This window comes from Ovis aries, chromosome 13, assembly GCF_016772045.2.
Source record: "Ovis aries strain OAR_USU_Benz2616 breed Rambouillet chromosome 13, ARS-UI_Ramb_v3.0, whole genome shotgun sequence".
Lineage (NCBI taxonomy): Eukaryota > Metazoa > Chordata > Mammalia > Artiodactyla > Bovidae > Ovis > Ovis aries.
The window spans coordinates 67,144,851-67,203,534 of record NC_056066.1 but is presented as its reverse complement, the minus strand read 5'-3'; the positions used below and the strand labels follow the sequence as shown (position 1 = coordinate 67,203,534).

General features: G+C 47.8%; 1 protein-coding gene across 1 annotated transcript; it reads right to left on the bottom strand.

Annotated features, from left to right (window-relative positions):
• Positions 1-12,017: 12,017 nt before the first annotated feature.
• BPI (bactericidal permeability increasing protein) lies at positions 12,018-43,032 on the bottom strand. The gene is given in 15 exon segments (NM_001306124.1): positions 12,018-12,381; positions 13,997-14,073; positions 15,300-15,363; positions 19,501-19,543; positions 22,124-22,191; positions 23,255-23,422; positions 25,907-25,966; positions 26,988-27,164; positions 31,288-31,379; positions 32,832-32,895; positions 34,598-34,661; positions 36,093-36,254; positions 38,092-38,220; positions 39,501-39,615; positions 42,850-43,032. Coding segments are annotated over 15 exon segments (1,452 nt in total). The 5' UTR covers positions 42,980-43,032; the 3' UTR covers positions 12,018-12,342.
• Positions 43,033-58,684: the final 15,652 nt, after the last annotated feature.

Genomic DNA, 58,684 nt, shown 5'->3' with positions numbered 1-58,684 from the left:
AGGCCCCATGTTCATTTCCAGGAAGGCCTGGGTTTTATAGACAAGGAAGCTGAGGCTCCGAGAGACCATGTCACCGCTCAAGCTCACACACCCTGGCAGGTGGCAGAACTGGGAATCGAAGCCAGTTGTTTCTGTAAAAAAATTTCCCCGCCCCATCCCACCTTCCCTGCCTCCTATTGGGAAACAGGTTTTCTCAAACCCTGCTGATGGTAAAAGTTGTTGGAAGGCAACTTGGCCAATCCTTGAACTCCTCCCTGCCCTCCTCCAGGGGATCATCCCACCCCAGGGATCGAACGAGAATCTCCTGTCTCCAGGATTGGCAGGTGGGTTCTTTACCACTAGTGCCATCTGGGAAGCACTAGCCATTCTCTGCTTTTCTGTAATTGTGGTCTTTTAAAAATAAGTCCCGCTGGAAGGGCAAATGGCAACCCACTCTAGTATTCTTGCCTGGAAAATCCCGTAGACAGAGGAGCTTGGCACGTTGCAGTCCATGGGGGTCACAGTTGGACACTACCAAAGCAACTTAGCACAAAAATATGTCCACAAATTCTTTGATACTCTTTCCATCAAAAGCTGAGGTCTCCTTGAAATTGAAATTGTGCCCTCTCCTTGAAATTGGATAGGTCTTTGGAATGCCTCAACACCCTGACTGTGGCAGGCTCATAAAAGACACTGGAATTGGGCTTGGGATCTGAACTTCCACACTAAGTGCAGAGAAGCCCATACTGGGCTTCTCTGTGCCCTGTTGTTTGTATCCATCAGACTGAGGATTTAGGACTCCGCTGTCCCCACCCCAACCCCTGAAAGTAACCTAGGTGCTCCTGGGGGCAGTGCTGAACCTTTTGATTCCTATGTTTCTTCCAGCATTGAGTGAGAATGGGCAGGAAACCAGCATTTATTGAGCACCTACTATGTGGGGGGCACCATGCTGCTTATGCTACATTGCCACCTCTCAGCCTGCAGCAGCCCTTCATGGGATTTTAATCTCCTTTTGAGCCGAAGAAACAGGCTCAGAGGGGTGAAGTGATTAAGCCATCGTCACCCATCAGGGATTTGAACCCGGCTATGTGGGGAGCCATTGGAGAACTATGGTCAGAGAAGCCTTCTCCGAGGTGACGTGCTGAGCAGGGACCCTAAGGATGAGGAGGAGCGGCCTTTAGGAAAAGCCATACCAGGCCAGCAAAAGGCAAGGACAAAGGCCTGGCGGCAGTGTGCCTGGGGGCCTCTGCTCCTTGGACTCAGCCTGTCAGGGCAGAGTGGGGAGCTCTGGGCTGGGAATCCGTAAACCAGGGTTCCCACCTTGCCCCTGCCTGGCCGCGGATCCCTCAGCAAACCTTGTTTCCTCGAGTGCATCTGTTTCCCTTGAAAAATGAAGGGGATAGAGCAGGTGACTCCCCGGGGCTTTTTCAGCTTGGAGATGGTGGGGAGGGAAGACGGTCTGGAGAGTGAGGACCTCATGGGGACACAGAAGTCACCCTTCCTTTGGGATCAGTCTGAGAACATCCAGACTGGGGGCTGTTTGCAGGGGCGGGAGTTCCTGTAGTAGTGAGCTTTGGACCTTAGACTTTCCCCCACCCCGACAGTCTGCCCCAGGGCCCCAGGCCTGGCCTCTACCCCCACAGATGCTGTGGACTTCAAAAATATTCACAGCCTGAAAGTTGAGAGTTATGTTTTATTTGGTGTGAATTTTTAGGACTTCAAGCCTGGAAGATAGGATCTCAAGTAACTCTGAGAGAACTGCTCCAAGCAGGTGAGGTGGGGAGCCAGGTGATACAGAAGTTGTGCAGTAAAAGGCAGGTAGTCTGAACATCAAAAGATTATTGTTAAAGAAAACCAGATACCCCAAGTTAAGGAATTTAGCTCTTTTCCATGTATGGGAAGATACAAGAGTCTGGACTCACTGAAATCATTTATTTGACATGCACCTCAGCTTTCTGGGGCCAGTATCCTGTTTTCACATCCTGAGTTTCCTCAGGGCTCACCTTCAGGAGTGACTGCAGGCTGATGACTGCTAGATGAAAGGTATTCTTTGTTTATTCACATTGTTGCAGGGAGGAAGCCAATTCTGACTCCATGTTGGACACTGTTTCCTTGACTTGCTTTTCTTTGCTCTTGTTATTCTAATCATACTTACCAGCTTGCCTGGAGGACCCTGCCCCTCTGCCTGAATGTAAATTAAGGTGCCTTTGTTAGAACTACACAAAAAAGATCTTAATGACCCAGATAACCATGATGGTGTGACCACTCATCTAGAGCCAGATATCCTGGAGTCCAAAGTCAAGTGGGCCTTAGGAAGCATCACTACAAACAAAGCTAGTGGAGGTGATGGAATTCCAGTTGAGCTGTTTCAACTCCTAAAAGATGATGCTCTTAAAGTGCTGCACTCAATATGCCAGCAAATTTGGAAAACTCAGCCGTGGCCACAAGACTGGAAAAGATCAGTTTTCATTCCAATCCCAAAGAAAGGCAATGCCAAAGAATGCTCAAACTACCACACAATTGCACTCATCTCACATGCTAGTAAAGTAATGCTCAAAATTCTCCAAGCCAGGCTTCAGCAATACATGAACCGTGAACTTCCAGATGTTCAAGCTGGTTTTAGAAAAGGCAGAGGAACCAGAGATCAAATTGCCAACATCCGCTGGATCATGGAAAAAACAAGAGAGTTCCGGAAAAACATCTATTTCTGCTTTATTGACTATGTCAAAGCCTTTGACTATGTGAATCACAACAAACTGTGGAAGATTCTTCAAGAGATGGGAATACCAGACCACCTGACCTGCCTCTTGAGAAACCTGTATGCAGGTCAGGAAGCAACAGTTAGAACTGGACATGGAACAACAGACTGGTTCCAAATAGGAAAAGGAGTACATCAAGGCTGTATATTGTCACCCTGCTTATTTAACTTACATGCAGAGCACATCATGAGAAACGCCGGGCTGGAGGAAGCACAAACTGGAATCAAGATTGCTGGGAGGAATATCCATAACCTCAGATATGCAGATGATGCCACTCTTATGGCAGAAAGCAAAGAAGAACTGCAAAGCGTCTTAATGAAAGTGAAAGAGGAGAGTAGAAAAGCTGGCTTAAAGCTCAACATTCAGAAAACTAAGATCGTGGCATCTGGTCCCATCACTTCATTGGAAATAGATGGCGGAACAGTGGAAACAGTAGCTGACTTTATTTTTCTGGGCTCCAAAATCACTGGAGATGGTGACTGCAGCCATGAAATTAAAACATGCTTGTTCCTTGGAAGAAAAGCTAAGACCAAGCTAGGCAGCATATTAAGAAGCAGAGACATTATTTTGCCACCAAAGTCCATCTAGTCAAAGCTATGGTTTTTCCAGTAGCCCTGTATGGATATGAGAATTGGACTAAAAGAAAGCTGAGCGACAAAGAATTGATGCTTTTGAACTATAGTGTTGGAGAAGACTCTTGAGAGTCCCTTGGGCTGCAAGGAGATCCAACCAGTCCATCCTAAAGGAAATCAGCTCTGAATATTCATTGAAAAGACTGATGAAGCTGAAGCTCAAATACTTTGGCTACCTGATGTGAAGAGCTGATTCATTGGAAAAGACCCTGATGCTGGGAAAGATTGAAAGCAGGAGGAGAAGGGGATGACAGAGGATGAGATAGTTGGATGGCATCACTGACTCGATGAACTGGAGTTTGAGCAGGCTCCGGGGGTTGGTGATGGACAGGGAAGCCTAGCAAGCTGCAGTCCATGAGGTCGCAAAGAGGTGGAAACGACTGAGCAACTGAACTGAACTGAACTTGTCCCTGCCCACCTGTGAATACAAGAGATTATCACATCCCTTCCAAAGGCTGACCATTCCCTTGGAGATGTTTTACAAGACTGAAGACCCTTTCATTTTGCTTCCCCACTGCCTCTCTCTTGCTATTCTGCCTTTTGACTCTAGTTCCTCATTGCTTCTTTCTCTCTGATCTATAAAATAACCTGGCACTCAGAAGCCAATAAGTTGATTATTTTAAGGCACTAGCCTGCCATCTTCTGGGTCAGTTGTGTCCCGAATAAAGTCTCTTCCTTGCCTCAACACTTCGTTTCTCAGATTCACTGGCCTGTCGTGTGGCGAGCAGAGTGAGCTTGGACTTGGTAACAATATGGCAGGAAATACCCCATTTCACAGTGCTGATTCCCAGCTCAAGGTCCCTGCTGGTGACCCAGGACCAGCAGAGGCCCCTCGGAGCAGCATGAGCCCACACTGGTCAGAACCCTTGGACTTTTCCTCTACCAGGCTGACCTCCTCCTCCACAAAAGCCAAACCTACTTGTCACTCTCCCTACCATCAAGTCCTTTGGCAGAGAAAACCCTCTCCCTTTTAACACAATGGTGTTTACTATGTTCTGATGACCAAAGTCTGAAAAGGAAATCAGGAAACCCAGAATTTGGAAACCACAGTACCTGGAATACTGAGCTGCACATAGTAGATAATTGAGTGAGTGAACATAAAGAGGAAAAGTGAAGGGTTAAGAGCACGAGCTCTGGAACCAGGTGGCCTGGGTTTGAATTGTGGCTTGCCCACTAAGTGACCTTGGGCCTGATGACTCAGTTTCCTTATCTGTAGTTGGGCTTAGCTATGGGACAGCAGGGCAAGAGGTCAGAGGTCAGGAAGAGAGCAGGTCAGGGCACTCTTCCTGCTCCTTCTTTGCTTTGGATCTCAGTCTGGTTGTGGTTGCATCATTCCTGACATCCCCTCCCCCTCGACTCCAGCATCCCCCCTCATGCTGGGACACCTCAGCTGCTTTCTTTGCTGCTTCAAGCCTAGGGAGGCTAGTTCCTGGGGGCTTCCCATCCTTCACGGGTTTCTTTCAGCCTGTCCCCCAGCTCTATGAGTAGCCCTTCATTCGAATCCTAAGAACTGTCTGAGCTGGATTCTGTTTCCTGCCTGGACCCTGATCGACACAGTTGGGACACTGAGTATTTCTTCTGTGTTATTGACCTTTTGAAGCAAATGCCCTCCTCTCGTGGAGAGCTGGGGATTCTTCCCTGAGGTCAGCACAGGTCTCGTGTGGGGACAGTAGCCTGTGAAAGACAGGACTAAGAGGACACAGCAACTTTGCTCTGCCACCAAGGATGTCTCTGGGGGCCACATCCTGCAGAGAGCTGACATCCTCTTGGGTCTCGAAGGTCACATGAGGTTTCGCAGAGGAGAGAACCAAGAGCTGTGCAGTTGAAGGATGCAAAAGAAACACAGAGCCAAAACCTGTGATGGGCTGGCAGCAAGGAAGCCTGGATCCCTGTGTACTCCCGATGGTCTGTGTGACACGGGGGAAAACCACGGCCTTTTCTGATCCTCACTTTGCCTCTCAAGGCAGAGAAAGGTGTTAGACTAGGACCGCATTTCTCAGATTCTGGGCATCTTGTTTATTGATCGATCTTATTTTAAAATTTATTTTCATTGAGATGTAATTGACAAATTTGTCGTGTACAATGTGTTGACCTGACATATTTATATACTGTAATAGGATCGCCACTGTAACATCAGCTGACACTTCTACCCAAGCATACAATTATCACTTCTTTTTTGCAATGGGAACAATTAAGATATAGTCCCTTAGCAACTTTGAAGTTTATGATAGAGCATTGTTGTCTGTGCGTTAAACCTACAGGACTTATTTTTCTGTGAGTTCCAAGTTTGGAGCCTCAAACACTGTCTCCCTAATTTACCCCCACCTCCAGTTCCTGGTAATCACCATTCAACTCTGCTTTTACGAGCTTAACCTTTTTAGATTCCACGTATAAATGGCATCATACAGTTTTTATGAACTTATATTTTGCTTAGCATAATTTTCTCAAGGTCCATGTTGTTGAAGTGGCAGGATCGCCTCCTTTCTTATGGCTGAATAATATATCATTGTGTATATATGTAAACTTCTGCGTGTAGAGATAAGGGAATGCTTATAGACTGCTGGTGGGAATGTAAATTGGTATAGCCACTAGGGAAAGAATATGGATATCTCTCAAAAAAATTAAAAAGAGACCTACCAAAAAAAAAAAATAGACCTACAATATGATTTGGCAATTCCACTTCTGGATATACACGCAAAGGAAATGAAAACAGAATGTTGAGGCGATATCTGTACCCTCATATTTATTACCCCATTATTCACAATAGCCAGGACATGGAAACAACCCAAGAGCCTGTCAACGGTTGAACAGATAAGGAAGCTGTGGAATGTATGTATACGCCAGGGATCTTGTTAAATGCAAATTCTGATTCATTACTTTCCTTTGGGAGCTGAGACTCTGTATTTCTAACAAGCTCCCAGGTGGCACCGATTTTGAACCATACTTTGCAAACAAGAGACTAACTGGGATCCAAGCTCCCTCCAAGCTCAGGGATTCTACATCTCTGTTCGTTCTTTATTTTCTGAGCAGTTTTCTATGATGGTGCTTGCCCTCCTGAGCACATCTACTCTAGCTGAAGAGAAGATGTTGTGAAGACCTGCCATTCTGGATCTCTGCAGCGTACTGCAGAGTTTGACATTAATATTTATGGCAGCCTCTTCCTCCAACCTGGTTACCTGCAAATTTGTGTGTGTATGTGACACACACACACGCATACACATGAGCCCTGAGGCATGTGGATTTACCAAAAAAAAAAGAAAAGAAATAGTAGTCAGTGACATCCAGTTTGGTTCAAGACTGTGTCCCCTGCTTAGGATGTCAGGACACCTCTGGAGCAGGACTAGCCAGGAGGACACATAACCACCCCCACCCCCCACCCAGGAAACTATAAGGAACTCAAAGACCCTCCTGTGTCTCCCTCCACCCGTTCTCTGCCTCTGCAATTGGCAGCATCTAAAATCCAATCTAGCCTCATTTCACCAGGTCTTCATAGCTTTGGGGACCCTAAGGAGCTTCTGTTAAAATGAAAATGTCTCAGCAAGAAAAAATTCTGTCATATTTGCTGGAGCTCACTTTATTGGATTCTTCTCCTAGAAGTCCAGAGGGCTCTTGCTTTTACAGATGGGGAGGCTGAGACCAAGAGAGGGAAGACAGGCCACACAGTGAATCCATCACTGAACCCAGATTTCCAACCAGGCAGTGGTTCTGATTCTTGAGGACAGGAAGCCAGCCTTGGCTCATACTTTGAACACCATCACAAACTGGCTTTGAGCCATGCAGAGGTGGATTCAAATCTGGACATTTTAAAAATAAATGCATATTGAGTGCCAACCGTATGGCAGGCATTGACAATATAACTGTGGCAAGTCAGATAGAGTCCTTACGGTATAGTGAAAATTAGTGGTGCGTTAATGTTTAATGCTGATTTTGGTTACTGTTTGTCAGATCCCATAAGACAGATTTCACATAGATCTGATTCTCATAACAGCTCTATGAGGTGGTTATCATTATTTGTTGTTGTTCATTCGCTCAGTCACGTCTGACTCTTTTGTGACCCTGTGGACTGCAGCATGCCAGGTTGCCCTGTCCATCACCATCTCCCATTATTACTATGATCCTCATTTTACAGATGAGAAGACTGAAGGACAGGGATTTAACTGCTCCAAGTCACACAGCAGATAAATAGCAGAGCAGGAACTTGAACCCACAGTGTCTGGGACCACGGCCCCTGCTCTTAATCACCACATCACGAGCTTATCACTGGTACCATTCATTCTTCCCAACAACCTTATGCCAAAGAGGAGGGCAAGGTTTTATCTCTACTTTTCAGAGGACGAAATAGAGGATCAGAGAGATTAAGTACCATCTGGAAAGTTCTGCAGCTCAGGATGGCTTGGGTTGACACCTCCCCTCCTCTTGGGTACCCCTGCTTCATATTTAAGTCAGAATTGCTGGAAGGAACCCCAACAGGGCAATGCTTAACCAGAAGTGAAGCTGCTCTGATGATGAGCTTTCAGGCAGTCCAGAGCGAGCAATTCTTTTTTTTTTTTCCCCTTCCAACACCTTTGTTGACATGCATCTCACACACCATAACATTCACCCATTTCAAGGGTAAGTTGAGTGGTTTTTAGCATATTCACAGGGTTGTGCAAGCATCGCCACAATCTAATTTTAGAAGATTTCAGCATCCCCCAAAGAAACCTCGTACCCATTAGCCACCACTTGGAGTGAGCAGTGCTCAGCCTGAAGGGAGAAGCCGCTCCAGTAGTGGTCTTGCAGGCAGCGTGGCAGATAACTGGGAGTGTCCTGGGGGATGCTCTTCACACCAGACCTCCAAACAACTGCCTATTTCTCAGCCATTAGCGAGAGCTCCCCAGGGCACACTGAGTTCCACTCACCAGTCTTTAGATACAAGAGATAATTGCACTTATTTCTATAGATAGCGGGGATAGGGGCTGCCTGAATGTCTTGGGAAGCAGAGGGTAGGGATGGGAGCAGACTGACCATCTCCAAAGAGAGTAATGGGAGAGAAAGTGGTGGTTTTGGTGGAGGATAAGGGGAGGCTGGGCTATGTTCCCTACTTAGCAGCTGTGCTCCCACCCCAGGCAGAGGGGTCTTTAAAAAATGTGATTTGGAGTGTGTCCTTCTCTTGCTCAAAACTCTCCAATGGCTTCCCTTACTTTTTGGAACAAAATTCAGAGCCCTTCAGTTCAGTTCAGTTCAGTTCAGTCACTCAGTCGTGTCCGACTCTTTGCAACCCCACGAACGGCAGCGCGCCAGGCCTCCCTGTCCATCACCAACTCCTGGAGTCCACCCAAACTCTTGTCCATCGAGTCAGTGATGCCAACCAACCATCTCATCCTCTGTCGTTCCCTTTTCCTCCTGCCTTCAATCTTTCCCAGCATCAGGGTCTTTTCCAATGAGTCAGCTCTTCACATCAGGTGGCCAAAGTATTGGAGTTTCAGCTTCAACATCGGTCCTTCCAATGAACACCTAGGACTGATCTCTTTTAGGATGAACTGGTTGGATCTCCTTGCAGTCCAAGGGACTCTCAAGAGTCTTCTCCAACACCACAGTTCAAAAGCATCAGTTCTTCAGCACTCAGCTTTCTTTATAGTCCAACTCTCACATCCATCCATACATGACCACTGGAAAAACTATAGCCTTGACTAGATGGACCTTTGTTGGCAAAATAATGTCTCTGCTTTTTAATATGCTGTCTAGATTGGTCATAACTTTCCTTCCGAGGAGTAAGCGTCTTTTAATTTCATGGCTGCAATCACCATCTGCAGTGATTTTGGAGCCCAGAAAAATAAAGTCTGACACTGTTTCCACTGTTTCCCCATCTATTTGCCATGAAGTGATGGGACTGGATGTTGTGATCTTCGTTTTCTGAATGTTGAGCTTTAAGCCAACGTTTTCACTCTCCTCTTTCACATTCATCAAGAGGCTCTTTAGTTCTTCTTCACTTTCTGCCATAAGGGTGGTGTCATCTGAATATCTGAGGTTATTGATATTTCTCCCAGCAATCTTGATTCCAGTTTGTGCTTCCTCCAGCCCAGTGTTTCTCATGATGTACTCTGCATATAAGTTAAATAAGCAGGGTGACAATATACAGCCTTGATGTACTCCTTTTCCTATTTGGAACCAGTCTGTTGTTCCATGTCCAGTTCTAACTGTTGCTTCCTGACCTGCATACAGGTTTCTCAAGAGGCAGGTCAGGTGGTCTGGTATTCCCATCCCTTGAAGAATTTTCCACAGTGTATTGTGATCCCCACAGTCAAAGGCTTTGGCATAGTCAATAAAGCAGAAATAGATGTTTTTCCGGAACTCTCTTGCTTTTTTTATGATCCAGCGGATGTTGGCAATTTGATCTCTGGTTCCTCTGCCTTTTCTAAAACCAGCTTGAACATCTGGAAGTTCACGGTTCACATATTGCTGAAGCCTGGCTTGGAGAATTCTAAGCATTACTAGCGTGTGAGATGAGTGCAATTGTGCGGCAGTTTGAGCATTCTTTGGCATTGCTTTTCTTTGGGATTGGAATGAAAACTGGCCTTTTCCAGTCCTGAGGCCACTGCTGAGTTTTCCAAATTTGCTGGCATATTGAGTGCAGTTCTTTTACAGCATTGTCTTTCAGGATTTGAAAGAGCTCAACTGGAATTCCATCACCTCCACTAGCTTTGTTCATAGTGATGCTTCATAAGGCCCACTTGACTTCACATTCCAGGATGTCTGGCTCTAGATGAGTGATCACACCATCGTGATTATCTTGGTTGTGAAGATCTTTTTGTACAGTTCTGTGTATTCTTGCCACCTCTTCTTAATATCTTTTGCTTCTGTTAGGTCCATACCATTTTTGTCCTTTATTGAGCCCTTAACAGTCTTAAGAGCCTCCCGGCCTCATCCCATGCTGTGCTCCCACTTGTCCTCTTCTTCCAACCTAACACACTGCTTTTTTTCTGTTGCTATTCAGTGCTTCCATTAAAGGTAAATAGAAAAAGATGCACCTTCTTGGGGGAGGAATTAGAGAAAGGATTTTGTTCCTTCAGCCTGGTGTCTTTTTACAGTGCACGACCTAGGCCACTGAGCCCAGTAGTCCTGCCTTTAATATGCCATGCCCCAAACAGACAAGATTTGGACATCTGGGAGAAGTGGAAAGAGCCTGGGCTCTGATGGCAGAAAGGGCAGGAATCCCAGCTCTGCCACTTGCCAGATGTGTAATCCGGGACATGACTCAATCGAAAAGGACTGAACAGGTCCCACTCTGGGGGATGGAAAGTGCTGTGAGAATTAAATGAAATCATTAGTGTGCTGTGCTTGATCAATATCCCTCCCTTCTGCCGTGTGGCCCCAGAGTGTCTACCTCTATTAACGGAGAATCAATGCTGTTAGCAGAAGCATGTACATTTTTCTTTTTAAATTTAAAAAAAACCAACTTTTATCTGCTTTTTTTTCAATACAAATGCTTCTCTCTGTTTTTACTACCATCAGCCTGGAAGAAGTCTGCATGACAACAGACTCCTAATTTGTTCCCGCCCCCTTCCACTCTTGCCTTTCCAGTGCTTTCAGAAGTCACAACGTTATAACTAAATCTGGTCATGTCACGCTAAACCCTGCCGCCTGTTTCAAACTCTTTCTCATCTTTCTGGTCTCAGACCAAATGTCAGCAGCTAAGGAGGACCACTTTATCACTTTCAAGTACAGTGCTGTTAGAATCCATCTAATGGCCTGAGACAGTTACACCTGGTGTCCCACGGCAGAAAATGGCCCATGGTCTCCAAGAAATTCACCAAGGATCCAAGGACGGTCCGGGTTGGTGATCTTGCTTTCACACCAGCCTGGAGAGTCATGCGTGCATGCTAAGTCACTTCAGTCGTGTCTGACTCTTTGCGACCCCGTGGACTGTAGCCCGCCAGGCTCTTCTTCGGTCCATGGGATTCTCCGGGCAATAATACTGAAGTGGGCTGCCATGCCCTCCTCCAGGGCACCTTCCCCACCCAGGAAGTCTCCCGCATTGGGCAAGCAGGTTCTTTACCACTAGCACCAGCTAGGAATCCCCATCTGGAGAGTCATGGGGAAATGTTAATTTTAGCTGAGGATGTGACGGACAGAAAACTCCGATGGCTTCTGTCTCCTAGCCTAGTGTTCTGCTTTAGGCAGAATGGCTGGGCAGAAAGCATGGACTAAGGGAGCCATCAACGCGGAGCCCAGGTATGGGGCAGAGAGAACAGGCTGTGTGGGCTAGCTGCTCAACAGCGTCACCATGTGGCGGTGAGAAGAGCCACAGTCGCAGTAAATACACAGGAAGAGGGTGGACTGTGAGGAATCACTGCTCAACAGCGACACCATCTTGCAGTGGCAGGAACAACACCCCAATGAACAGATCCACTCTACGGACCGCCCCCTGACATTAGGAAGCAAGACATACTCCTTTTGGACTAAGTAAATCCCAATTATTCTTAGGCAGTGTGGAATGAGGGGTGTCCTCAAAAAGGGACAGTGGGACTTTCTGCTCAGGAAGGCATGGGGGAGCTCAAAAGGTTTATTAGAGAACTAAAAAGAGGTGATTATATCTTGGCCACACCAGGTACAGGCAATAAATGAATGAATGGACATAAAACAAGAAGAAACAACATGATCACCAGAATTCGAAAGAAAAAAAAAGGTTTTTTTGTTTTTTAATGTAGTATGAAGCACAAAGAGAAATATTGTGATTACCACTGAAACGCAATTCCTGGAGGAAGTGTCCCTGCAGCCTTAGCCCTTGAAAGAAACAATTCCTAAAATACACACCACTCAGTTTTCCAAAGGACCAAGTCTCATGTTTAGATCATTTCTGAATCTGAGTTCAGAGAAGTCTGCAAGAGTCTCTGAGTCCCGAGCTAGAGAGGGAAGCCTAGAGAGGGGGCAGCCTGTGCCCCAGGGGCCTGTCAGGAACGGGTGCTGACAGCCCCCTGGCACCCATGGGGTCTTCAGCTGTAGTGGACATCTGCACCGAACAGCAGGAAATCCTGGGGGAGAGATGAGAACGCCATCAGATGCCGGAAGAGTATCCCTCGTTTTTGACGGTAGGAATGCTGGGGTTTTTACAAGAAAACTTTGGGAGCTTGCCTGCTGGGAAAGAGAGAGCCTTTCTGCTGACAGAGAGGCAAGAGTGAGTGGGGGGCGGGGGGCTGGCATCCCGCCCCTACGGTCTGTACACTAGCGGCTGCCCATGCCCAGGAATCTGTCAGCAGCTTCCCTGGCAGCTGTTTTCTGCTCAGACGTGCAGACCCCCGGGCTGCCGTGAAGGCCTTCATTTGTCATCCCTGCCTCTTGGCAGCTCCAGGGAGCCCTCCTTGCCATCAAGGCTGCAAAACCACTTCTCTTTTGCTCCTTCCTGCCCTTCACTCAAGAATGTTCAGAAAGGAAGGAATTCAGTTGTGCCCAGGGGGTCATTTTTTATTTTAAGGATGAACTGGGTTAGATGCGGGGGGCCGTGGGGGATGTGTTTCCTCTGCTCACTCAATTAACTTCTCCTATTGTCTCTTAGCCCTGGGAGTTCTCCCATTAGGTTGAAAGAATTGGGGACTGATGGACTGGATGTTGGGGGTGAGGGAGAGTGAGGAATCTGGGTGGGGGTTTCCCATGAGGGTCATCAGAAAGCCCTGGACTGAGGTAAGGAATCCAAGAGTGGGTGATGGCTTCCTTGTAGAGTTATCAGCTCTTTGGGACATAGTGGTGTAAAGAGCTTTAGAATGGAGACACTGAAGAAGCCAGCATGTATACTTCAGGCACATAGAAGAGACCGGAACCTCGGCTGGGTCACACAGAGGTGACTGTTGTGCTTATGCTGATGAAAGTGACCAGGGAGGAACTTCTTTGGTGGCCCAGCGGCTGAAACTCCATGCTGGTCAGGGAAATAGATCCCACATGTCATAACTAAAGAGTTCAGATGCAGCAACTAAAGATCCTGCATACCGCAACTAAGACCCGGTGCAGCCAAACAGATAAATATTAAGAAAAAGAAGAAGACAGTGACCAGGGAAAGCAATTTTTGGGGAAAGGCAGAGGCCAGGGCAGGAACCCTGGAGAACTCTCTCTGGGAGGGGAAGAAGGAACCAGTAAAGGAGACCAAATAACAGTGAGAGGTGGCTGGAAAACCTGGAGAGAGAATCTTCAAAGCTAAGAGAAGAAAGTGTCCCAAGGATGGGGAAAATAGTGCCAGATGCTGGTGGGGTCAGACCAGGGAAAAGGGAAGAGGAGGCTGTCCATTTCGGTGTCTTAATCTGCCAGACACTGACCAAGGGCCTGGAAGGACTCTGGATGCAAAGGAAGGCATGCGTCACATATCTGTCAAATATTTCAATGCATCCACCTTATAAAGGAGGCTTGGGGCCACCAAGTGAGTTCCACTTTTACCGAGTATCGTGTGGGAGTGGTACAAGTCAGGGGTTAAAAACCGGGACCTGGCTTTGACTTTGGACTTCATTTAATGGCGGTGTGGCGTCCCTGAGTCTTAGCCTCTCTTCTGTTTAGCAACACACCCTGCGGGAGTGTTGGAAGGGTCGACAGCGCTTGATCCAGAGCTGGAGGAAGGTGGCTATCGAAGTAGGAGATTTGGCAAAGGAGACCCTGGAGACTCACCTGGTAAGGCTGAAGGATCAGGTTGAAGAGCTTGATGTAGGCGGGCAACGGGAGAGGGAAGCCTCTCTGTAGCTTCTCTGCATTGGAGGTTAAGGCAGAGGTTAAGGTGAAGGTGCCACCTCTGATGGGAGGGGCCGGGGGAGGGAGAGGGCGGGGCCGGGACTCGGGCAGCCAGTCCGCAGCCTCCCTGGACCAGCGCTCCGGGCTCTGGGAAGAAACCTAGGCAGGCAGAGTCTGCCCAGAGTCTCCTCTTCTCTCTCCTCCACTGACCTCTGGACACTGCAGACACAGGAATTCCCTCCCCCTCGGCCCCAAGACCACCCGCCAGAGGGTGGCAGCACTGCTGGGGCACCCCTGGCCCGAGGACAGCCGGGGCAGCTGCTTGCTGGGGTGTGGAGGCCTGGAGACCCCTGACGGATGTGCACATGAAGCCCCTCAATGTTTCGGATGAAACCAGAACTGGGTGGTAGCCAGGAGCCAGCTCCCCCTCCCCACCACACTCTGGCATGGACCTCTGGAGAATTCTAAGCTCCAGCCTAGTCCCTCAGGTCATTATGAAGCTGCACGTGTGAAGGCAGGAGGAGAAGCCAGAGTCGACATGTAACAATCCGTTGTCTTCATTCATAATTTCTAAGTGGCCTAAATCAGGGGTCCCCAGCCTCCGGTGATGTGAGGTGGAGCTGATGTAATAATAATGGAAATAAAGTGCACAATGAAGGTAATGCACTTGAATCATTCTGAAACCGGGCCCTCCCACGCCGTCCATGGAAAAATTGTCTTCCATGAAACCAGTCCCTGGTGCCAAGAAGGGTGGGGGCCGCCGGCCTAAATGTCCTCATCATAGGGTGAGTGGCCCTCTATTTGCACCCTTGCACCTGGCTCTGCAAAGGTCAGGGGTTTCACCAGTGAGTGAGCTGAGTTGAAGCGTTGTTAGCCCAGGTTAGCCCTTCTTCCTTAGCCCTTCTCTCTTGGAAAAAGACCAAAGGTTCTGGCTTCAGAGCTGGGATCGAATTCCAGCTTCATCTCTTACCTCCTCTGTGACCTGAGAACCACTCATTTCTCTGATCTCCCATTCCCTCCCATGAAAACTGGAGGTATTATTCTCCATCTCAACAGACGGTCTCATAGTTCACGAAAGAGGAACTCAACCCTTTCCCCCTCCCTTTTCTGGGCCAGGTGTCACTTGAGGTTCATTTGAGGAGACCACCTCCAGCCTCCACACTGGGGGCCGGATAACCCGTGGCTCTAAGATCCACCCCCCTCACCGGGACTGAAAATCAATCCTTTCTCCAAAATTCCTTACTGTTAATCACCGGAAGCACGATGGTGGGCACGGCGTAGTTCATGACAGACTGCAGCAACTCAACCTGGGGATCGGGAGGACAGGACCCACGTCAGGGCATTGGGGCATCAGCTGTCCTCTGTCACCTGCCCTTCCACCCAGAACAACCTCAGGAAGAACTGCTGAGAGACGGACCCAGGGGTCACCTGGAAACACTGCAGCTCAAGGTCACCAAAGTGATCTCTTTTGGTTTAAAGGCTCCAGATGCAAATCACATTCTAGACTTGTAGGGGGCAAGGCGGAAGCAAGGAAGGTCATCACAGAGCATTGAAAGGTGAAAACGTTTGTGTAAGAAAATGCATTCTCTCAGACACTGCAGGCTAGGGGGGCAAGTTAAGTCAACCTTTCAGAGGGCTATTTGGCGATGCTCATCAGAGGGCTACCTGGCAATGCTCATCAGAAACCTTGACAATGTGTGTGCCAGGTGGGCCAGCAAACATGCCTCCAAGGCATTTATCCTAAAGAAATGAGGTAGTGCAATAAACAGAACCAAGACAATAAAAGCAACCTACAGGTCCAACAATTGCGGAATCATCTGTGGCAGGGTGGGGGGGGGGGGGGCGGGGTCAGGAGGGTGGTGGGGGAGTGGGGCGGGGCTTGCGAGGTAGCACTTGGATAACAAGAGATACTATGTAACTATTTAGGGCTTCCCTGGTGGCTTAGATAGTAAAGAATCGGCCTGCTATGCAGAAGGTCCAGGTTAGATCTCTGCGTCAGGAAGATCCTTCGGAAAAGGGAATGGCTACCCACTCTAGTATTCTTGCCTAGAGAGTTCCACGGACAGAGGAGCCTGATCCATGGGGTTACAAAGAGTCAGACATGACTGAGCAACTAAAACTTTCACTTTTCATATGTAATTATTAAAAATGATCTGGCAGAAATGTAGCATCACTGACTCAGTGGACATGACTTTGGGCAAACTCTGAGAGACAGTGGAGGACAGAGGAGCCTACAGTCCATGGGGTCTGGGGCGGTTCTACAGTCCACGGGGTCTGGGGCGGTTCTACAGTCCACGGGGTAGAAAAGCATTGGATACGACTTAGTGACTGAACCCACAACAGCAACAGAGATATATTGGGTCAACCAAAACATTCATTTGGGTTTTTCCATAACATCTTACAGTAAAGCCTGAACAAACTTTTTGGCCCACCTGAGAATTATCAACATAGATTTTTTTGTGACCTATTTTTGAGTTTAAAAAAAGCAGGCTAATGTATAACTAATTCACTTTTCTCTACAGCAGAAACTAACACAGCACTGTAAATCAACTGCACTCCAATAAAAATTAAAAAACAGAAAAATCAGGCTACAGAAACCACGTAATTCCATCCTGTTATTAAATACACATTGAAAAAAGTCAGGAAGGATATACACCAAATTATTAAGTAAGTGGTGAAAACAGGAGTGATTTTTATGTTTTGTTCTGCAAATCTGTAGGTTCTGACTGTTCTATAATGTACATGTTTTGCTTCTGCAATAATAAAAAAATTCAAAAATAACGTAACACCTTCGAGATGATGGCCTGTAGTGGTGACATTTACAATTTTTGTTTCTGGAATAATTGAGTTTCCTTCCCCCGGCTGTAATTCCTGGGGCTGACCAAATGTGGTGCCCTTCTTCCCATGAATCTGGGAACTTTAAATTTTTATTTTCTGCAGAAGCAGAAGTTAGTTCTGGCATCAGTCAATCCATGAAAATACAATGAGGTTGCTTTGGGTCTTTCTGTTTGTTGTAATCTTATCAGATGGGAATGGCTGGCTGGATTTCCATCGGATTTGGAGGGGATGTTGGGACTGACTTCAAGGTTGGGTGATGGGGATGCATTTCAGAGATCTAAGGAAATATTCTCCAGAGGTTTGGCAAGAGGCTCTCTGGCAGACTCGGGTCGTGAGCAGTAAGACATGGTGGGAAGAATTAGCATCTTTTAATAGAGAAGGAAACAACCCACTCCAATATTGTTGCCTGGAAAAATCCCATAGACAGAGCAGCCTAGTGGGGTCGCTTAGAGTCAGACAGGACTCAGAGGACACGACTTAGCAACTAAATAACAACAACAATGGAAGTCACAGGAGCAAGGCTCATTCAGGTCGGCTGTTGAAGAGCATCTGACCTGCTGTTTATAGGGGCAGCTCCCCATCGGGCCAGAGGGTATGATAGGAGAGGGAGCAGTTAACCTCCTGTTTTTAAAAATAGATTGTGAGGGGATGTGGACCATTTTTAAGGCCTTTATTGGATTCGTTACAATATTGCTTCTGCCTTATGTTTCGCTCTGTTTTGTTTTGGCTGTGAGGCACGTGAGATCTTAACTCCCTCACCAGGAACTGAACCCGCATCCCCTGTATTGGAAGGTGAAATTGTAACCACTGGATCGCCAGGGAACTCCCAGTGGTGAGTCTATTTGATGACAGTGATTCCAGGTAGTGGAATCATCTCTGTGGGCTGGCGAGATACCTGTCGTCTCCCTCCCATCTGCCCTATTCTATTTGTAAGTGACTCTACCATTCATTCACTCATCTGCTCAAGTCAAAAATCTGGGAATCATTCTTCATTGCCTTCCCCCGCTACCCTGCACAGAAAATCTCTCACCAAGTTCTAATTCTGTTTCCAAAGTATGTTTCCCATCTGCCATCTTTCTCTTCCTTCCTGGCCTTGTCTCAGCCTCCATCATCTCTCACGTGGACAAATGCACCAGCCTCCCCAAGGCAAGGATCCTTATACTCTGACTCATCCCCCATAGTCCATTCCCCCCATTTCTGCAGGGGCATCTTTTATAAAGTGTAAATGGGATCATGTCCCTCCCTGCATGCAACAGTTCGCTGGCTTCTCACTGCCCTCTGAACACAAGCTACTCTAGCCTAGGAGGCTCGGGGTGGGCCCACCCCTGCCTGCCTGCCTGCCTGCCTGCCTGCCTCTCTCTGCCCCCTACTTATCTTGTTCCTCCAGCCACACCGCTTGCCCCCATTGCCCGAACAAGCCAACCTGTTTCACCACAGGGCCTTTGCTCCTGCTCTTCCCTCTGCCTGCAACATCTTCACCTTGTGGACTCCTTCAGCCCAAATATCACCTCCCCAGAGAGGCTTTTCCTGATCATAGGCTCTAACCCTTAACCTCCCCCATCACTTTCTACCCCACCTCCACTTAGTTTTTCAAAGCATTGATCGTGGCTGAAATGATCTTCATTTCTCATTGTCTGTTTCTCCCCTACAATGGAAGTTCTAAAAGGAGTTGTTTTCTTGTCTAACTCATTAGCACATCCCCATCCGTGCAACAGGGCCTGTCACATAGTAGGTACTCAGGAAGGTAATTCACTTGTTTATTCAATACACATCTGTTGAGCAGATTCTCTGTACCTGATTGTGTACAATTAATCCCATTTAAAACTCACTGCACTAACTCAGGCAGAAATTATTATCCTTGATTTGTAGGGAAGGTATGAAATTTGTTGAGTGGAGGTGACTTGCTCAGGGACCATAGTTAGTAGGTTTGAAGCTGCAATTCCAGCTCAGGTCTCTGTGCCAGCAATTGTGTGTGTGCGTGTGTGTGTGTGTGTGTGTGTGCGCGCATGCTCAGTCATGTCCAATTCTTTGTGACCCTATGGACTGTAACCCACCTGCTCCTCTGTCCATGGAATTTCCCAGGCAAGAATACTGGAATGGGTTGCCATTTCCTCCTACAAGGGATCTTCCCGACCCAGAGGTCAGCACCCTATCTCCTGTGTTTCCTTAGTAGAGGAAAAATCGTAGTATATGTAGAGTTCCCTTCTATGTGTGGTTTCAAGCAACCCCAAGGTCTTGGAATATATCTGCTGTGAATAAGGTGTACTACTGTATTCAGTTAAGCTGTTCAAGAGGAAATAAAGATTTCATCACACAATTCATTGTGACAAAAACCTAGACTATCCCACTTTGCTCAAAGGTAATATGACCGTATATATCTTTTATGATGCTACGTCTCCAAATGTACTTGTCTCTACTTGGTCGTAGAGACATGGAAGGCAGTTGTGCACAAAACCCACAGTGCTCCTCCCCTCATTATTTCACATGCAAATTATATGCAAACTAATCAGTGGTCTGTCGAAATAATGCTATGAGCCCAGGTGGCCCTCAGGACAGTTACCTCAAGATCAGAGGAAGGAAGGAGCCACCAAGGGCCTCAGACTCACCGAGAAGGGGCCGATGTCTGAGTGCTTCAGTTCCAGGAGCAGCCTGTGAGAAGGGGAGGGGAAAGTTGAGACCACCATTTGCCTGACCCATATTAGAATTCAGTTACTGGGGAGAAGGGCTTCCCAGATGGCGCTAGTGGTAAAGAACCTGCGTGCCAGTGCAGGAGACATAAGAGACGGGTTTGATCCCTGGGTTGGGAAGATCCCCTGGAGGAGGGCATGGCAACCCACCCCAGGATTCTTGCCTGGAGAATCTCCTGACAGAGGACCCTGGGTTGACAGAGTCAGACACAGCTGAAACAACTTCGCACAGCATTGAGGAGAAGGGACACTCTCTAGTGGGTGTTGTCTACTCTTCCCATCCTGTATCCATTCCTCCTTCCTCTGGTGACAGCTCCCTGATTTTTGCTTTGGGACAGTCATCTGTTCCCTACAATGTTAATACTGGGTTCTGGGCTGGGCTGGCCAAAGGGCAGAGTCTACCTCCGCTGCCACAGCGATTGCTTCGAGAACTGACCACTAACCCATACTGGTCCAAGGACTTCTGCTGGAAATATTTGGAATGAGGTATTCTCTTTTCTCCAGCAAAATTAGCTGGTGACCATTTTTGCCACCACTCAGTGACAGCCTGCTGGGAAATGAAGCCAGTATCGGGGAGAGCAGAGCCAAGAAGAGAGTCCGAGTCCTAAGGATATCATTTGAGCACCTGGATCTACGTGTGTCTGAAACCCGCAGACTTTTGAATAATTTGAGCCCATGAACAATCCCCTATTTATGGACTTTATGACATCTTAACAATGATCCAGGAGAAAGGTAAATAAATGGCTATTTAATGAATCCCTTTTATTCACTATGTTGGATGCTATATCCCACTGAATTCCTGTAACACCCAAGAGGCAAGGGCCATCACACTCCCATTTTACAGATGATGTCCTTGACAATCAGAGAAGACAAGCAATCTGCCCAAGGGCACGCAGTTAACAATCAGCCAAGTAGAATTTCAGCCAGGTCTCCCTGATGCCAAAGCTTCTGTTGTCTCCAGTACCCTACAAAGCTCGGAAACTCTTGCCCTGTGGAGTCTCACCACCCCCCATTCCTGCATATTTTAGAAAGTCTGTGCTCAGCCATCACCCAGTTGTATTTTCTCCAGCTCCTCTTCTTGAGAGGCCCACAGGTGTTTCCAGGAAAATGAAATCCACGTTTCCAAAGCAGTAACACTTGTCAAAATGATGCCAGGAGAAATAAGCAGCATGCAAACCTCAGGAGCCAAGCTCAAGGTTAAGAAGGACAGCTCTGTGCCAGAGAGAAGGCAGAAACAGGCAGGAATGTGGGTCAAGACTCAATTTAAGCAGAGTGAAAGTGAAGAAGCGGTAGATGCCAGGTCGGAATGCAGGGGTCATCACATCTGCTCTGGTCATCTCCCTCACTCTCGATCTGTGTGTGTGTCTCTCTCTCCCTCTTGCCTCCTTTGGTGTCTTTCTGTCTCTCTGACAGTCTCCCTGTTACTGTGTCTCTGCATCCATCTGTCTGTCTTGCTCTACTTTCTTTCTCAGTGTCTCTCCCTCCCTTACTGTGTCTCTCTGTTTCCCTATCTCTTTCCGTCTCTTCCCCTATTTCTGTATTGCTCTTCTTCTGTGTGCCCCTCTGTCTTTCTTCCTCTTGCTTGTTGAGCACTTATTATATCCTTCAAAGCGTTCTAAACATCACAACACATATTAATACAATGATGTGGCTGGCAAAGAATAGTAATTGGACTTATTTTACCAGCCAGGGAAAACGGCTAAAGTCTGAAGAGTTCTATGCTTGCCAAAGGTGAGCTGCACTTGAAAGGCAGCTGCCTCAGCCTCCGAGCCCATGTTCCTAACCCCCCCCCCCCCCCGCTGGGATTCAAACCCAGGCACGGATTCCAGAGTCTCCTGGCAGGAAGTGGCTGATGAAGCCCCAAGGATGGGGTGTGAAGAAGTTGAAGTGGGTTTCCAACTGTCAAGGAAGGCCAGGGACATGGGGTGGCTGGAGGCTGGAGGCTGGAGCAGATTTATCAACTGGCACTGCCCAGTCATGAATGGACTAGGACAGGGGAGTGACCTGGGATGCGGAGGTTTCAGTGCCAAAGCTGGGTCACTGCAGACAAGCCGAAATGGTTGATCACCCTACGACATGTGGTCTTGGGTGGGTCACTTCATCTCTGAGCACCAGTTTCACTACCTGCAAAATGGGGATATTGTACTTACTGTGCCCTATTTGAGGTTTAAATGGGATGAATGACCACAAAAGCTTGTAACTTTGTAAGGTCATTGTGAACTCACAGGCACCAAGATTGGATGGGCAGGACTTCCCCAGTGGTCCAGTGGATAAGAATCTGCCTGCCAACGCAGGGGACATGAGTTCGATCCCTGGTCCAGGGAGATTCCACATGCCATGGGACAACTACTGAGCCTGCGCTCGAGCCACAGCTACTGATTCACATGCCCTAGAGTCTGTGCTCCCCAACAAGAGAAGCCCGAACACCACAACTAGAGAGTGGCCCATGCTCGCCGCGATTAGAGAAAGCAGACTTGCAGCAACAAAGCCAAAAAAGAATGGATGGGCAGGCCCCTCCTCCCATGCCCACTGGCCCACTTACTTGTCCAATCTGAGCTCTCCAATCAGTCTGTCGGACCTGGCACCAACAACCACAGAAAGGTTCAAGTTCTGCAAAGCAACAAGCCAGGGAGTGAAGTCCACTGAGCCAGAATCCTGGGGCTCCGCAAAGCCTCTAAAACCAGAAGGTCTGCTTCACGAAGGCCCAGCAGAAGAGCCCACGTTGCTGGGTCAGACCCATAGAACCCACGGAAGGGAGGAGTCTTCCTTTCGCCAACTTTGTGCTTGTTATGAGTCCTGGACTGTCAAACAATTATCATTTTTCTCCCCCTGCTTCTGGGACCAGTTCAGATTCCCAGGCCTCTCCCATGGGCTGTAGGAGACAGGCTGTGAGGTAGGAGTCCAGGCCAGCTCTATTTCACATGCATTTATTTAGTCATTCAACAAATGTTTACTCAGAAAACCAAGGTTCCCAACCTCAGCTTTCCTGTCCACTGTCTGTGTGACCTTGCACGACCCCCTCAGAACCCACTGAATCTGCAAAGTGAGGAAAATGGGTCTCAACTTGAGGTTGGACAGACCTGAGTACCTGCTTTTGGGGAGAGTCTGGCCCTCACCTCCAGTGGCCAGAGTAGGTGCCACCAAATGTTTGTGGGGTGACAGAGTGATCAAATGAATGAATGTACAAGTCAACCATGGGATGAAAACTTAAATAAGTGAAGGATTAAATGCACAAAGGAAGGAATAAATAAAGATAGGCATGGATGAATAAGTGATTAATGAATGAAAGAACAAATACACAAAGGAATGATCCATTGAACAAAGATATAATAAATGAATAATGGAATAAATGCGTGTATGAACCAGCAAAGATACAGTAGATTTCAAGTTAGCAGTTGAATGAATAACTGAATGACTGAATAAATGAATGAACAAACCCACAAGTGCATAACTGAATAGCCAAAGATATGCATGAACAGACTGGAAATAGTACACCTGTTTCAAGCCAACTGCAGAATGAATAATGGAATGAAGAAGTCAGAAGTCAGTGGCTCTGGACACACAGTGCAGGTTTGAGTCTGGGTAGGCTTTACACCAGTCCCCCTGGCTCTCGGGGCAATGCTCTGAGCCCTGTCCAGGGCTGCCTGTCTGCTCAGACCCGGGATCAGCTTACCATCTCAAGCAGGAAGAGGGGGTCCAAGGAGGAGTTTGGGAGGATGGCAAAGGCCTGGGTGTCCAGGACAAAGATGAGGTTAAGGCCGTTGGGGTTCACGGTGAGTTTTGGAGGCAAAGAGGCCCAGATGAAGAGCTGCATCTGCATGTCAGGGAACATCTTGGCCACCTGCAACCCACAGGGGATGACCGACAGGAGAGGCCACTGATTAAAAAGTGTCTAAATGCTGAGCGCTGAAGAATTGATGCTTTTGAACTGTGGTGTTGGAGAAGACTCTGGAGAGTCCCTTGGACTGCAAGGAGATCCAACCAGTCCATTCTAAAGGAGATCAGCCCTGGGTGTTCTTTGGAAGGAATGATGCTAAAGCATCATTTTGGCCACCTCATGGGAAGAGTTGACTCATTGGAAAAGACTCTGATGCTGGGAGGGATTGGGGGCAGGAGGAGAAGGGGACGACCGAGGATGAGATGCTTGGATGGCATCACCTACTTGATGGATGTGAGTCTGAGTGAACTCCTGGAGTTGGTGATGGACAGGGAGGCCTGGCGTGCTGCGATTCATGGGGTCACAACGAGTCGGACATGACTGAGCTGAACTGACTGAAATCCTATCTTGTCCTGGTCCTGCAGGAGCACTTCCAGTGTCCTCCTACTGCTGTTTTTGGCAGTGCTAGATCTTCACTGCTGCACGAACTACTTTTCTCTGGTTGTGGTGAGTGGGGGCTACTCCCTAGTTGTGATGCACAGGCTTCCCATTTACAGTGGCTTCTCTTGTTGCAGAGCGCAGGCTCGGGGCGCTCGGGCTTCAGCACTGCGGCTCCCTGGCTCGACAGCACAGCCTCAATAGTTGTGGCGCACGGACTCAGCTGCTCCGCGGCATGTAGGATCTTCCCAGATCAGGGATCACTGAACCTGTGTCTCTTGCATTGGCAGGCAGATTCTTTGCCACTGAGCCACCAGGGAAGCCATTGCTTAAGGAATAAATTGTAAAGACTGTATAATTCAGCACCTGGCACCCTGCCAACCTCACCTCATGCCGACCCCCTCCACCGCTTCTACCACTTGCCCTCTAACTCCACCCACAAGGGACTTCTTTTCCTCAAATCTGACTCGCTGTCTTTGTATTCAGTTCAGTTCAGTTCAGTTGCTCAGTCGTGTCCGACTGCGACCCCATGAATCGCAGCACGCCAGGCCTCCCTGTCCATCACCAACTCTCGGAGTTCACCCAAACTCATGTCGATCGAGTCGGTGATGCCATCCAGCCATCTCATCCCTTGTCGTTCTCTTCTCCTCCTGCCCCCAATCCCTCCCAGCATCAGGGTCTTTTCCAATGAGTCAACTCTTTGCATGAGGTGGCCAAAGTATTGGAGTTTCAGCTTTAGCATCAGTCCTTCCAATGAACACCCAGGACTGGTCTCCTTTAAGATGGACAGGTTGGATCTCCTTGCAGTCCAAGGGACTCTCAAGAGTCTTCTCCAACATACATCAACTCAATTAATCAATCGCAGCTTTATGAGGTGAAGCCCTTATTACTGCATAAAACTAGTAAGTAAGGGCCGGAGTTCAAACCCAGATAGATCCCAGGAAGAGATTTATAATTCAAAACATCTTTTTGGATGGAATAAAAGTATCCTGAAATTAACTTAAAAAATTGCACTCTGCTCTCTTTCTGTCTAAAACTCCTTGCACTCTCTGTTCCCTCTCCCCGAGTGTTTATCCTGTGTTCCTCCTTAGCTTGGCTCTTTCCCTTCCTTCAAGCCTAGAGAGCAGTAGAGGGTTCAAGGAGGAACAAAGGAGAGCTTTGACAACACCCCCATCTCGGCTAGCCTCCAGTCCTCCTCCAGGTAAACGCACAGCCTGAGTAAAAAGAATGCAACTGCTATGCAAATGAAGTTTCCCTTTCCCTGACCCCTCTACGTGTTGCAGCTCCTCCACACCAGTACTGTCTATATAGAAATTTCTGGAAGTGTCACCATTAAAGAGGCTATTATGGACTGAATGTTTGTGTCCCGCCTGCTCAGCAAATTCATATACTTAAGCCCTAACCCCCAGGGTGGGCTTTTCAGGTGGCTCCATGGTAAAGAATGTCTGCCAAAGCAGGAGCTGCAGGAGACCCAGGTTTGATCCCTAGATCGGGAAGATCCCCTGGAGGAGGAAATGGCCACCCACTCCAGTAGTCTTGCCTGGGAAATCTCATGGACAGAGGAGCCTGGCGGGCTACAATCCATGGAGTTGTAAAGAATATGACACGATTGAATGACTTTCACTTTTTCACTTATCACAGTCTGAGTTGTTTTTCTTTATTGTTTCAGGTGTCTGAGCAATCATTTTTTCTCTTTCCACTGGATGGGAGCTCCAGGAGGGCTGGGATACGGTCTGTTTTGCTGGATGCCCTGCACAGGGCCCCAAAAATGCAGTGGGCACTCAGAAACTATCTGTTGAATGGATGAGCCCTCTGGATCTACTCTCACACCTGGTCACATGAGTGCTTGGGGCCTTTCTCTGCACTGGGGATGAGCTGCACAAAGCTATGTCCACAGGCTCAGGATGGGTTGCCTCTTGATCTGGACGGGGGCAGCTCTCAGCAGAGCTATTCTCAGCTCCCCCCAGGCCTTCTCATGAGATGACTAAAGGGGAACAAGTCCTTTCTCACCTGGGGTATCAGGGTTCCAAAGAATTTGGTTGTCAGGTGGAACATGGATTCCTTTGGAATCTGTAGCGAGGGAGGAAGAGAAAAGGATCTTGGAAGATTATGTTATACATTGGGGGGCAAATTCTACAGAGGGGTGAGAGAATGAGTACATAAACAAACCGTGGCCAGATCACGTATGACCGAAGAATGCTGACCCAGAATGGTCAGTGACTGCCAGCTTCCCTAACTTTTGCACCGGAAAAATCAGATATGCTTTTCAATCCAATCACATAAGATGTCTGGCTTCTGTTAGCCCCACCTCCAGCTTGCCCATATCGACAGCCTCTGTAAGAGCCTACCCAGCGCCCTCCCTTTATTTAACATGAAGCGTTCCCACCACCACCACCACCACCCCCGCCCCTGTGTGCCACTGAGTCTGCCAAAGGCAAGAGTTCTCATTGGGATAGTCTTTGTTTATCTCCAAAGGGGGACAAGTCAGGGCTCAGCATCTCTCTGATGCCTCTACAGAGGGGGAGAATCTGGCATCTCTTCTGAGAGCAGCGGAGGAGAAGCCCCGTGTGGCTGGTAAGCAGGGTGAGTCCCGTTACCCCTAGACTCTGGGGAGGATGGTCATTTCCTCATTCTATAGATGGGCAAACCGAGGCTCAGAGCAGGACTCAGCCACAGATATGGAGACAAAGACCTGGAGGATGACAACCATAATGGTGATACGATGGAAAGACTGGATTACAGACCGGCACACAGCAGGGACTCAGTCAATGTCAACTGTTATCATTAGGACTCAGGGGACTTCCTCCACACTCATAAGCCTGTGCTGGGGCTGCCCAAGTAATCATAGCTCATTCAACCTTCCTTACACCTTTTGGAGGAAGATACTATTATTGGTGTTTTACAGATGAGGTTCTTAGAGGCTGAATAACCAACCTACGGTCACCAGCATGGAAAAAAGGGGAGCTGGGGTTTGAACTCAGGTCTGGCTGACTCCAGAGTTCAGACCTCGATGTTCCTGGCTGTGAACCAAGATTCAGATCCAGACCATCTACTGCACCCTCTTCCCAAATTCACTCCCATCTGGCCTTACCATGTCGTCTCTGAGGGTCAGATTCAGGGCTCCAGCCTTCTGATACACGAACCCGGCCGTGTTGAAAAAATACTCCGAGATGCCCAGGTACACCATGCGGTCGTGGTCAGTAGGAAAGGCCAGTGCTGGCGGGGCAAAGGGTGGGGGGCTGCGGTGGGCCAGACTGAAAAACTCACCCTGTGGGCAGAGGCAGCAGAGTGAGCCTGAGCATCCTTCAAGAATTACAATTCGATGTCTCCCTCCCAGGAAAAAAATGGGCTAAGGATACGAATCCCAGATTCACAGAGGAGAAAGCCATGGCCTGAAACTAACAATAGCATTGCATGCCTCCTTGTGCTAATTTCTAAGTGTTTCCCCACCAAGGCTGTGTGGTAGATGAGATTGCCTGCATTGTACAAGAGAGGATGCTGAAGTTTCCCAGGTGGTTCAGTGGTAAAGAATCTGCCTGCCAATGCAGGAGATGCAGGTTTGATCCCTCGGTTGGGACGATTCCCCTGGAGAAGGAAATGGCAACCCACTCCGGTATTCTTGCCCAGAAAATTCCACAGAGGAGTCTGGTGAGCTACAATCCACGGGGTCACCAAGAATCGGACACGACTGAGTGTCTGAGCATACAAACACACACTGAGGCTTGGGGAGGTGAAGTGTCTTGCCCAAGCTCACTTAAAAGGGTGAGTGCCAGAATCAGTGATTGAACCCAGACATCTGGATTCTGGCAAGCACATTCCTAACCATGCCATGGTCTCTGCCTCAACCTTGCAAATAAGTGCAGAAATTCTCCTAAAAGAACAAGGAGAATTCTGTTTGTTTTCACTTATCAAATTAGCAAAATATTCAAGAGAGAGGTAAATTGTTTTAAATGTGTATGTATTTTAAACTGATACTATCCAGTTTTTGGTGAGAGTATTCATGGGCTCCTGGGGAATATGTTTACATTTCTGAAGAGCAATTTGGCTACGCATTGCAAAAAACAGATCATTCACTTAGCTGAAAAACAATAATGTTGAGTTATAAAATAGCAAATTGTCGATGGATACATATGTTAGAATACCATTTATATAAAATTGTGCTTTAGTCACTAAATCGTGTATGGCTCTTTGCGACCCCATGTACTATAATCCGCCAGGCTTCTCTGTCCATGGGATTTTCCAGGCAAGAATACTGGAGTAGGTGCCATTTCCTTCTCCAGGGAATCTTCCCGAACCAGGGGTTGAACCCAGGTCTCCTGCACTGCACGCAGATTCTTTACCAACTTAGCTATGAGGGAAGCCATTTATGTAAAATTAAAGGCCTAGAAAACATACTATATAAGAATTATTGACACCAGAGATAGAGAGCAAAAGTATAAAAACTCAGGCGAGAAGGACACATAGGGATGTCATCCGCATGATACCTTGAGGGGTAGAAGGTCCCCAAGGGGGCCTCAGCTATTTACTTCTACAATATTTCATCTCAAAAAATATTAAAGGTAAATATGACAAAATAGTAACACTTCTAAAATCTGGGCAGCGGGTATGTGATAATGTGTAATATTCTCCATACTTTTGGATTATTTGCCATTAATGATCATGACACCCATCTTAAATAGAGTAAATATCATGAGCAACTCTTAAAAATAGCTGCAAAAAAGACAAAAAATAAAAATAACAGGTGGACTTTTGTACCAGCCAGGAACCATCTCTAATATATATCACTAGTCTCTGATGCTGGGAGGGATTGGGGGCAGGAGGAGAAGGGGATGACAGAAGATGAGATGGCTGGATGGCATCACCGACTCGATGGACGTGAGTTTGAGTGAACTCCAGGAGTTGGTGATGGACAGGGAGGCCTGGCGTGCTGCAATTCATGGGGTCGCAAAGAGTCGGACATGGCTGAGCGACTGAACTGAACTGAGGTGAGAAAAGCAAGTGAAGAACAATGCAAACAGCTTCTCAGTAAAACTAGATGGGCTTTCGTGTAAGTGTATGTGAATGCTCTGCTGCTGCTGCTGCTGCTAAGTCGCTTCAGTCATGTCTGACTCTGTGCGACCCCAGAGATGGCAGCCCACTAGGCTCCCCTGTCCCTGGGGTTCTCCAGGCAAGAACACTGGAGTGGATTGCCATTTCCTTCTCCAATGCATGAAAGTGAAAAGTGAAAGTGAAGTCGCTCAGTCGTGTCTGACTCCTAGTGACCCCATGGACTGCAGCCTTCCAGGCTCCTCCATCCATGGGATTTTCCAGCCAAGAGTACTGGAGTGGGGTGCCATCGCCTTCTCCGATACGAATGCTCAGGACCAGATTAATACCTGCCATGGCTGACAGCTATCACCTCTGGGTAGGAGCCCCGAGTGGGGGTGGGGGGGGCAGTAAACAGGACATTCTCATTTGCTAGGGATAATCAGGCATTGTTTTAATCCTTTGTTCCATCTTATCACTTAAATTTTGTTACAAGTATACTATTTGGTCCAGCCATTTCACTTCCAGAAAATAATCAAAGATGGGCAGAGACCCAGCTTACAAGGATATTCATGGCAACTCTGGTTACACTTGTGGAAAAAATGGAAAGAGCTCAGACATCCCAAGACGGGGCACTGTCTGCGTACCTTATCACAAGCTGTCTACTGAAAGACCCAAGAACCAGTTAAAGGACTAGGGGAGGACATTTCATTGATAGATGTATACCTTGCACCACTGTGGCTTTAAAAGTTGTAAAACGTGACTTGTATACATACATATGTTTATATATGTTGTTTTTGTGTGTATTTGTTTCCAGGCCTACATGTGTGTATTTTTGTTCCTGCCTCTTTTACATATGTGGATGTGTGTGTCTAATTTTCTGTGTCTAAGCAGAGGAAAGGATTGGCGAGTTGGAGAAGTGTAATTTGTGTGTCAACACACAGGTCTCAGTCATATTATTAGGGTAACTTCTCTTTTCTTCCCCCCTTCTTTCCCTCCTATTTATTTCTTCTGCTCCTATGTGGTTTCTACATTTTCTTTTGGACATTAAATGTGTTTTAGAGAAAATAAGCAAATAGTAAACAGACACACCAGTTGTGGAGGGACTGAGGTACATCTGGAGGGGATTCAGAAAGTGGGACATATTCTAGTTGAGATGGGGAAGGCTGCTTGGGGCATCCCAGCCCAGACCCACTGGAGGATAAGAAGAAGATGGCTGGGAAGAGGAAGGGAAGGAGGAGAGGAGAGTCCAGGCAGAGGGAATGGACAGGATGAAGGCCCTGAGGTGGAAATTAGCTGAAGCGTTGAGGAGGGGCAAGGCCTGGTTGGAGGGTAGAGAGTGAGGGGGAAAGTGGCATGAAATGAAACTAACTCACTCCATCCATCCATCCAACCATCCATCCATCCATCCATCCAACCATCCATCCATCCATCCATCCACCCATCCATCCAACCATCCGTCCATCCATCCATCCAACCAACCATCCATCCATCCATCCATCCATCCATCCATCCATCCATCCATCCATCCATCCATCCATCCATCCAACCAACCATCCATCCATCCATCCATCCATCCACTCATCCAACCATCCACTCAACCATCCATCCATCCATCCATCCACTCATCCAACCATCCACTCAACCATCCATCCATCCATCCATCCATCTATCCATCCATCCATCCATCCACTCATCCAACCATCCACTCAACCATCCATCCATCCATCCATCCACTCATCCAACCATCCACTCAACCATCCATCCATCCAATCATACATCCATCTATCCAATCATACATCCATCCATCCATCCAATACACATTTACAGAACACTTATTACACACCAAGCATAGTTCTAGGTGCTGTGTATGGTAAAGAACAAAGCAATCACAGCCCCTTCTCTTTCACCATATTGAGGGAGACAGGCTTGTGACTGTGGTCTGTGTACCTGAGTAATAAGTGCTGCTGAGAAAAATAAAGCAGGATATAGGGGAAGAGGAGGGTACTGCTTTAGCAATGGTGGTCTGGGAGGGCTTCTCTAGGGAGAGGATACTTGAGCAAAGACTTGAAGGAGGGAAGAGAGAGCTGCTGTCAATATCTGGGTGAGAGCCTCATGGCTAGAAGGAGCACAAGTGCAAAGGTCCTGGGGAGGGAGCAGTCATAGTGCATTTCAGGAACTGCAGGAAGGTCAGTGTGATTGGAGCCAGGAGAAGGCATGGAAGGTGGACTGGGGAGAGTGGTGAGGATGGATAGGAAGGGGGTGAGGTCATTGTAGATTTGTTTCCAAGGATGATGGGAAGCCCCCAGGTGTGGGGGTTCTGAGGCAATGGCATGAGGGTGTATGATTCTTGATATGAGTCTCACCTTCAGCAGCCCATCCAGGTTATCGGCCGTGACTCTTGGAGGTGCCACCAGCGAGTAATCGACCCCAGCCACTTTGTCTAGTTTGGTTGTCACTAGGGGGAAAGCAGATGGACCATGAGCTGGCTCCCCATGGCAGCATCTCTGGAGCCTGGGATGCAGTCAGCATCTCCTAAAGGTAAATACAGACCTGCAGTGCTAATTCCATTCCCACTGCCTCCAAGGAGCCCTCCTTCCTGAGCGCCCTTCAAAGGAAAACGAGCCCACACCCCACATTCACAGAAACATCAACTCCTTCCCATGGCTAAAGCCGAGTCAAGGAACAGAATGACTTGGGCTTAAATTGAACTCTGTGCGACCTTGGACAAGTGCTTTCACTTCCTCTGAGCCACTTGTTTTCATTTGTAGGATGGGGTACTACTAACGACTTTGCAGATGCCCTGTACATGGTAGGGGTTCAAAAGCCAGAAGGGGTCATTATTGCAGTGATAACATCCCAGGCTGAGCCCAAACTGGCTTCAAGTCTGATTGGTTTCTCTGTTTCCAGCATTAATCAATGAGGATTAAATGAATATTGGTTTCTCCTTTAGCCCTGCTGTCCCATGTTAGAGGGAATAAACTGAGTCTCAGAATACGTAATTAGTTCTGGATGGCAAAGCTCGTGAGTGACAAGGCTGGGACTCAAACCAAAATCTTCTTCCTGCCCGGTGAGGTTAAATCCAGGACCCTGCAACTGTGTTGAATACACCCAGCATGAGCTCTGCACCTGGAGGGGCTGGGGCAGTGCCCGGAAGAAGGAAATGTATCTGAAATGGACAAGTACCAAGTGCAGGCCACACTAGGCTCTGTGGGGAGGTGGCCCTGGTAGAAGTTTGGGGCACAGGCTCTGGAGCAGGAAAACCTGAATTTGGATCATATTTCTGCTTCTTACTGGCCCTGTGAATTTGGGCAAGTCATGGCTCCTGTTTCCTGGTGTAAATTTGGCAGAAAACACTGATCTCAGTGCAGCATTGGGAGGCCAAGAGGAAACATTACTACTGGGTACATGACATACGTCATGGGTACATGACACAGTTGGCCAGATGGGTCTTCCTGCACCTTCTGCAACCCTTCACAGTTTACCACGCACATGGGGAAAGAGAAGATTGTGTCCATTTCAAAGATATGGAAACTGAGTCCTTGAGAGGGGAAGTGACCAGCCTCAGATCTCAGATCAGCTATGTATCTCTGGCTTTAGGGGGCTATGGGTACTTGTTGTTTGTAGGGAAACCTTGTAGGGTTTCTCTTCCATTTAACTCCTGGACCTGCTACAAGGACCTGGCCCCAAGGGATCTGATGCTAATTACCATTTGAAAATAACCTGCTCTATTTATTCTCACCCAAGCCCAGGCCTGCCTAGGAAACTTGCTGATTCCATCACACTCTCCCTATCTCCCTTCTATCCCAACTTTCCCCTCCCCCTTCTACCCCAACTTCTCCCTCTCCCTTCTACCCCAGGTCACCCCTCCCCTTCCACCCCAGCCTTCTTAGCCCTGCCCATTTCTTACCTGGCAGTGTCTGGAAATAAGGCTGCAGCTTGGAGGACACGGTACTAGTCACCACCTTGCAGATCTTGGGAGAATAAAAGAGAAGATCAGTGAAAGCTTCCTATAGCGGACAATGTCCTTTGGGAATAATTATCTGGACAGGTTTTACTTGTCTTGAATGTTCCCTTGAAAATCATGTAGCTACTCAACCTTCCCTTTTCTCTTTGGCCACCAGGAAGCTCAGAGTCCAACATATAGCTTGGAAATAGTAGCTGTATATGACTGTATGGGGGCTTCCCAGGTGGTGCTAGTGACAAAGAATGTGCCTGCCAATGCAGGAGGTGTAAGAGACGTGGGTTCTATCCCTGGGTCGGGAAGATCCATCCCCTGGAGAAGGAAATAGCAACCTGCTCCTGTTATCTTGCCTGGAAAACCTCATGGACAGAGGAGCCTGGTGGGCTACAGTCCATGGGATCACAAAGAGTCGGACATGACTGAACAACTGAGCATACATATGACTGTATGAGATGCAATCTGCATTTTATTTCCTACTCGGACTCTAAAACCCATTTTATAATCTACTCTGTTGTGCATTTTGACCACCATGCATGGGTATTTTTTTCTTTTAATGTTTGACAGAGTGCTTTCAGATAGATGGTTGATATCTCCTTACCCACATTGTCAGTGTCTTTGACTGGAAGACCAAGGTCTCCCATCTGGAAGACTGCACAAGCCTCCTTGGTTTCCATAAGATGCCTGCCCCTGCTCTTGGTCCCTCCAGCCATTCTCACGGCAGCCAGACTAATTGTTCTAAAGCACAGATCTGCCCAGGTCATCTTCTTGCCTAAAACCTTCAATGGCTCCCCACTGCCCTCTGGAGAAAACCCAAGCTCACTTGGCTTGGAAGACAGGCTCTGGGGTTTCCTGGAAGCTGATGGTTTATTAACGGGAAGCTAGCCCAAAAAACCACCCCTTTTCTCAGCTGAAGAAGTTGGCTTGTAGGGGATGGGGGTTAGAGTGAAAGCAGGCTTGGGGGGACACAGTGATCTGTGTCTGTCCTTCATATCAGTTCCAGCCTCAGGACATAGCTTGGCTACACTCTAGTCTAGCAGCTTCATCAGCTGGACATTTTCTGGGTGGGGCTCACCACCAAGGTGGAGAAGGCAATGGCAACCCACTCCAGTACTCTTGCCTGGAAAATCCCATGGACAGAGGAGCCTGGTAGGCTGCAGTCTATGGGGTTGCTAAGAGTGGGACACGACTGAGCGAACTCACTTTCACTGTCATGCATTGGAGAAGGCAATGGCAACCCACTCCAGTACTCTTGCCTGGAGAATCAATCCCATGGATGGAGGAACCTGGTGGGCTGCTGTCTATGGGGTCGCACAGAGTTTTGAACACGACTGAAGCGACTTAGCAGCAGCACCACCACCACCAAGGGGGTTCTGGGGTGGGGGATGAGGAAGCAGGCCGGAGGGGTATGAGGGCTCAGCAGGAAAGAATAGTAGCTTCTCTGCAGGGAGGGATGACGTGGGGGAGGGCAGAGGTGGCTCAAGCGTGGGGGAGTTTGCTGAGGGTGCGTGACATGAACCTTAGTCTCTTGCTAGATTCCCAGGAAAATTGACATGACACATTGTAGAGCTGGACTTGTGCTCCCTAAAGGCTGTAGGGAACTGCTGAAGAGGTCTAGGTGACAGCGGAAGTGTCCAGCAATGCGTGACGTTTGTGGACACCGTGGGCCCCACCCACTCTGACGGGGGCGGGCTGAAACTCTAAGCCCCTCCTACCTTGCTGGTCATGGCGTTTTGGAGCGAAGACTCGATTCTTTTGTGGAAGAGTTGGATCAGCCACCTGGATTGACATGTGGGGACAGGCGTGAGGCTTTCCAGGTACTCCCCAGGCTGTGCTCAGAAGGCTGCCTCCTCTGGGAAGCCTTCCTCCCTCTTCCGAAGAGGCCTAACCGCCCTCATCCCTGGGCTCCGACTCTGTACACCCCCCATCAGACCCTCCTTCTGCCGTGTTCAGTGACTGGTCATGAGGTTATTTCTTCCACAGCGGGAACCCTGCCCCGTCTCAGCCTCATTCCTCACCACTCCCTCTCTCTCTGTCCTCCAGCCCCACAGCTCAGCCATGTCCTCCTGTGTCCTCTGCTTCCTCCCACCACAGGACCTTTGCACACGCTGTTCACTCTGCTCAAAACACCCACTGTCCCCAGTCTAATTAATTCCTACTTCTTTTCATCTCAATTCAAATGTCATTTCATCAAAGAACTGGGCAACCGCCAGACTAGGTCAGAACCTTCTGTTCTATGTGTTCACCACACTTTCCTCTTTTTCCTACTTCTAATATCCTTTCGTAATTCTTTGTGAGCCATTCATTAATGCAATGATTTGATTAATGTCTGTCTTCGCCACAGGCTGAAGCTTCAAGAGAACAGGGACTGTGAAGCTAAGGATCCGGGGGCTGGGAGTCCTGGATTGAATCCCTTCTCACTTCTCATTAGGTATGAAAACTCAGGCTACTTCCTATTCTTTCTATGCCTTGATCTCCTCTGAAAGTGGGGTAATAATAGACTAACCTTAATAGTCTTTGTGTGGACAGGATTGGATAAGGCTCATGTCTGAACAGTGCTAGGCATCCATCAAGCCTCCAATCACTGTCAGCAAGGCCAGCTTTTTAGTGACCACTGCTCTTTCTTGAACGCAATGAACAAGCCTCATGCACAGCAGTTTCTTAGTTGATATTTGTTAGTTGGATGGAGAGATGAATGCCTACAGGCTTGTGATAAGGATTGTATAACTTGGTGCATTTAAAGTGTTTAGTGCAGACCCTGCAGTGCTCAGTAAATGTTTGCTGAATGAATATTGAATGAGCAAGGGACCCTTCAAGGCAGGGAGGGTGTATTCCATCTGTGAACCTTTGTCCCTTCCTTACATCTGAGACCTGTGGACAAGGCTGACATGGAAGTGGCATTTGGGATGTGCTTTCTGAATACAAGGATGATTAGGATAATCCTGTCCCCCCTCCCAGGACTTCCCAGGTGGCTCAGTGGTAAAGAATCCACCTGCAATGCAAGAGATGTGGGTTCAGTCCCTGAGTCTGGAAGATCCCCTGGAGGAGGAAATGGCAACGCACTCCAGTATTCTTGCCTGGAGAATCCCATGAACAGAGGAGCCTGGTGGGCTACAGTCCATGGGGTCGCAAAGAGTCGGACATGACTGAGTGATCGAGCCTGCATACACATTCATCCCTCCTCCCATCCACAGCCCCAGGAGATCATACCCCACGCTGCTGCCAGAGATGCGTATGCGGACGGTGTTGATGTGACTGCTGCATCTGGGGCAGGTAACAGTGGAGTGGCCCGAGTCAGGGTCATAGCCCAGACTCAGAGCCGCCAAAATAGAGATGCCCTCCACACTCAGGTCAAAGTTGCCGCCGAGTTTGCTGAAGGGAAACACAAAGATGAGATTTGGAGCGAGCATTTTCTCCCCTCTGCCATTCAAACTTCACACCAATGCTGGAAGGTAGGTTTTGCTATTATCCCCACTCAGGATGAGGAGATGGAGTTCAGAGAGAGAAGGCTGCTTGCCCAATGTCACACAGCAGCCGAGTGACAGAACCAGAATTCCAACTCGAAGTGTGAAGCCATGTCTACCTGGCAGAACCCTCCTCTTATCCACTGCCTCAGCCTCTGCCTGTGCTGTGTGGCACTGGGAGTGTTTCTCAACCTCTCTGAGCTTCAGTTTCCTTTCTCAGACCTTGGACCAGCAGGGGGACACTAGTTTTGCCACTAGAAAGCTGAGTTTTGGGGAGGAACGTGTCTTTAATTAATGAATGACTTCAGAAAGCTGAGTTTTGGGGAGGGACGTGTCTTTAATTAATTAATGACTTTGTTCATTAAGTGGGGTTAATAACTACTCCCTCCTGAAATGAGTTTGGGATAAGACAGTGGATGTGAATGTAATTTGTCAACTCTTCTATAATGTGAGGAAGTATTGCTATTTATTTGTTTATGATCAGTAAGTGAAATGATAGATGTGAAAGAGCTCACATGAAAAATTAAGCAATTCCCTCTGCTGTATAACACAGGGAATCCTGCTCAATGTTATGTGGGAGCCTGGAATGGGAGGGAAGTTTCGGGGAGAATGGATGCATATATATGTATGGCTGAGTCCCTTTGCTGTCCGCCTGAAACTATAACAGTATTGTTAATATAAAAAGCTAAAAAAAAAAGAAAGAAAAATTAAGCAATGCTTATTGTGGGGAATGACAGATCAGCAGTCCCTGTAATGAAGGGCAGATCTACGCCTCTGTCCTCATCAAAGGGTCTGTTTGCTCCCTAGATTCCCCACAAAGGAGAAGCTGCTAAAATGACAGGTCAGCCTGAGCTGCCATCAGCGCTGCACAGTCACTGCAGTGAGAGCCCAGTATTTAGATTCACAGTTGTAGTTTGGATGATTCGCCCCAATTTTCACCCTCCCTGCGTCCATACCCTCTCCATTGCCTATCTTGGGAGGATACGTGTGTATTTCCATGTTCTTGACTTTGGACTTGGCCACGTGACTTGTTTTGGCCAGTAGTATATGAGTAGAAGTGACTATGGACCAGTTCAAAGTCTAGGGCTTAATATGCTTCTGGTTACCCTTTTTGCACCTCTGCTGTCACTAAGAATATGCTCTGTGTAGCCCATTCATTGGTCCAGGGAAGAGGAGGAGATACATGTTGAACAGGGCCACCCCTAGCTGAGGCCAACCTTTGGCAGGGAACCCCAGCCAACACATAGATACATAAGTGGAGATATATGACTTGCTTTAGGTCACTGAGTTTGGGATGGTTTGTAACACAGCAATTGTTAACTGATAAAGGGGTAAAGTGAAGGTCTCACTTAGCCGTCCATCCTAAGCCATATGTACCAACTCAGCCTTGCTTGTGTCCTGCATTGAGATGTGGAACATGCTCAGCTATTAACCAAGAGTTATGTTAAAACTTAGGAGAAGGCAACGGCACCCTACTCCAGTACTCTTGCCTGGAGAATCCCAGGGACAGGGGAGCCTGGTGGGCTGCCGTCTATGGGGTCGCACAGAGTTGGACACGACTGAAGCGACTTAGCAGCAGCAGCATGTTAAAACTTCTTTCGTGGAAAATTTTCCCAGTAGCTCTGAGGGGGCAGATGGTATTCGGCCAGGCAAAAATTGGGCATGCTTGAGATCTTGGCTCTCCCCTCTTCCAAGTATCACCAAGAGCTTACCCACACACTCAACAAACAAGCTTGGAAACGCACATGAAGTTCTTTCGTGCCTTCCATTTTCCTCTGATCTTGATACTGGCATCTCTGATAGAGAGATCAAGGCCCTCATCTGGCAACGGTCTGATCTGGGAATTGGGAAGATTGAATCCTTGAATAACCATGCTGCAAGGAGGAAACAATCAGTTAGTCTCCTCGGGGTCCCCACAAGGACTCAGTCAAGGGTCAGTGCAGACTCATTCCCCTCCAGCCTGGTCCTTTACCCCATCCCTTTTAAGAGAGCCCAAAAGTTATGACGAGAGCAGCCTTGGGAACTCTGTGGCTAGGCTTTGAAGTCAGACAAATCTGCATTTAAATCCTCCTCTTCAGTTTACTTTTGTGTGATCCTGGCCCCATCGCTTAATCATCCTGAGTCTCAGTTTCCTCATTTGCAAAATGGGCACAAAAACCTCTCTCTTGCAGGGTGTATGATGATCAGTGAAGATAACAAATGTAATTCCATTGACTACATGTTCTGTAAGGGGTGGAATGTGTCTGTCTTTTTTTCACTATTGTACAATAGCAAAGCCTGCTGAATCAGACACATAGTAGGTGCTCAAAAATATCTGCTAAGTGAGTGCATAAAATTCGTTAGAGGACATTTATGGGTTTTCTCCCCAGCACCCACATCCCTCTCTTGTTGATAACACAACTGCCATTTTTACTTTGGGGGAACTCTTCCCCACATCTAGCCCAAGCTGCTCCCAAGAAAGTTGACTTCACAGGTCATCTTCGGGGGGTGGAGCCTGAGACTTCAGTACAAGCTCATCCATGTTTTCTATTCCCTGGCCACAGTGATTGGTTCAGCAGTGTGTATGGACCTAAAATGGACCAATCAGAGTGAATCCTAGGAGTTTTGCTTGAGTAAGAAGACAGTGCCTTCCTCTTACAGGGCTGGGAATGCTGAGAAGATGCTGATGGCCTCTGTATAGGGACATCCTACCCGAGAACTAGCCTTTCCAGAGGGAAGAGATGCTGAGAGATGGCAAGAGAAAAACAGGGTCCAGTGATATTTGGGCCTTCCTCAAGCTGAACCTGAAGCCAGATGATTCCAGGGACATCTCAGTCCTCTGAGCCCCTACATTTTGGTTAAGGTCATTTCTGATTAGGTTTTCTGTCATAGAAACCTCACCTCCACCCCTAATCCCAGTTAACATAAGGGCTTGGCACAGTTTGGGGATTTATGACATCCCTTCGGGAGTCATAGTGAGTGCCTGAAAGACAGTTTGGGTGGTTTCTTCTACATGCAGCTTGGGGACTGTATCCCCTCAGAATGATGTAAACATTAGCTTTAGGATCCTCTAACCTCTCTGAGTCTAGGAATTTGTGACTCTATGAGTCTAGGTCTTGGTGGCCCCAACACACGACAGTCCTGAACACGGAGGACTGAGCTGGACAGGGCTTACCTGAAGAAGCTGTATTGCCCTTTCCCGAGGTATTTTATCTTAAAGTTTCCTGAGAAAGTGGGAATTGTTATCTTCTCCAGCTCTTTCTGCAGAGTAAGCACTCCCTGCTGGCAGGCTGAGAGGAGAGAGAGGAAGCAGAGGTCAGAGGCATGTAGCTGGTTCATAGCAGAGATGGTGGGATTGGAAAGGTCTATAGCAGGGCTCAGTTAAAGGCTGTTGTCAATGCCCCAATAATAAACATTTTCTGTTTTTTAGATCTTACTCTCTCCGTCACAACCACTCAGCTTAGAGGTTATTGTACAAAAGCAGCCATAGACAGTAAGTCAATGAATAGATATGGCTTTGTTACAATAAAACTTTACTGATAGAAAATGAAATTTGAATTTCACATCAGTGTCGCTAGTGGTAAAGAACCCGCCTGCCAGTGCAAGAGACATGAGAGACATGGGTTCAATTCCTGGGTCAGGAAGATCCCCTGGAGGAGGGCATGGCTACCCACCCCAGTATTCTTGCCTGGAGAAACCCATGGACAGAGGAGCCTGGCTAGCTGAAGTCCATGGGGTCGCAAAGAGTCGGACACTGAAGACTGAAATAACTTAGTGTACATAGCACACACATCATTTTCACACGGCCTGAGACAGGATTCTCCTTTTAATTTTTCTCCAGCCATTTAAAAATGTAAAAGCCATGCTTAGGCCAACTAGTTTGCCATGCTTATTCGCCAACACTTAGTTTGAAATATCACCCGCTCCAAACACCCAGTCATGCATCCTGTGGGTGTTTATTGATCATCTGCTCTGTGCTCTTCCCTCACAGACACTGTGTCTGTCTGGGTTTTGGACTCTCTCACCACAGGATCTTTGCATGCACCTTTCCCACTGCCTGGGAAACCTTTTCCTCTCATCTTCACCTGGTCAGCTTCTAGTCATCATTTCTTCTAGGAACTTTCTCTGGTTCGTCAGAAGAGTGTGATCCTGCTTGTTATCATTCTTACAATGCTGTGGATATCTCTTTTGGAGCTCGCATTACCTTTTGTAATTATGCAACTATTCATGTGATTTTTCAATTAATATATCTCTCCCCTACTAGATGTAAGCCGCCCAAGGCCAGAGACGGATGTCACAGATGTCTGCCACATTTACCACAGAGACTAGAACTTAATACCTGATGGATGACTAAACGAATGAATGTCCCCAGGGTCAGGAATTCTGCCATCCTTTATTATGTGCAAACAAGTTAAATGAGAAGAATAAGCGGTAAAATGATGGATCCCAGGATTTGTGTTTTTCCAAGAGCCAGTTAAGCATAGTAATAATAATAGTAACAACAACAACAACATTTATCAGGTTCTTACTCTGTTCCTGGCACAATTCTGGGCTCCATGCGTGTATTAAGTTACATACGTGTAACTGAACATAGGCGAATCTGAACAATCCTGGGTAGTAAGTCTGGTTGAAAAGAACTGATTTCAGACCCAGATCTCCCACACTGCAGGAAGTCTTTACCAACCGAGCCACGAGGGAAGAAGCCCAGTGGGTCTTTTAACCTCCCAATTCACAGACAAGGAAACAGACTCAGAAAGGTGACCACACAGCTGACAGCTGAGGGAGGCAGCATCTGAATTCAGGCCTTCTGTTTCCAGAGCCCGCGCCCTGGGACAGGCCTTCTGGGGGTCCAAAAGTAAACCAGACATAGACTGGCACTGCCCAGAGAGAAATGAAACTGTGGGATGGCCACCATCAGTGGATCTGCAGGGGCCAGGTCTCGAAGGGTCTCTAAGGCCAAGCCCAGGACGCCTTCTGAAGGCACTCGGGAGCCGCTGAATAGTGTCAGTAATGAGGGTCCTGAACCGCTCCACTGCACTTCAGGACACTCATGATGGCTGTATGGGGTGTGAGTAGAAGGCGGGACCGAGGCTGCTCTGACAGAATGTGAAGACTTTTAGGCTTAAAGGCTGAGCCCAAGTCTCTGCTCCTGGGAAGCGACCAGAGGCGCTCCAGGTCTGAGTACAGGGCAGGGGCATAATCTTTTCTCCTAGCTCACTGGGAGCCTTCCGTCTGCAACCCTGGGATTCACAGGTGTCCTGCCTGGGCTGGGGTAGGAATTCAGGGATGGAATGCCAGGTGTCCTGTCCTGGGCTTTCCTGATAGCTCAATTGGTAAAGAATCCACCTGCAATTCAGGAGACCCTGATTCGATTCCTGGTCAGGAGGATCCTCTGGAGAAGGGATAGGCTACCCACTCCAGTATTCTTGGGCTTCCCTTGTGGCTCAGCTGGTAAAGAATCCACCTGTAATGCAGGAGTCCTGGGTTCGATCCTTGGGTTGGGAAGATCCTCTGGAGAAGGGAAAGGCTACCCACTCCAGTATTCTTGGGCTTCCCTTGTGGCTCAGCTGGTAAAGAATCCACCTGTAATGCAGGAGTCCTGGGTTCGATCCTTGGGTTGGAAGATCCTCTGGAGAAGGGAAAGGCTTCCCACTCCAGTATTCTGGCCTAGAGAATTCCATGGATTGTATAGTCCATGGGGTTGTAAAGAGTTGGACACGACTGAGCAACTTTCACTTCACTTCACTTCGGTCCTGTCCTGATTCCCCTGGGGGTCCACCGCCCCTGAGAGCCTGCCTTCTCCTGGGTCTGATGTCGCTGGCACCAGCTGTCCCCCACTGTTCTGCAGGTCATATCTCTGCCACCGAGAGGCAGCATTGAGCAGCCCCACGCCGATACTTCACAGACCAGAGCTCAGATCCAGGCCACCTCCTTCCCCCTCCCTCCTTCCAGTCTGTCTGCTCATCTGTAAAGGCCACTAGTAACATTTTGTGCTTTTGGCATAGTGCCTGGCACTGATCTGAGCAGGTCAGGAGGCTGCTTCATAACATTCTCTGCTGCGTCTGGGCCTGAGGGAGTGGCCTGGGGGGATCCTCTCTGTGGCACCCGGCTGGCTACTGTGCAGAGTGTGGCTGCCAAGCACCCCCGCTCTTCATGGAGCCGAAGCTCGGCCCACGCTGAGGACTGAGCCAGGGGCTGCCAGACGAGTATCAGGGCTGAGAACCAGCTAGGAAGGAAGTGAAGGGCCCAAGCCCGAATCGGGTATTGGGTAGAGGGAGGGGGACCATGAGGGGCCTGAGCACTGGACTCAGAGTCCTCCAGACTAGGGTTCCATCCCCTCCGCTGCGGCTTCCCAGCTCTGTGACCCTGGGTGACTCACCCTGGCCCAGCTTCTTGCTCTGTAAGACAGGGTGAGAGGGCCTCCTTGAAGGAGCAGTGAGCAGGCCATACTCTGGATTAAAGGGCTGCACACAGCAGGTGCTCAGTCAGTGATGGGAGAGAAGGAAAGGAAGGCAGCCAGTTACCGTAGTCCAGGCCTTTCTGGGTGACCCTGGCCACGATGCCTGGGTTGGTCGTCGTTGTCACAGCCGTGCCCAGGGCGACCAGCACCACCAGGGCTGCCCACCTCCGCGCGCTGCCAGGGCCGCGGGCCATGTCTTCGTCCTGCAGAGCTGCCAAAACCTCGAGGTCCTGGAGGGGAACCAGGGACCTATAAAGGAGGCAGCTGTGGAAATGCAAGTCAGGAGAACAAGAAAGGAGGAAGGAACACGAGCAGGGCCGGAAGAGGGGCGGGCGGCCGCCTGCCTGCGGTTCCCCACTGTATGGCTGGGGCCACAGCCCCAGAACAGCCAGCACTGAAGCCTGGGAGCCGTGTGTGTGTGTGTGTGTGTGTGTGTGTGTGTGTGTGTGGCATGTGTGTATGTATGTGTGATGTATGGTGTGTATGTATGTGTGGTGTGTGTGGTTGTGTTTGGGGTGTGTGTGTGGTATGGTATGTTTTATGTATGTGTGATGTGTGTATGCATGTGTAGTGTGTGTGTGGTGTGGTGTGTGTGTGTATATATGTGGTGTATGTATGTATATGTGGTGTGTGTGTGGTTGTGTTTGGGGTGTGTTTGTGTATGTGGTGTGGTATGTTGTATGTATGTGTGAAGTGTGTATGCATGTGTGGTGTGTGTGTGTGTGGTGTGTGTGTATGTATGTTTAGGGGTGTGTGGTATGGTGTAAGTGTATGTATTGTGGTATGTATGTATGTGTGGTGTATGTATGCATGTGTGATGTGTGTATGGTATGGTGTGTGTGGTGTGTGTGGTTGTGTTTGTTGTGTATGTATGTGATGTGGTGTATTGTGTGTGTGATGTGTGTATGCATGTGGTGTGGTGTGTGTGGTGTGTGTGGTTGTGTTTGTTGTGTGTGTATGTATGTGATGTGGTGTATTGTGTGTGTGATGTGTGTATGCATGTTGTGTGGTGTGTGTGGTGTGGTGTGTGTGGTGTGTGTGTGGTGTGGTGTGTGTGGTATGTGTGTGGTGTGGTGTGTGTATGCATGTGGTGTGGTGTGTGTGGTGTGTGGTGTGTGTGTGGTGTGGTGTGTGTATGTATATGTGGTGTGTGTGTATGGTGTGTGTGTGTAGTATGTGTAAGTCGAGACTTCTGGCTGTGAGTGTCATTCCCTTTCCTTTCCCCCCTCCCTGAACCCTCCACCCAAATCCCTCCATCCAAGAACTTCTGGGAAGCTGGGTGGTAGAGATATCAGAGTTGATTATATTGTCTTTTTTTTATGCTTTACTGAGGTATAATTGGCAAAATTGTACACAGTTGCTCCTTGAACAGCACAAGTTTGAACTGTGCAGGGGCATTTGTATACGGATTTCCTTCAATAAATATGTACTGCCGTCCTACACCACCTGTGGTTGGTTGAATCCATAGATGTGGAACCTCAGATATGATGGAACTGCGTATATGGAGGTCAGACTCTTAAGTTATACTCGAATTTTCAACTGCTTGGGATGTGGGAGTCAGCACCCCTAGCCTTGCATTGTTTAAGGGTCAAATGTACATTTAAAGTGTATAGTGTGATAATTCAATATATGTATACATTGTGAAGTGATTGCCACAACCAAACTAATTAACTCATCTCTCTCTTCACGTGGTTATCATTTGGTATGTGTAGTGAGAATGAAGATTTACTCTCTTAACAAATTCCAAGTGTATAGTATTCTTAACTGCAATTATCATGCTGTGCATTAGATCCCCAGAACTTACTCATTTTATGACTGAGACTTGTATTTTTCTTTCTACTTCTGATTTCCTTGGTGTTTTCCACAGTAAAACCTTTAAGGAAACAGAGCCTGAAGCATTTTCTTGTTCTGAGAGGCAATAGTGGTAATAATTAAATGCTTGAATTTTGAGTCTGGTATTTTAACTGGTTTTAAAGCTCAGCTTTGCCACTCTGTGGTGGTTTGACCTTGGTCAAGCCCCTTAACCTCTCTGAACCTCAATTCCTCTTTGTAAAGTGAAGATAACCAGAGTACACCCCCCACCTCGGGTTATTGTGAAGACATAAAGGGCTTTAAATCATGTAAAGCACTTAACACAATACCCCATGCATAACATGCTCACAAATGGTAGCTATTACTGTCACTCTGGCTTTCAAAGTAATCCATGTTCATGGGCCAAAATTTGAGAAAGAACCAAAAAAATATAAATAAAAATTATGTGCAATCCTGTTCCAGAGAGGACAAGCAGAAGTGTATTATAGAGTATTTCTCTCCTCGCTCCCCACTTTTGGTAAGCGTAGATCAGGTATGTCTTTCAACACAGAAATATGTAATCAATGCCGGTTTTGTGAAGTTCCCTTTTTTCATGAACAGTGTGTGCGGTTCTCTGTATTTCATTGCTTCCTTAACCTACAGTTTTCTTCACTAGGCTTTTGTTCTTATACCCTTTCCCCTTTCCTTTGACAGATGTGAAGCCTGAGGCTTCGAGAGGGGAAGTGTTCTTTCCACAGTCACGCGGCTAGGCTGCTAGCAGAGCTGGGATTCAAACACAGATACATCCCACACCAACCTGAGTCCTTCAGCATCTTGGGAGCTGGGGCCGGGTAGGGGAGGCTGGCATCAGCACACACAGTCCCCACCCTCCCTCCAACTTTCCAGTCAGAATTCTGTCTGCTAGGCCCCTGCCCCTCCCTTTGCAGCAGGCTCAGGTCCAGTGTAGGCAGGAACCCCACCAGGCAGTGGGCACCATCTCCATGGTGATGAGAGGAGGGGCGGGGCTGCAGACAGGGAGGCTAGCTTCTCTCCTGCTGGGTCCTCATCAGCCCCCTGATGCCCAGTCTCCCCGACTCTGATTTGATGAAAGTCTAATGAAGCCCATTGAGCCTGGAGGACATGAGACCTTCTGAATTTTTTTTCTTTCTTCTCTTTCCACTGTTTCTGAAAGGATCTCCCTTCCTGCCGCCACCCACCACAACAAGAATCCTTCTGGCTTGCTGTAGAATGAAAACAGTGGCTGTGGACAGAGCATCTACTATGACACTTTATATGTATTGTCTTCAAGCCTTTAAATAACCAGTGAAAAGTGAAGAAATCGTTAGTCGCTCAGTTGTGTCCCATGGATAGTAGCCCGCCAGGCTCTTCTGTCCATAGGATTTCTCAGCCAAGATCACTGGAGTGGGTTGCCATTCCCTTCTCCAGGGGATCTTCCCAACCCAGGGATCAAACCCAAGTCTCCTGCATTGCACGTGGATTCTTTACTGTCTGAGCCACCAGGGAAGCCCCAAATAACCTGTGAGAGAGGAATAATTATCCTCCATTTTGAAGATAAGGAAACTGAGTCACAAGGCAATTATGTCCCTGTCAAGGTCGCAGTGCCTTTCTTGGAGAGAAATATTCTCTCTTCTTGGGGTAGTTTATAAGAGAACTTGTCACCCTGGGTCTTCACCCTAGCTCTGCCTTCCTGGGCCCCCAGACTCCCGTGTCTGTATCCGTGCGAGGAAGACACGTGCTGAAACACGTAGACTGATGACTTGTCAGAAAATCAGTTGTTTGAAAAGTTATCTTACACAGTTTTGAATACCTGCAGCTCTAACTGCCCCAAATTCCTGGGTCCCCTGGGTCCAGGCAGATATTGCCTCTGTGAGGATATCAGACAAGAAAAGGGTATTACGAGGAAACTCACAGAATGATAACTTAAATTGCCACAACCTAAGAGTCTTAAAACCAACTGGCAAGTTTCTGAATAAGCCAGCCCCACTGGCTTCTGATGCCTGTGCTCAGTCAAATCCAGATGAGTCCATCAGCAAACCTCTGACCTCCTTTTCGGTTCTGCCCCTGGCTATGGTGGGGCCCCATTGCTTCAGACCTGACTCTTTACTTGGTGTGAGTGACAGTGTCTTCAACCCAAGCAACAGAAATCCCCAGCTCACATTGGCTTCAACAGTCTACCCATGTCTCAGAGATGAAGTTCAGAGAGAGAGCAGGTTTGAGAATCTGATTAATTCGACAGCTAACAAGACCTCCCTGGCATCCAGTGGTTAAGACTCTGCTTTCACTGTAGGAGTTGTGGATTTCATCCCTGGTTGGGGCACCTTTATGATCCCACATGCTGTCTGGCCAGGAAAAAAACCCCCACCAAATTTGCAACAAAAATGTGAATTAAAAGAATTCATTAATTAACAGGAATTTACCATCTCTCCACACCTGTCTGCTCTGCCACCCTATTATCTCAGATTTACCCTTACAGTGGCTTCTTTCATGGTTGTGTGAAATATTTTATGGCAAGACAAGAAAAATCTAAACATAAAAAATTTATTTCTGTCCTTTGGCTTCCTCTCTCCCTTCTAACTGTGCATCGTGTATCTGCATTAGGCATCGGCCAAATCTTCGCTGTTGGCAGAAATACCAGCTCAGCCCTGAAGAGAAGCATTCTCCCAGCATCAAGAAGACAACTCTTCTTGATGGAAAGGTAACATTCCTTCTTGATCTTGTAAGGGGCTCTCATCATCACCTTGTACTTGCATATCTAGATTGTGTAAAATGTCAGTGATTCATCATCTAATGTACAGTCCTCTGTCTCAAAAAACTTATGTAACTGTGTCTTGACTTCTAATGGTAGAACAGCCCTCAGAACTTTCTGAGATGCTGTTCCTGTTTTTGTTTGAGATTGAAACAATACAAGTTTTATTCAGTGGCCAAAGAATGGAGAAGGGGAAACTAAGTTCACAGATTAATTTCTCATATTCCTGGATTACAATCCTCAGTTTGGCTCAAATAAAAATTTTCTTCTCTTTCTCAGATTGACTGAGTAATTTTTCATTGACAGTCGCAAGATGACTGCAGCAGCTCCAGCCATTGCATCTAAACAGGCTTTTTCCAGTGTCTCCTCCCCCTTCTCCTCTTCTTTTTTTTCTTCCTCTTTTTTGGCCTTTTTGTTATTATTGTAAAGTCTTCCAAATATAAAGGTAAGAACAGACTACCCAAATTTGTAAAATCTTAACAATATGCCATATTTACTTTATATAGTTTCTTTTACCTCTATGAATCGTTAATACATGTACAGCTATGTATAACCAGGATCACCATAAGAATATAGAATAGTTCTGTCATCCATTCAAACTGTCTCCTGTTGTCCCAACTCAACAACATAGGAAAATACACTACCTCAGCAGAAATTTAGAGGTGGGATGGGTCAAGAGTGGATGATTCATGGGCTGGTTCTTTCCACCTTTCTAATCCATGCTCCTTAGGATGTTGATTTTTTCCAAAAGAAAGTGCGTTTGGCTTGGAGCCCTGAGTTTATAGTTCCAGCCAAGTTATTTGCTCTGATCAAGTTATTTGACCCTTCTGAAATTTCGGTTCCTCATTTAAATATGGGGAAACAATGCCCACATGGCTGTTCTGGGGATTAAATAATAGGCATGAATCGATTGGCATGGAGAAAGTGCTCAAGAAATAGTCATAATTTAACCATCATGACCAGCTGGTTGAAGAGTCCTGGAGTCCCCAGGAAAACACTAGGGGCATCACGCACTGAGCCGTCGGTTGTCAGGTCTTTGGGTTTAGGCTGGACATGTGCAGGAGAGGTCTAGTGCTCACGTGGCCTCTGTGAGCTGCCACTCAGCCAGGCACTGTGGGGAGAAACGCCCCGTCCCAGCACAGCAAGGCAGTTAGGAGTGTGGGCTAAAACCCTACAGACCTGGACACGGATCCCAGCTTGCCACTTACTTGCTTTGTGAACTTGACTTTGTCACTTAACTTTGCTGCTCCTGTCTCCTCATTTGCCCCGCACTCCATCCTTGGGGGCAGCTCTTCTTCAGGCCCCACCCAGTGTAACGATGAGGCCATCCTTGTGGTTGGTGGAAGTCCCGGAAACGTCTTCCTCCCCCTCTGCCCCTGATCCACCAGCTCTTTCCCTCCTGGCCCCACTTCCTCTGGGTGTCTGGCTTCCCGTGTATGTGGTCAGTTATTTACTGACCCTGGATTTGGGGTGCAGGAACAGGAAGGGGTTCGTGGAGGGTCCTGGGGGGTGGAGGGGAAGGGAGGAATAGGACCTCATGGAGATCAGGCCTCAGGGTGTGTAGTATCTAAAAGGCAATCATAGGACTTCCCTGGTGGTCTAGTGGTTAAGAATCCACCTTCCAAGGCAGGGGATAGGGGTTTGATACCTGGTTAGGGAACTAAGATCCCATGTGCTGAGGGGCAATTAAAATCTGTGCACTGCAGCTACTGAGGCTGAGTTCTCTAGAGCCCGTGCTCCACTAGACAAAGCCCTTGCACCGTGACAAACTAAGACCCAGAGCAGCCAAAAGAAAAAAAAACGATGTTTTGTACTATGGCAATAACCTCTTGCTGGAGAAGGGCATGGCAACCCGCTCCAACCCACTCCAGTATTCTTGCCTGGAGAATCCCATGGACAGAGAAGCCCGGCAAGCTACAGTCCATGGGGTCGCAGAGAATTGGACATGACTGAGTGACCGAACAACAACAACCACCTCTTGAGCGGGTGTCTCCCCTATCTTGTTAGGCTAACAAAGGTCTCTTCCAGACCCTTGAGTCTCATAAAAAGGACCCTTTGGGTACCTTGTCTTAGAGGTGAGTGTGAATCTTTCTCTTATTATTTTTATGACTAGTGCAATTCTTACAGTAGATCACAAGATATATTCAGTAGTGAGTAAATGAATACAACAAACTAGTGAATATAATATAAAAGAAGCGGATTCATAGAGAACAAACTAGTGGTTACCAGTGGGAAGGGAGGAGGGGTACTAGAGGGGTGTGGGAGTGGGGGGCATAAACTATTGGGTATAAGATGGGTTCAAGGATGCACTGAACAACATGGGGTTTCTAGCCAATATTTTGTCATAGCTGTAAATGGAAAGCAACTGAGAGGGTAACGGGCAGGAAGCCCAGGGGTCTCCAAACAGAGGGAATAGGGTGCAAGTGTCAGACATTTTTTATCTCTCTCTCAGGCGGCAGGAGGAAAAATACAAGTATCAGATTTTTTTTTTCCCCTTCTCTATACAAAATTAAAAGGAGGTTTCTCTTAAAATATGTGTTGCCATGATACCTGGCTCCACCTGAACTTAACTTTTCTCAAACCTTGAGCTAACCAGTGTGTGTCTTTCTTATGGAAATGTTTGTCTTAAATCTATGTTAATGAACTATGTATTTATCCTAGACTCAGTTTTTCTCCAAGTCAGTTCCGCTTAAGATGCAGAACCCATAAGTGAAGTGAAGTGAAAGTGGCTCAGTCATGTCCAGCTCTGAGACTCCATGGACTATACAGCCCATGGAATTCTCCAGGCCAGGATACTGAGTGGGTAGCCTTTCCCTTCTCCAGGGGATCTTCTCAACCCAGGGATCGAACCCAGGTCTCCTGCATTGCAGGCGGATTCTTTACCAGCTGAGCCACAAAGGAAGCCCCAGAACAGTCGTGTCTGACTCTTTGTGACCCCGTGGACTGAAGCACACCAGGTGTCCCTGTCCATTACCAACTCTCAGAGCTTACTCAAACTCACGTCCATAAAGTCAGTGATGCCATCCAACCATCTCATCCTGTGTTGTCCCCTTCTCCTTCTGCCTTCAATCTTGCCCGGCATCAGGGTCTTTTCCAGTGAGTCAGTTCTTCGCATCCAGGTGGCCAAAGTATTGGAGTTTCAGCTTCAGCATCAGTCCTTCCAATGAATATTCAGGACTGATTTCCTTTAGGATGGACTGGTTTGATCTCCTTGCAGTCCACGGGACTCTCAAAAGTCTTCTCCAACACCACAGTTCAAAAGCATAAATTCTTTGGTGCTCAGCTTTCTTTATGGTCCAACTCTTACGTCCATACATGACCACTGGGAAAACCATAGCTTTAACCAGACGGACTTTTGTCTCAACTTTTTAATATGCTGCCTAGTTGGTCATAGCTTCTCTTCCAAGGAGTAAGCATCCTTTAATTTCATGGCTGCAGTCACCATCTGCAGTGATTTTCCAGCCCCCAGGAATAAAGTATGTCACTGTTTCCGGAGTTTCCCCATCTATTTGCCATGAAGTGATGGGACCAGATGCCATGATCTTAGTTTTCTGAATGTTGAGCTCTAAGCCAACTTTTTCACTCTCCTCTTTCACTTTTATCAAAAGGCTCTTTAGTTCCTCTTCACTTTCTGCCATAAGGGTGGTATCATCTGCATATCTGAGGTTATTGATGTTTCTCCCGGCAATCTTGATTCCAGCTTGGGCTTCATCCAACCCAGCGTTTCTCATGTTGTACTCTGCATATAAGTTAAATAAACAGGGTGACAATATACAGCCTTGACGTACTCCTTTTCCTATTTGGAACCAGTCTGTGGTTCCATGTCCAGTTCTAACTTTGCTTCTTGACCTGCAATACAGAGTTCTCAGGAGGCAGGTCAGGTGGTTTAGTATTCCCATCTCTTGAAGAATTTTCCACAGTTTGTTGTGATCCACACAGTCAAAGGCTTTGGCATAGTCAATAAAGGAGAAGTAGATATTTTTCTGGAACTCTCCTTTTTCAATGATCCAACAGATATTGACAATTTGATCTCTGGTTCCTCTGCCTTTTCTAAATCCAGCTTGAACATCTGGAATTTCACAGTTCACATACTGTTGAAGCCTGGCTTGGAGAATTTTAAGCATTACTTTGCTAGCGTGTGAGATGAGTGCAACTGTGAGGTGGTTTGAACATTCTTTGGCATTGCCTTTCTTTGGGATCTGAGTGAAAACTGACCTTTTCCACTCCTGTGGCCACTGGTGAGTTTTTCAGATTTGCTGGCATATTGAGTGCAGTACTTTCACAGCATCATCTTCTAGGATTTGGAATAGATCAACTGGAATTCCATCACCTCCACTAGCTTTGTTCATAGTGATGCTTGCTAAAGCCCAATTGACTTTGCATTCCAAGATTGTCTGGCTCTAGGTGAGTGATCACACCATCATGGTTATCTGGGTTGTGAAGATCTTTTTTGTATAGTTCTTCTGTGTATTCCTGCCATCTCCTCTTAATATCTTCTGCTTCTGTTAGGTCAATACTATTTTTGTCCTTTATTGTGCCCATCTTTGCATGAAGTGTTCAACTGATAAGGGCCCAACAAACCTGTATGTTTTACTCATACACTGTTCCCCTATTCTATGTTAATGAATCTCCATATTTACTTGGAAACCTGCCTTTCTTCAAGATTTATGTCAATCGTTTTAAGGCCAGGGATGACTCACCTGGTGCCAGTGTTATCTCAAAGTCCATGTTGTGGTTGAGAGACCTGGTGCCACTCTGAGTTTTGAGACATCTCCTTTTTCTAATTAACAGCTTGCTGATAGGTATATAACATCCTGCTAAAGGAGAAATATCAATAACCTCAGATATGTAGATGATACACCCTTATGGCAGAAAGTGAAGAGGAACTAAAAGCCTCTTGATGAAAGAGGAGAGTGAAAAAGTTGGCTTAAAGCTCAACATTCAGAAAACGAAGATCATGGCATCTGGTCCCATCACTTCATGGCAAATAGATGGGGAAACAGTGGAAACAGGGTCAGTCTTTATTTCTTGGGCTCCAAAATTACTGCAGATGGTGATTGCAGCCATGAAATTAAAAGACACTTAGTCCTTGGAAGGAAGCTTATGACCAACCTAGATAGCATATTAAAAAGCAGAGATATTACTTTGCCAAGAAAGGTCTGTCTAGTCAAGGCTATGATTTTTCCAGTGGTCATGTATGGATGTGAGAGTTGTACTGTGAAGAAAGCTGAGCACTGAAGAATTGATGCTTTTGAACTGTGGTGTTGGAGAAGACTCTTGAGAGTCCCTTGGACTGCAAGGAGATCCAACCAGTCTATCCTAAAGGAGACCAGTCCTGGGTGTTCATTGGAAGGGCTGATGCTGAGGCTGAAACTCCAATACTTTGTCCACCTCATGTGAAGAGTTGATTCATTGGAAAAGACCCTGAAGCTGGGAGGGATTGGGGGTAGGAGGAGAAGGGTACGACAGAGGATGAGATGGTTGGATGGCATCACCGACTCGATGGACATGAATTTGGGTGAACTCCAGGAGTTGGTGATGGACAGGGAGGCCTGACGTGCTATAATTCATGGGGTCACAAAGAGTTGGACATGACTGAGTGACTGAACTGAACTGAACTGAAAGGCTACCGGGGGGCATTCTTTCTGCCCCCTTCTGATGTCTATGTCTGAAGCTTTCTCTATCTCTTTTATAATTTAATAAAACTTTATTACACAAAAGCTCTGAGCAATCAAGCTGGGCCCCAGATTGAATTCCTCTCCTCCAGAGGCCAAGAATCCCAGCATCTTTCGTGGCTCAGCAACAACCTTCCTTTCAGAACCTTTAAAATTTTATAAAAATTGAAAGTTTAGGAGAATTCCCTGATGGCCCAGTAGTCAGGACTCAGCGTGGCAGTTAAGACTGCTGTAGGCCCAGTTCAAGCCTGGTAGAGGAACTAAGATCCTTGCAAGCAATTTTTTAAATTAAAATTTAAACATATATTGTCAATAAATGAAAGAAGAGTCACAGCCCAGAGCATAAATTCCAGACAATAAGTTGTTTGAAGCCTAAGGAGGACAAGTGCAGCTTGACAATCCCCAGAGGCTTCCTGGAGGAGGTGAGAATTGACCTTGACCCTGGAGGGGCAGCCTTGGGTTTGAGAGAAGCAGGTCACTTCTGAGCCTGAAGGTATTGGCTTTGCAGGAGGGACAGTTTCTGGTGAGAGCTGAAGGCCGTGGGACAGGGAAACAGAAAGCAGAGAGGTTCTCCTAGGGAGCAGAGGGGAGGGAGTGTGTCCCTCTCACTTCTCATTTCTCTCTGGAAGCTGAAACACTTCGCCAGGGTTACAGTGTTGGTTCCAGCAGGCTGGGCCTCCTCCAGCCCCAGGGACATCACAGGAAGTAATGCAACACATAGTTGCCAAATGTCCAAGGAACACCCAGAGCCATTTCCCCCCAGCCACATTGGGAAATAGGTGTGTACTCAGCCTGCCCTGGAGACTGCTGCTGGTAAGGAAAAAACCATTGCCAGCCTGGCCCTGCTTGGTAGTGGTGAGAGCACAGGGCTGGAGACCTGGGCAGGCTGGGGTTAGGGGTGGCCAGTGAGGACTGGGGCCAGGCTTTTAGCCCTGGCTTTGCCTCTACTCGGCTATGTGAACTTGGACGAGTCTTTGCACCTCTCTGGGTCTCAGAGTCCTCATCTGTAAAGAGCAGCCCTGTCTTTGGAGGATGTAAACGAATCCCTCGGCAACAGCCAAGCCAAACCCTTGGCTAACATTCCCTTTTAATAATCCTCACCTGTCTCTGAAAGTAGGTATCATTGGCTCTATTTCACAGATGAGAAAATTGAGGCTCAGAGAAATTAAGTAGCTTCCCCAAGGCCACACAACTGAGAAGTGGCATGTGGATATTGAGGACCTCAAAAAGAGGGGAGGGAGCACTTCCTGTGAGGTTGCATAATGAAATTGACTCTGAAATGTCAGGATTCCTGCAGAAGCACATCCCCTTAGACCCCTGAGCAACCTCCATGGACTGTGTGGGGGAAGGGTAGGTCAGGTGGAGGTAAGCAAAGGCAAGTTGTGGTCTTGTTCTCAGAGCCCAGTGTCCCCTAAGTTTTTCAAGTATGAAGATCCTCATGTGATAATAGTTAAGTTTGCAGCCAGTAAGTTGAAAAAAAGCCACTGCAAATCTAGAGACATTTTAAAATGAATTTGCATTTTTTGAGCTCAGGGTTTAGAGACGTTTGAGATGAAGAGGCAGGGGCACATTTGGACGATCTTTGATAGTTAGGCTAAGGGACCTCTAAATGACGAAAACTTGCCCGACCAGTTCCCACCCCCTGGCCCCCTCTGCACCTGGGGAGCTGAACTCAGACTGTCACACTCAGAAGCAAAGTAGTGATTCATTGTCAGTTGGGCCAGTGGCCAGTGGCCGAGGCTGGCCTGGGACCCAGAGGCAGAGGGGCAGGTCTCTTCCTACGTCTCATCCCCTCCCAGCCTTTGGCTGACTGCGTAGGGGAGAATCCCCAATGGCTGGCTTGGGTGGAGAGAGGGAGAGGGAGAAAACCAGAATGAGCTTGGGTTAGGCTTACCGGTCACATAGCGCAGAGCAGAACTGAAAATGGGTACCTGATTGTGTACCCTTTAGACCCCCGAGACTCCTGCCCACCATCAGACAAGAACCCATGAGTGTTCTAGAATCCAGCCAATTGGAGTAGCAATTCCAGATTCCTAGGGGGAGGGGAGGATGGTGAGAGCAGGGAAGCAGGTGGGGTTGAGAGCATTTCTTACCCTCCTGGGGAATGTGTGCTGGCTTCCAGACAAGCCTTCCTGAACTATTTGGATTCCTAGATCCTTTGAAAGAATTCAGATCCTCCACCCCGCCCCCACCACAGCCTGAGGCCAGGACTACGTTGGTGACAGGAGCTATTAAAGGATTTTGAACAGAGGTGTCACATGAAAAGGTTATTCTTCTCTTAGCATTATGGAGCACTGCGAGCAGCATAATACTATGTGTGCGTGCTAAGTCGCTTCAGCTGTGTCTGACTCTTTGTGACCCTGTGGACTGTAGCCCGCCAGGCTCCTCTGTCTCTGGGCTTCTCCAGGCAAGAATATTGGAGTGGGTTGCCATGCCCTCCTCCAGGGGATCTTCCTGACCCAGGGATCAAACCCGCATCTCTTATGTCTCTTCCATCGGCAGGCGGGTTCTTTACTGGGCTTCCCTTGTGGCTCATCTGGTAAAGAAGCCACCTGCAATGTGGGAGACCTGGGTTTGATCCCTGGGTTGGGAAGATCCCCTGGAGAAGGGAAAGGCTACCCACTCCAGTGTTCTGGCCTGGAGAATTCCATGGACTGTATAGCCCATGGGGTCGCAAAGAGTCAGACAGGACTGAGCGACTTTCACTTTGATTCTTTCAGTGCCACCTGGGAAGTCCAATACTATGTGTGCCTCTCAATTAATTTTAATTAATTAGTTCACTCTGCTTTCAGAGTTAAGATGTAGAGATTCCTGTGATTGCATAAGCCAAACTTCTGTCTTTTCTGTACATTCCTTTTCCTGCTCCAGTCAGCACACCTGCCTTCTGTTGCTGCCATTAGGAACACTGGTTAGAACAATACCCGTGTGTGTGTGTGTGTGTGTGTGTGTGTGTGTGTGTGTGTGTTGTACATAAGCTTGCATGTGTAGATATGCAGTGACCCCAGTGATAAGAACCACATGAATCAATGTCTCAGGTTCTGTTCCCAGGTGTCTGATAGTCTGAAAGTGGAGGCTTCTTTTCTCAGAGAAAAGGGCAGACAAGCATTAACAAAATGCTCCCAGGTACTACATTTCACTGGATCCTGTCCACTCAGGAAGGAGTTAATATTTGTATTTTTATAGATGACACCGAGGGTCCGAGAGTCTGGAGGGCTGCCAAGGCTTCAGAGCTACTATGGGGTGGAGCTGAGGACAAGTTCAAACCCTGGCCCCCTCCCACTGTTATCCATTGCCTTTCCCCTGGAGCTCAAAATGAGTGGGAGATTGGCCAGTTGGGGGTCTTCAAAAGGGGTGGAGTGCTCTGCCAGCATGGGGTACTGATCTCTGTAAGCACACAGCAAACCCCTGCTCCACACGCCGCCCCAGCACATCAGTGGATTCTGACGTGGGCCATCCATGGCCCCTGAAAGAGATCTGTCCAGGGGGCGTCTTCGGGGGGCTCTACTGGCCACCAAGAGCCTCCTGTACATTTTGCCCAATGGTGTACCTTCCCTGAGGAGTGAACAACAGTGGGGCTCTGCCTGGAAGTTGCTGCCAATCCAAATGGGATTGAGATGACTTTTGCAAAATGAGGCCACCATGGCTAAGCCCCTCCTGTGCTGGCTGGAGCTAGATCTCTCCATTTGTAGTGGACATGGCTGTTGATGACTGGAAGTCCTGCCCACTAAGGAGAGTCTGGCTCAGCTTCATCCCGTCCCCCCACTCTCTGAAGAGGGGGCTGCAGGGGTTTGGGAGTTCTGAGTGGCAAAACAATGAAGAAGGGAGGGTGGGGGGAGAAAGAGGGAAATGATAGAGGTTCTAGGGCAGGGCTAGCTCTGGGGGCTGGCTCTTAATCTACCTATGGATAAAGAAGTTTCTTATCTGTTTTGCTCCCAGGTACCTCAGTTGGCTTCTGGCACACAGTAGGTGCTTGTTGGCTGAATTAAGGGAGTTTGGAGAAGAGAGACCTCCAAAAAGCTGATAGTGATGGTGATGAGGGATGTGAACAATTGAGGGGAGGGAAATATTGAGAAGTATTAATATCTCGGGCTTCCCTGGTGGCTCAGAGGTAAAGAATCCACCTGCCAATGCAGGAGAGGTGGCTTTCATCCCTGATCCAGGAGGTTCCCACATGCCGAGGAGCAGCTCAGCCTGTGCACCTTAATTCTAGAGCCTAGGGGCTGCAACTACTGAAGCCCCTACACCCCAGAGCCTGTGCTCCAAGCCAGAGAAGCCCATGCACTGCAACTAGAGAGTCTCCCCTGCTCACTGCAACTAGAGAAAGCCCTGGCAGCAGTGAAGACCCAGCACGGTCAAAAGTTATAAATAAATATATATAAAGAAATGGCTCAGGAGGTGGTGCTTGTTCCTTTCAGAATGCACTAAATCACAAGTGAAGAACTTGAGTTGTTTAAAAATTATTTGGGGGGTGTCAGGACAGTGACCCTGTGAGCACCACCTGCCCGGAGATGGGACCAGTAGGCTCCTACATCTATCAGCAGGATTTTCACAGCAATGCTGCTAATCATCTGTCCCAGCAGTTAGGTGGCAGGCATTGTCCAAAGCCATCTGCACGTATGTGCATGCTCATATACACAGACGACATCCTGATGAACTAGCCTCCGTCTTTATCCTTATGTTACCAGAGGAGGACACGGAGACAGAGAGAGGCTGAGTCCTTGATAAAGGGACACACAGTTGATAAGTGATTAATTGGGCATCAATCAGGGTGGGGGGCACCAGAGCACACCCTCTTGACCATACCCCTCAGGTACTAGAGCCTAGGTCATGGGGAAGGGGTGAGCAGGTGTGAGCCACTGCCTCTGAGATGGTCAGGCTGCCTTGTGGCAACTGAAGGGGGCTTCTGGGTCTGAATTACCGCACCCCACCCCCACCCCTGCCCACTGTTGCACAGTCTCCTGCTTTGTCTACTCAGGGAGGAAAAATAAACATTGACGGGACAGGGCTCAGGGTTCATCTGGGGGCTGCTGTTTTCCCAGCTGTGGAGTGGATGCGTCCTCCCAGGCTCCCAGAGCCAGCCCTGGACTCCAGCGGTTCCAAGGAGCCAAGACCAAGTGTGGTCATTGTGGGAAAATCAACCAAAAGAAGAGCAAAAGAAAATAAAGATCAGCTGTGATCCCTCCACTCGGAAAGATGTGGACACCATTTCTGGTGTTTAGCTAGCAGTGAGTCTTCCTACCAGTGTGTGTGTGGGTGTGTGTATGTGTGCACGCTCATGTGTGTATACACACACACACAAGCAGATGAAGTCTGTTACACAGTTGTGTGGCATGGATATTCATTTGGCAATATTGGTAATGTTTATCTATATCATTAAATATTCTTAGCATATTTTTCTCTAGCTTTCACATGGTTGGCTTGTTTTAATTTATAAAGGTATTATACACCTTTTATACTTTGCATGTTTTTACTGAGGTGCCTGGAGGGTCCCAGGGATGGGGGAGCCTGGTGGGCTGCCGTCTATGGGGTCTCACAGAGTCGGACACGACTGAAGCGACTTAGCAGCATCAGCAGCAACAGTTTACATACAGTCACACTTTCTATGTTTATATCTGAGTTTTGACAAACCCATGGTCTAATCACCGCAGTAATCAACATACACATTC